General features: G+C 39.5%; 2 protein-coding genes across 2 annotated transcripts; one reads left to right on the forward strand and one right to left on the reverse strand.

The window, feature by feature from the left end:
- Positions 1 to 7,092: 7,092 nt before the first annotated feature.
- LOC127201330 (short-chain dehydrogenase/reductase family 16C member 6) lies at positions 7,093 to 42,317 on the reverse strand. Its single transcript, XM_051159819.1, has 7 exons — positions 42,198 to 42,317; positions 41,408 to 41,754; positions 27,021 to 27,152; positions 19,477 to 19,576; positions 18,954 to 19,098; positions 9,893 to 10,018; positions 7,093 to 8,000 (listed from the first exon to the last, which is right to left on the reverse strand). Exons 2-7 carry the CDS (start codon positions 41,726 to 41,728, stop codon positions 7,874 to 7,876), a joined length of 951 nt encoding a protein of 316 aa, XP_051015776.1. The 5' UTR covers positions 41,729 to 41,754; positions 42,198 to 42,317; the 3' UTR covers positions 7,093 to 7,873.
- Positions 42,318 to 43,351: 1,034 nt separating this feature from the next.
- On the forward strand, positions 43,352 to 49,043 carry LOC127206227 (28 kDa heat- and acid-stable phosphoprotein-like). Its single transcript, XM_051165497.1, is given in 4 exon segments — positions 43,352 to 43,511; positions 43,514 to 43,922; positions 47,764 to 47,872; positions 48,777 to 49,043. Coding segments are annotated over 4 exon segments (945 nt in total).
- Positions 49,044 to 72,089: the final 23,046 nt, after the last annotated feature.

Genomic DNA, 72,089 nt, shown 5'->3' on the forward strand with positions numbered 1-72,089 from the left:
TCCTTACCCATGTGGCTCTCCTGAGTGAGTCTGGAATCCAACCTGGCCTCTAAAACATTTGCTCTCCTGAGCAGGATAGTCCCAGAAATGGAAGATGTCTCAGTCAGCTCTCTAGCACTGTGACAAAATACCTGAGATATTCAATATCAGAGGGAAAGTTTATTATGACATACAGTTTCAGAGCTTGTAGCTTATAGTTGGTTGGTACTTGTACTGGTTGGTTTTGTGTGACAACTTGACACAAGCTAGAGCCAGCAGAAAGGAAGGAACCTCAGTTGAGGAACTCCATGAGATCCAGCTGTAAGGCATTTTCTTAATTAGTGATCAATGGGGGGGGGGCTGGTGGTCCTTCCTTTCATAATAAAACAGTCTTAGCAAGCCCTGTGAAGCAAGCCAGTAAGCAGCACCCCTTTGCGGCATCTGCATCAGTACTGCCTCCAGGATTTTGCCTTGATCTGGAGGGAAACTGGCTTGTCTTGCATTTTATGTGCTCTACCCATTCCTGTCAGTGTGATATTGAGTAAATGCTTGTTGGATCTCTAAAAGCCCGGTTTGCTCATCTGTGCAGCCTATTTTAGTGGTTGCTAGGAATAAACTATGATAATGAAAATATACCTATAAACACTTACTGTTTAATATGTACCAGGCACTTATCTGAGTTCTTTGTATGTATTAATTCACAAGTTTTGTTACAGACAAGGATCCTGAAGGACTATAATTACTTGCTCAGGGTTATATTTAGAAATCATTGGTATTGATTGCATTTCAAACAGGGTTATGATGCTCCTGCCTCTTTTAAGTATCAAGAGCTATAATTTACTTGGTGTTTACAACATGTCAGATGCTTTTTAATATAAATTGTTGTAGAGCTCTTTCCTATAGCAATTCAATTGTGATATAACTCTCACTTTACAGGTAAAAACCCAGAGGCTCAGTAGCTTTGATGTAGATCACCAAACTCCTAAGCTGGGAATTTGACTCCATCATTTAAACGTCCTTAAAGAAAGTCTGGCCTGATATATGACATTTAAGGACAAGGCTGGCTTTGAGGCTACACAAGTTCTGGTGCTCAGAAAATTCCAGCCTTCACTGTCTTCACATTCCTCACACCTTGCCTTTGAACTTGTGTGCTGTAAGTGAACTCAGTGAGGCAATGTATCTGGCAAAGGATTTCAGATGTGTTCCAGAGGCTAACATGCACATGAGTGGTGACCCTTGCAAATCGTCAAAGGAGGGCTTGGCTTATGGGCATAGGGGGCAATAACACATGACAGCATGGAAGCTTGGGAAAGTTTGGGATGCCACTGGGCCCCAAGGTCACTTCTGGTCTGATCATTTCAGACTGAGTGTCCCAGTGTCAACATGAACATAATTCATGCTGGCAATGGCTCCTCCTGTAGGAGAGAGAACGTGGTTCTCATTGGAGTGGCACCAAGGCCTGTGTGGCAAACTTGCTGCTTATATCTAGAGTCTGTCTGTGAAGCAATCACACTAATATTACCTTTTATCTGAGACACAAAAGGATTTTTTTCAGCTCTTAGGCAGTAGATCTTTGCTATAAATCATTACAAAGTAAAAGTTTATGTCTGGACCTTTTAATAAGGTATGTCAAAATGTTTTCAGGATTATTCACAGACCTATAATTCCCAATTCTGAACCTGTCAACTTTATTTTAAAGCAACATGCACAGGCTTAGAAATAGAAACTGAGTGTGATGATCTCTGCATTGGCCACAAAATCACTATTTTAATTTGAGGCTTGGCATGAACCACTGCAAAGGGAGGAAGACCTTGAAAGCAGCTCTTCCTTTATAATTGAAGACATTTTAAAATGCATGAAGAGGCATTTAAGTAAAAACATCACAAAGTCACTTCCAGTTATCAACCCACTATTCAGCAGTCACAGGAAAACTCAGAGGAAACTCTCATGCCAGGAAACTCATGTTCACTACATACAATAAATGCACACCATGCAGCGCATGCATGCAGAGCTACCATTTCCAGAAAAGTTGCTCCCACGGTATACTCAGTATAAATGTATTCAAATCAAGAAATGATTAGGAATATATATTAATATTGTCATAGCCTAGGATACATTCTTGACAATCGTGTCAACAGAAATTTTCTTTCTTTTTTTTTTTGTTTTTTGTTTTTTGACACAGGGTTTCCCTGTGTAGCCTTGGTTGTCCTAGACTCACTTGGTACATCAGGCTGGTCTTGAACTCACAGCGATCTGCCTGCCTCTGCCTCCCAAGTGCTGGGATTAAAGGTGTGCACCATCATGCCTGGCCAGAAATGTTCTTTTCAGAGCCATTGAAAGAGCAATTTATTATGTATGTTCTTAGAAATGAATCTGCAAAAAATGTGAGACAGAAAATTCCTAACATTACTCAAGATTTTCTATTCATAATCATTGTATTATATAAGATTATAAAACTGTATTTCTTTTAAAATTTGTTCTAATCACCTGTGTCTGGTTCTCACTCATGTATTAGAGTGATCCTAGTACGCTTTAAAAGTAATTCTCTGCCTCCTACCCCACCCTTTCTCTCTGCACCTGTTTTTTACCTTAGTGATAATTTTTCATTCTGGTTTTCAGATAGAGGGCCCTTTGCATGACTGTTCTCCCTGACTGCTAGGTCTATTCTACTGGGGTGCCTTGATGCTAATGGCAGACCACAGTGTCCCAGAAACCCTCTCCCACCTCCACTCCTGACAATGTGGAGCTTGCTGAAGGCAACATTCTTTTCATTCGGAGAAACTCGAACACAGTCTGGGCTTTCTTTCTTTACCTTTTCTTTGACTTGCCTCTAGTTCGTCTCCATCTTGTCGGACCCTCCACCCCTTGTCCTACCTGATGGGATCTTACTGTATAGCCAAGACTGCCCTGGCACCTGAGATCCCCATGTCAGTACCGGGATCGCAGGCTGGTGCCACCGTGCCCAGTATCTAGGGTCTTCATTGGGCAACTACTTTTTTTGCGGGGGGAGGCGGGATGGGATGCAACTTTGGGCCATACTTTGTGCTTTATTTTAGTTGCTTCTCTCAAAGCACATGGGTCTTCTTGGGCTCCAAGACTGCTAGGAATGAATGAGAGGTCTCTGTGCCATCAACACCCACTGGATGCTTTGTCTTTCCATTGGAAGCTCCTTTTCTCTCCAGCTACTCAGTGCATTTTTCTTTCACACTCTCTCCAGGAATTGTCCAGCACACCTAAGAGCAAGAGCGAGAGGGTGGGGGAAGGGGGAGTGCTGGCCCCATCTACTCCTGTATTTAGGCAGGGCTTCCCTTTACAGGCTTCTGAAAATCTTCTTAGGAAAAGACACGATTCTTTTAAGAGAAAATTGTATCCATTTTCCAGTTGTCCTCTCCTCTCCCCAAATCCTGCAAAGTTATCCCAGACTCTGTTTTCTTTTCCAAACCAAACTCTGTCTGTCAGGCCAAGTACATTTGGTGATTTCATAAATACTGTTTCTCCCAGGCTCCCAGTAAAGATGGTTGCGAGGACACTAACTCACTCCTGCTACTCAGAATTCCAGGGTCAGACCAGTCCAGGTGACAGGTCACTCACTGTCTTTGATTCCTGGAAAACTCCTTTAAAAGTCAAAATAGCCATTAATCTTGGGCAGCTGTCATTATTAGGAAGTTATTTTTAATGTAAAGCCAAATCTTTTTTCCAGTATTAAGAAATGGCTTATTTTTCAAAACCCTTGGGAGATGCTAGTACAGTGACAGCAAGATTGTACTTCATTGACTTTTAAGTTTTTACCCAAGCATTTGATTTTAAATGGCTCACTCACTATTAAATACTGTTTTCACTTATTTTAATTTTAGCATATTTGACTATTTTTAATAATGAAATTAAATTATTAATTAAATTTAGTGATTTAAAATTTAAAAATTAAAGATTTAATAATTTGCTTTTGATAATTTCATATACTTATCTTAGGGATTTTTAATTTCTCAATTAACTTTACATCCCAATTGTAACCCCCTTCCTCCTCTCCTCCCAGTCCTACCCTCCCTTTTTCTTCCCTCATCCCTTCTCCCCTACCCCTCAGAAAAGGGGAGCCTCCCCTACCAACCCACCCCAACCCATCAATTCGCATCAAGACTGAATGTATCCTCTTCCCTTGTGGCCTGGTGGGGGAGCCCCACCAAGAGGAAGTGATCGAAAAGCAGACAACACAGTCCACATCAGAGACAATCACCATTCCCCTTACTAGGGGACCCACATGAAGACCTTGCTGCCCATTGGCTACACTTATATAGGGAGCACATGCATGGTCCTGCTTGGTGCTTCAGTCTCCATGAGACCCCCTGGGCCTTGGTTAGTTGGCTCTGTTGGTCTTCTTGTGAAGCTTCTGTTTCCTCCCTTCTATCCTTACCCCCACTCTTCCATAAGTTTCTCTGTGCTCTGCTCAATGTTTGGCTGTGATTCTCAGCATCTGTTTTGATCTCCTGATGAGTGGAGCCTCTCAGAGGATGGCTCTACTAGGCTCCTGTCTACAAGCATAGCAAAGTATATGTTAATAGTGTCAGGAGTTGGTTCTCTCCCATAGGGTGGGTCTCAGGTTGGGCCAGGCATTGGTTGGACATTCCCTCAATCTCTGCTCTATCTTTATCCCTGAGCATCTTGTAGGCAGGGTAAATTTTGGGTTGAAGTTTTTGTGGATAAGTTGGTCTTATCCTCCTTCCACCAGGAGTCCTGTCTACTTAGAGGGTAGCATTGTCAGTCTCCATGACCTCTGCTACTAGGAGTCTCAGCTAGGATAACTTCCATATCCTCCCAGGAGGCTACTGTGTTGTAGATCTCCAGCTTGTCACAGAGATGTCCCCCACCCACAGTTTCTCTTCTCTTTGCAGGCCCTCTGCTCTCCCAACCCAGTCTCCCCAGGCCTGGTCTCCACCTTTACTTCTCTCCATGCTGCCTTTCCTACATAGCTCTCTCTCTTTAATTACTCTCATCCACTTTCTTTGATCTCCCTTCCATCCCTGTCTACCTTCTCCTTTCTTACATTCATAACATATCATTTTGTTTTGTGACTTAGTAGGGTTAATCCAGGGCAATTTGCATGATCACAGGTTTGGAATTGTGCATTTGGGCCCTGGTAGACTCACCAGTGGGTATATAACTCTTTTTATTACATTGGGTTAAGATGTTTCTTTGGAAGATGAGGGTAATTGCCAATTACAGTGTTCTATTAAAAAAAAAAAAAGAATAAGAAAAAAAGCCCTTATGTTTTAATGACTGCCATTCCCAAAAGACCCCTGTTGTCCTAGACTGATAGCACATGAAGTGTTTTAAGTACAGTGACTTTTGGAGAAGTTTTTAGAAAGAAATCATGTGACCAAGTTTCAGGCCCACTCAATTCAGTGTTGATGGATTTGTTAGATTTCATGGTAAAACTGTGGACAACATCATGTAGGTGCTTGAATAAGGAAGTAGTTGGCCTTCCTTATTTAAAAGTGTGGATGGAAAGAGCCGTGAGGCAGAAAATATTCAGGAAAAAGGATTCCAGAAAGACACAAGTGGTGAAAATTTCAATTTAGCACACGCTGAGCACTCTGCTAATGAGGCTTTGTGTTAGGTGTAATGCTAATCTCAAGATGGTTTAAATCACATGGAAGGATGTGTATAGATCCACTGCATGTGTGTTACTGCACATGTGCATCGTGTGCACCCACCTGCATGTGTGTAGACACACACACACACACTCACACACACAAAGGCACACACACATGTAGGAATGCATGTGTGCACAGTTTAAGCATCCTTGCATTGTGTTATCCATAGAATCCTCTAGCAATCCCAGATGGATTACAATGGGCATTGTACTATGAATACTTAAAGACATTTAGTAGTTGGAAGGAAAAGAACAGTGGCTTATGGAAGCTTTTTATGTTCAATCCAACACTCATTTGTAAAATCAAGAGTAGTGAGTGAAAGGAGAGCTACTACATTTGGGTAGTGATAGCCCTCCTCTTGCATCTCCCTATCCTTCCCCTGACCAGGATCCAGGACCAGCAATAGTCCATGCAGAAGTCAGCACAGACGTCAGACACATTTTCCCCTTGGGTTTGGAATGGAGCACATGGGATGTTTGCATTACACCGTCATAGACTCAATAGTCTCCTGGACTTAGCCTTTGAATTCCAAGAGAGCAGAAAGAATCCTTTAGCCCCTGGAAGCCCAGAGCATGGTGCCATTCCTTAGTAGGAGCATTTATCATGCCTGTCAGTTTCACACTGCCAACCAGGGGTCCTTATGATATATAATGTTTACTGGCTTATCAGGGGAGTAGGATTAGGGGGTGGAAGTAATTCTCATGCAGAGAGATAAAGGTCCTATTAACTTTTTATCCAGAATATGTCAATCAAAAAAAAAAAAAAAAAGCAGAACAGATTGTGCAGTTTAAAAATACTGTAAAGCTACAATATTGACCCAGAATATTGACCCAGAATATTGACCTAGAAAAGGACAAAACCAAATCAAAGTCTCTGTGTGGTTTGAGGTACCCAGAAAGCTCTTGTCCTATATTTAGTGTCTATCTTACTCATCTCCCTGTCTGTAGTGTCGCAGATAGCAGGTACTTGGTAAATATATGCTGAGCTAGTGGATACATAGATAGATGCTCCCTAGAGCCCACAGAGAAAGCAAAACAGGTCCAGTTTTTACACATAAAACTGTTAAACATCTTATCACCTTACTTACTGATGTCCTTCTTTGTTCTTCTATTAGTCCAAACTCTCCCTTCTTTCTACCTCAAGGTAAAACTATGCTTTAGTTTCATGAATATATAAGGACCATGTCTCCAGAAAGAGAATAGGTGGTAGGAATGAGATCTGTCACTAACAAGGTATATTGGAATGAAATAGAAGTGTAGATTTCTGTTCGCACTTTCACTAGTCCTTGGATGTGAGAGAGGTTAATGGGAGCATATGGCCATTACAGTTAAGGCAGCATCTGGAGCCTAGAGATCACCGGAAATGCCATTTCACTGCAGCAGAGACTAGAAGGTCTAAAGTGTTTATTTTCCCTAAGAAGTCAAAGAGTGAAAAATTGCTGAACACATTGAGATGCAAACAGAACTGATAAGGTACAGATTTCTTTAATCCAATAAACATGTTCAGCTTGAATCACACTAACAATCTTCACACGATCATCTTAAACTCAGTAGGGATTAATAAGCAATACAAATCTGTCCTCATTTTGTGTAGTAAACATTTTAAACTACAAAGTTAATATGAATATTTGGTCAGATATTGAAAAAAATTTTTTGAAGTAAACATTTTAAACTACAAAGTTAATATGAATATTTGATCATATATTTAAAATTTATCAGTTCATAACACTGATTTACAAGCATATTACTTATAATTGCCTCTTTCCTGGAAGTATAATATTCTATTATAAAATGGGATTAGGGCCAATTTACATTAATTATATTTATAAATACATGATTCATATAATCAGAGTTCACTGAAAAGACTGCCACATTCTTATTTACCAAACTGAAGAATTATATTGGAATCTGGAGAGATAACGTAAATGCTTAGAAAAATATCAGCATGAGGTGAGACAGATGACAAATGTCTACCAACCCAGTCCTCAAAGGCAGCGGCAGTGGGATTATGAAAGACTAGCCTAGACAGTATATTGAGAACCAGTATGAGGAAAAAAAAAAAAAACTGAGGAGAGAGAAGAAGGGAAAGAGGAAGAGCTATGTGCAAACTGTCTCCTGGGAAGGAAAGCTACATCCTTTCTAAAGCCTGGGTGGTCCCAGGTACGGTGACATGCTGCAACCACTAGGGGGATTCCAAACAGTGTACCAGCTCATCTCTATGTGCAATTGTCATGGTTGAGGCCAGAGTTACTGCTCTTTCCTTTCTGCTTCAGTCTGCAGGTCCTCTGCTTCCTTTCTCCCTGTGAACGAATTCATACAGGTGTCCACGCCAAGGTACTCGCCAAGGGCAATCATCATTTTTGGAGATATTATTCTAGGGAAAAGCAGAGAAAAATTATGATCCTTTAAGACCCTTAAAGTCACTGAAGGGACACTTTGCAAGTAGTGCAGACAATACAAAGTCTGAAAGATCAAGCTTTATGTTGTGCAGGGGTGACTAGGAGGGTACCACCACATCGCAGTTCAGGGTCATCAACATCATGGATGCTGAGAGATACTGTCAGCCCTTCCTCCATCCTAGAATTTTCCCTAAAGCTCTGAAAACTCCCAGTTTCTCCACCTGATACACTCACTAGCTCTTTGGAGAGACCAGATGGCTCATTATTTACTTAGTATATACTTATTTACTAGACAACAACAGCAAGAATTAGAATAAAATCATAGCGATCAGCGATCAAGAAGATTATGTGTGGCACAGCAGTTTTAAGTGTGAGGATGGTTCTAATGTGCACCTGAGACTGAGTGCCATTGCTTAGATCAAGGATAATGCTGTACTTCAGATCACTTCTGCTTGGGTCAGCCCCGGTCTGCCTGACACAAATGAGTAAATACTTTTGCGTGCTTATTCTTTTTCAGGGCCTGTCCTGGATGCAAACATAGACCAGGAGAGCATTCAGAAGTTGTGTCCTCAGAGAGCACACAGGCTGGCAGCTATCCAGTGTGTTAAGGAGTAGAAGTCAGTGACAAGTGCGATGGGCCATACGATGAGGAGCATTGGCTTTCCTAAGCAACTAGTACTGCCAAGGAAGGACAGAGAATGCAACAAGTCTGCATAAAGAGTCAAGCATGTGCTATGTTTCCCAGTATCACAACACTCATGCTCCAGATTCTAGAGCTTTCAAAGCACCAACATGAGAGGAAAACTTTCCATGAGAGGAAAACTCCACATCTGACACACGAGAAGCCACAATAAAAGCACTTCTTCAGATGACCTTCGAGTTGTCTGTGTAGGTATGCAGGAAACACATGGATTACCTGTTCAGAGTCAGATTCTATCCCCGAGACACCTTATTATGTATAAACTAATTAAAAATTTGAGTAAATCTGAAGCCCTGAGCACTTCTGATCCCAAGCACTGTTCACAAAGACAATGAAACTTGTGCGTACGGCAGAGTGGAAGGTGGTCCTGATGTGAAAATTTAGTAGTTCCATTTAATCCTGAAGAATTCTTATTCCTCTCTAGACTCCAGATGTGGCATGCTAGTAAGGTTCCTGAGCAGCCATCGGGCCACAGGTAACACAGAAAAATCTGCCTACATGCTACATGTGAGCCTGTGAGAGTCTTTCAAAAAATACCCCCAAAATTCATTGTGTTGGCCTTCAAGAAGGTTGTAAGAACTCTTTCATTAAGTGAAATGGAGAAATTACCAGCACTTTCCCAGAAGCATTCAGAATTTTTGTCTTTTTTTTTTTTGCAAAAGTATAACTGCATTATGCAAACAAAATTAATTGATTAAAAAGTAAATACATAAAAACAATAATAAAAAAAGCTGAATGTGGTACTGCGTACAGGAAGCTGCAGCAAAAGGGTTGAAAACCTGGAATATACAACACAATATTACCTCAAAAAAAAAAAAAAACCAAGTAAACGAATAAAGAAACACACACAAACAGCAACAACAACACAATAAAAATCAACCTTAAAACTTCTCCAAAACCTCCCCTAGAATTTGTGTGCTATTTGATTCTGTGTGGGAACAACTACAGTGTGCTCTCAAGAGGCCTAAATAATGGGTAAATTTAATCAATACCTGAAGTAACAAAGACATAGTTCACAAAAGTCCAAATAAATTGCCCTTGTGTAATATTAAAATTCTTTGTCATCATTTTAAATAAGAGTGAAGTAACCTTCTAGACAGAAAAAGCTAGCAACGGTCAGTTTGTTCACAATTAACCCAAAGGCCAATTAGGTCTTCATTAACTTACTGTTTGAGAAACAATGCAAAATATGCAAACTTGGGCAATAGGAGGTAGACTTGGTCCTCTAAAATAGCATTGAAAACTTTTCTAGCCACGTACTCCTGCTCCAGGAGAGGTAAGAGAAGTGGGTACCTGCAATGACAAGAAAGAGGCTTGGTCAGTAGAGTGGCCTTTCCTATGGCGATCAGTATGGAGTGTTGGATTTTACATAGTGAACTACAATAGAAATCATTGCTGGAAATAGTCAAAAGAGGAGTGACAACTTGGGGTTACCTTCTTTAACTGCCTCATGTGAATGCCCAGCCCTTGCCTGCTTTCTGCCCTCTTATCTGGATGCAAAGATGCCACTACTAGGCCCAGTGGTTAAGTGCTTACTGCACAAGTGTGAGGACCCGAGTTTGATCCCCAGATCCCATGTATAGGCGAGGTGGGCATGGCAGACCACCTGATGGGATCGAGCTGGTTAACAAGATTAATTGTATCAATGAGCTCTGGGTTTGACTCAGGGACCCCTGCCTCAGGGAATAAGATGAAAGTGTGGTCAGGATAATTCCTATTGTCAGCCACAGGCTTCCATGTACATGTGTGTGCACACATGTGAAAAAACATGCATACGCATGTGCAATACACACCAAGTGTAAAAAAAAAAGGCTGCAATTTCTTTGGGATTTTTGTATCATTCTTTCCGCTCCTTCCTGACAAACATACAGAACTATAATTACAAAAACCTATGTGATATTAAGAAGGAAAGTTGTAACAATTACTTACCATGACTCTTTCTTATGCATGAATAGCATATCATTTTAGGCAGGCCGTTGTTATATCACTGGTGAAAACATATGTTTATAAAGCAATAGGAGGTGGTAGAGTAGGCTGAAAGTAAAGAGTCTATATTTCTTTTATATTTAAAATTCTTATAAGTCTTTCAATAGAATGAACCATACATACTCAGAACCTGTTTCCCAGCTGAGTTTTGGAAAGGAATGATTTATCCATGATAGAAAATTTGACAACTGTTTAAAGGCCCTGGTGCTCCAACTTAAGGGTCTCAACATAGTTATGTAGAAACACTACAGACCATTTTCCGTTCATCCCTTAAGGATGACTTTGGGCTATGGAGCTTTCTTTTTTTCCTGGAGTCTTCCTTTGTGGGTTTTATAGATGTAGGCATGCCGAGCTTTTTATAAGCATGGTTTGACATCATAGTCTTTACAGGCCGCCATTCTACGTTATTCTGGCAGGTTATATTCCTGCTGTGACCTTGACACAATCTAGCACTGAAAGTCTTTACTTGGGGCTTGAGAGATATCTTGGTGGTTCAGGACACTTATTGCTCTTGCAGAGGACCTGGTTCTTGTTCTTAGCACCCACATCTTAGTTCACAGGAATGCAAAATTCTGGTTCCAGGCATCTTACGCCCTCTTTTGACTTTTACAAGCACCAGGCCTACTTATACATAATGTACATACATACAAGCCAGCAAAAATATCCACATGGATAAAACAAAATAGCTGAATTTTTAAAAAAAAAATTAAAAGGTATTTAGTCACAATATTAACAGTTCTTACTGATATTGCTTTAAATTAATGTTAGAGATAAAAAATTAAGATACTGTGCCAGTTAGCTTTATGTCAACCTGGCATAAGCCAGAGTTGGAGAGAGAGAACTTCAGTTGAGAAAATATCTCGACCAGATTGGCCTGTGGGTGAATTTTATTGATTAACGATAACTATGGGAGGGCTAGCTCACTGTGGTTGGTGCCTGGGGTGGCGGTAGTGGGTGCTACAAAAAGGCAGCCTGAGCCAAGCCCATAATCAGCATTCCACCTCTTGCCTTCAGGTATGTGTCCTGGCTTCCTTCAGTGATACACTGTGATGTGAAAGTGTAAGAGAAATAGAACTTTCTTCTCCAAGTTGCTTATGGTCATGGTGTTTTTATCACAGCTATAGAAACCCTAACTCAGGCAGGTGGCAAAGGTATACTGTGTATATGCACTACTTCCACATGAGGAAATGTTTATTGAGATTTGCCAAATAAGCAGGCTACCAAGAGGAGACTTGATAAGCTATGACCATATAGTGGGGGAGGAGGTCCCCCTTGGTCTTAGACCTAGAGGAGGGGAATAGGATGAAAGCGGGAGGGAGGGAAGAATGGGAAGATACAAGTGATGGGATAACAATTGAGTTGTAAACTGAGTAAATTAATAAAATTAAAATAAAAAACAAAAGCAAAACAAAACCAAAGAATTTTGGGTATATTTTTTCTACTAGTCCATTGTTAAATTTTTTTTATGTAGTTTAGAGAAAAGTTCTTACTAAGCTACAGGATTTATATATATATATATATATTATTTTTTTTTATTTATTTTTATTTTTTTATTTTTTTTTATTTTTTTATTTTTTGGATTTATATTTTTTTTTCATTCTTTTGAGTTGATTTTTTTTCTTTCATTGATGTCCTTGAAAGCACAGGAGTGTTTCTCTCTCCCCACATCCTCGCCAGCATGTGGTGTCGCTTGAGTTTTTGATCTTAGCCATTCTGATGGGTGTAAGATGGAATCTCAGAGTTGTTTTGATTTGCATTTCCCTGATGACTAAGGAGGTTGAGCATTTCTTTAAGTGTTTCTCAGCCATTTGATATTCCTCTGTTGAGAATTCTCTGTTTAGCTCCAAGCCCCATTTCTCAATTGGGTTATTCGGTTTGGTGGTGTTTAATTTCTTGAGTTCTTTATATATTTTGGATATTAGACCTTTGTCAGATGTAGGGTTGGTGAAGATTTTTTCCCAGTCTGTAGGCTGTCGCTTTGTTCTCTTGACAGTGTCTCCTGCCTTACAGAAGCTTCTCAGCCTCATGTGGTCCCATTTATTAATGGTTGACATTAAGGCCTGGCCCGTTGGTGTTCTGTTCAGGAAGTTGTCTCCTGTGCCAATATGTTCCAGGCTCTTTCCCACTTTTTCCTCTAAGTGGCTTAGTGTCTCTGGTTTTATGTTGAGGTCTTTAATCCACTTGGATTTGAGTTTTGTGCAAGGTGACAAATATGGGTCCAGTTTCATTTTTTTACACATAGACTCCAGTTAGACCAGCACCATTTGTTGAAGATGCTATCCTTTTTCCATTGAATGGATTTGGCTTCTTTGTCACAATCAAATAGTACACTTAGTTAGACCAGCACCATTTGTTGAAGATGCTATCCTTTTTCCATTGAATGGATTTGGCTTCTTTGTCATTGCTGGTGGGAATGCAAACTAGTACAGCCACTTTGGAAATCTATCTGGTGCTATCTCAGAAAAATGGGAATAGGGCTTCCTCAAGACCCAGCTATTCCACTCCTTGGAATATACCCAGAAGATGCTCCAGCACACAACAAGAAAACTTTGCTCAACCATGTTCATAGCAGCCTTATTCATAATAGCCCAGAACATGGAAACAGCCTAAGTGTCCCTCAGTAGAAGAGTGGATAAAGAAACTGTGGTACATATACACTATGGAATACTACTCAGCTATTAAAAACAAGGAATTCCTGAAATTTGTGGATAAATGGATTGAGCTAGAAATGACTATAATGAGTGAGTTAACCCAGAAGCAGAAAGAATCAAATGGTATATACTCACTTATATCTGCATACTAGCCCAAGGGGCATGTCCCACGAAAGCCTTCACTTACCAGGAAACTGGGACAGAGGGGAAGGCATCCTATTGGGACTCTAAATGAGAGACGCATGGGAGAATAGCAAAATAAAAGGATACAGAGGGTCCTAGAAATCTACAAGTAGAACAATATGATAGGCAGATTTGGGCCCAGGGGTCCCGCTCAAACTAAGGCGCCAGCCAAGGACAATACAGGAGGTAAACTTTAAACCCCTTCCCAGATCTAGCCAATGGTCAGAATATTCTCCACAGTTGAGTGGAGAATGTGATATGACTTTCTCACGTACTATGGTGCCTCACATTTGACCATGTCCCCTGGAGGGGGAGATCTGGTGGCACTCAGAGGAAGGACAGCAGGTTGCCAAGAAGAGACTTGATACCCTATGAGAATATATAGGGGGAGGTAATCCCCCTCAGGAACAGTCATAGGGGAGGGGAATAATGGGAAAATGGGGGGGGGGAGGAATGGGAGGATACAAGGGATGGGATAACCACTGAGATGTATATATATATGCATGTATAATCTACCAAGTCTACTTGATGTTACTGGTATGTACACATGTTTAGGGCTGACCACTTGGGATGGGAGAGCCTATAAAGGAGTTTGTCTGCAGGGAATTGCTTGTTCTCCTCTCTCAGCCACCATTGGTTACCTGTAGCTTTTCATCTAAGGGTGTCACCTTTTGAGTTGCCTCTAGAAATTGTGTTGAATCTAGTGACAAGTGGAATCTGAACAGTATTAAGTCTTTCCAGAGATGAATGTGGAATTTATTTTGCCTGCTTTTATCTCTATCAAATATGTTTATAAAATAATATTTCACAGTATAAGTGGTTAACCATAAGTTAAATCCGCTCTTATGTGTTAAATTATTTTTAAGCTATTATAAGTGGAATTGCTTTTATTAACTTTTATTAATTTCATTTTGGGAGTGACTGTCAAACTCTACTATATCTACTTGATTTGGTCCTTTGATCTCAAGAGCATCCTTTAGTATCTTAAAATTTTATTTTTGAAGTTATTTGTTAATTCGTTTTTTAAAGATATATACGGTGTACTATATATCTTAATCTAGCAGAATCCACTTTGACATGTATAACCTTAATTTGGGTGTGAGGTAGAAATTTTGTTCCTACACAGCTATACTACTTTTTTATTACTTTATGCCCTAGTAATATTATTATATAAATACTATACTATGTAATTGTATATATAACACACATTGTGGCAATTGCTTTATAAGTTCTGTGTTTTAAAGAAGGTTAAGGGACAAAGGGACAATTGGTATACATGACGGAGTCCCTCGAGGCTGGCTTTTTCTCATGTGAATTCTCATTAGTCTCTGGTGTCACCTGTTGCATCCTGAAGAACCTCCCCTTCTGTTTCTTGTAGAGTGAGGTACTAGAATGGGCTCTACTTTTAGTGGCCTTCACTTTTGCAATGTGTTTTTTTGCTGGGAAAGATTCTTGGTTGATTTTTCTTTTAATTTCTTGACTGTGTCATCTGAAGTCTTTTTGGCTTTCATTGTTTCTGTTGAAAGTTCAGCTGTTAACCACACCTGAGTTGACTTGCTCATGATGGGGCATTTTTCTTCTTGTGGCTTATAAGATTAAGTTTAAAAAAATATTTGTTATTCAGTATTTTGAATATGCCATGTCTGTGTGTGGGATGCCAAGTGTTTATCTTTCTTGAAGCTCACTGAGGTTTTAGAAATGCTCCAGCAAAGTTTATTATCATGGTGGATGCAGCTAGAAAAGATCATCCAGAGTGAGGTAATCCAGACTCAGAAAGACACACATGGTATGTACTCACTTTTAAGTAGACAGTAGCCACAAAGTATAAATTAACCATGCTACAATCCACAGACCCAAAGAAACTAAATAACAAGGAGTGTTCAAGGGATGGTGCTTGAATCTCAGAAAAGGAAATAAAATAGACATTAGAAGTAGATAGATGGAGGGAACTTGGTGGAGAGGGACTGGGGAGGGGAGCAGGGTTGGGAATCAGATGTGAGAAGAGCAGTGGGTGAGAAGGCTAGGAGACATAACAGAAACTGGTGGTGGTGGTGATGGTGGTGGTGGTGGTGGTGGTGGTGGTGGTGGTGGTGATGGTGGTGGTACGGTGGTGGTGGTGGTGGTGGTGGTGGTGGTGGTGGTGGTGATGGTGGTGATGGTGGTGGTGGTGGTGGTGATGGTGGTGGTGGTGGTGGTGGTGGTGGTGATGGTGGTGATGGTGGTGGTGGTGGTGGTGATGGTGGTGGTGGTGGTGGTGATGGTGGTGGTGGTGGTGTTGGTGGTGGTGATGGTGGTGGTGGTGGTGATGGTGGTGATGGTGGTGGTGGTGGTGATGGTGGTGGTGATGGTGGTGGTGGGTGATGGTGGTGATGGTGGTGATGGTGGTGGTGGTGGTGGTGATGGTGGTGGTGGTGGTGGTGATGGTGGTGGTGGTGGTGGTGGTGGTGGTGGTGGTGGTGGTGGTGGTGGTCATGGTGGTGGGTCATCTCTGGGAGTAGCTGGAGACCTGGGACTCAAGAAGCTCCAGGGAATCTGCAGGGGTGACTCTAGCTGAGAATCCTAGGAGCGGGAGATATGGAGCCTGAAGAGGCCATTTCCTATAGCCAGGCATGACTCTTAGTAGAGGGAGGGGGACAACAACCCACTCACAAAAACCTTTGACCCAAAATTTGTCCTGCCTACAAGATGTGTAGGAATAAAGATGGAGCAGATATTGAAAGAATGGTCAATCAATGACTGGCCCAACTTAAGACCTACTCCATGGTAGACAGCCAACCCTTGACACTGTTAATGATACTCTTCTATGCTTGCCGACAGGAGCCTAGCATAACTAACTGTGTTTTGAGAGGCTTCATCCAGCAGCTGATGGAAACAGGTGCAGAGACCCACAGCCAAACAATAGGAAGAGTTCAGGGAATCTTGTCGAAGAGTTGGGGAAAAGATTAAGGGAGCTGGAGGCGTAAAAATCACCACAAGAAAACCTACAGAGTAAACTAATCTGGGCCCAAGGAGGGCTCATAAAGATGGAACCACCAACCAAAGAGCATGCATGGGCTGGACCTAGGCCCTCTACATATATGTAGCAAATGTATAGTTTGGTCATCACGTGGGCCCCTCACAATTGGAGTAGAGGCCATCTCTGACTCTGTTCCCTGCCTTTGGATCCCTTCTCTCTAGCTGGGCTGCCTTATCTGCACTCAGAAGGAGAGAATGTGCCTTGAGGTGCCAGGATGGGTTGGTACCCCTTGGGGGCCTCCCCTTCTTTCAGAAGAAGGAGAGAGAGAAATGGGGGAAGGGTGTGAGGGTGGGATGGGAGGAGAGGAGAGAGGGGTACCTGCAATCAGGATATAAAGTGAATATATAAATTAATGGAAAAATTTACTTGAATAATAACAAAGAATTCTAAATATGAAGACATCATAGTGGTCTTTGGAATTGAATGGACAGCTATGTTGCCTGTGTTCATTTTGTTAAAGAAATAAAAATATTTTTTTTTTGTTCCATGATAATACTTTGTCCAGGAACTGGTCTGATAACTCTAAAATACATCTTCAATTGTAATGCAAAAGTGGCCTTTAATTGTTGAGTGACCCTGGGAAAACAGTTGATGAAAATCCAGAGCTTTGTTTTGTTTTTGAAAAATACTCATTTTGTACATCACAAGAAAATCATTAATGTTTTTATCTTTTAACTTCTGATTCGGTACTTGGGATGTCAGTTCCCAGAAATTCCCTTGTCACATAACTGGAGTCAGCTCCCTCTTCTGGAAGCTAGAGTCTTCTATGTTTCTAAACTGCCTTGAGAAAAAGAAAACCAGCAGAGTCTAGTAATACACTATAGTCACTGCACTTGCACCTTTCATGCATGTGTGGCCGTCTGTGGAAAGCTTAACAACAAAGCAGCCTAAAAAACCCACCTAAGGAGGGTGATTTACTTGCTGTTCCTGATTCTTTCCTGATTCTCACATTTTCAGATGTTTTTTCCCAGTTGTCTTCTACATGGTCCACACAGGGATAAAGGGAAGGATGGGTGAGGAAGACCTTGCCTTCCAACACACTTCTAATAGCATTTAACAAAGTCAGTGGCTGACCAGAGTGGCAGAAAACTCAAGCTCCCGATTAAGTCATTCTGGAACCTGAATTTTGCTATTCATTTATTGTTTTTCCCCTGACTGTTTCCATTCAACTCATCTTATTATTCAGGATGTGAAAGTTGGAGGAGGGTGGAAGGAATTAGAAGTGACACCTGCTGCCTCCATCCTGCACGGATTTTCTGTAACCCAGAGCCTGGGAAGGCAAGATCTACTGATGTCAGCTCTCTGGCAAGTCTACCTAAAGTCCATCTGTTTTAAGAGGCTTGACATGGGACCTAATGCTGGGATGCTGAGGATGCTGGAGATATTTAACAACAAGCCACCACTCTAGAAACAGGAGATGCCCTCCTTGCCAAAGGCCTCTCCAGAGCTTCCTCACTCAGGACAGTTGGGGTCAGAGAAACAAGCCCTGTGTGTATGAGGCTACTCAGTCAGTGTAGTTCTGTCAGCATGCAGAGCTGCTGAAAGCACGGTTGATAAGGGCTCCCTGATGCCAGCATGGGGCAACAGACCTTCTGCCCTGGGAGCTGAGGGAAGGTGTGAATTGTCCCTTAGTTCCCATGCGCACTGAAGTGGCTCCTACACAGAGACTGGTGTAGTATAGGGTCTCTAATGTCATGGCCTTTCAGGATTGGCCTTTCATAAAATTTTTGAACAGTGTTCTCAACTGCAGTATGTTTTTGATCCACCTCTAGAATTTTTAAATTATTGTCCTTACAACTTTCAGCTACTTAATAGACAAATCTTTAGGTTAAAACTCCTCCCCTGTACATTCAAACTTTTCTATCTGTTCTGGAGCTTTTGTTTTTGTTCTTTATTTTTTTATTTATTTTATTTTATTTTTTTTGTTTTTTTGTTTTTTTACTTAATTTTATAGGTTAAAAGAACTCAAAATATTATCAGGGTCTACGGCTAGCTCTCTATTTTTTCCAAGCACAGCTGACGCACTTGGTATGAAACATTGTAGTTCATTTCTGAGCAATGATATCAGCTGCATAGTCCTTACGTTAAGGTCACTGTAGTCCACTGCACCCCATGCAAAAGCCCTTGTGTTTTGTTAGCATTCTAGTTCAATTATTCTAGATAAGTTTTATTTTCACATAAAAATCACTTTGCAACATTTCTTATATCTATTAACAAGCCTTACAAAAATATTTCACATTTGGAGATATTAGTACTTTAATATTTTACATAGGAAGCAAATTATTTTTTCAATTAAATGATGCTATTTTAACTAATTCTCAATGCCAGCTTCTGTTATATCTTAGTATTATCATTACTATACGAATAAAGATTGCTGAAAGAGCTTACTTACTTGGTTGTACAGCCTTCAAACATTCCGGTCTTGATGAAATAGGGACACACAATGGTGCTTTTAATGTTAGTTTTCCTTATCATAGTTAATTCAAGGAAGAGAGACTCAGCAAAGCCAAAGGCAGCAAATTTCGTTGAAGAATAATCTGAAATAAAGCGAGGGACCACTAGTGATATAGCTTGGAATATTCTTATAATTAGTTAAAAAAAACCTTTTCTTTTTTCTGGTTTGTCCTTGAGGTTAGAGTATCTCTACCCAGTGTGGCCAAACTGAAATATTTTAAATTTCTCTTAATGCAAGAATGGAAATGAACTACACACATTGTTTTATGTATTTTTAAAAAGGAGAGTACTTTTCCCAGTCTGCCATTGTGAGATGGGATGTGGGAGGTGATACTCCTGGCATTATGAGTAGGGTTGAGTGTTTCCAGATTTCCCCTTTGGGGCGGGAAGAGCCTCTCAGCATTCTGGAAGGGCCCTATTTCTGGAGGATAGAAGCCTATGTGGTGAATAGAAATACTCACCTGATAGTCCATTAATACCGACCAGTCCTGCTACGCTTGAAATGCAGACCAGGTGACCATGGTTTGCTCTAATCATGGCAGGAAGGAAGGCCTTACAAGTCTAGGAGGTAGAAACACATTGTGCCATTAATTGATTAATTAATTACTTTCATTACTCTGTAGTCATTTGATGAATTTATCAATCAACTTAGGGGATTTCTATTTGGTACTCTTATGCTAAATTCTAAGGCAGATAGCACAAAAATAGGAAGTATACCACCAGTCAGAGTTTAATATATGCTCAGATATGAGAAACTGTATATTTTCTCTGTCCTTTGAAATAAAAATTACCAATTTAACCAAAGCTTTTTCCACTCCTTGGTTTTCTATAAATTGTAGCAATTTTTAAAGTACTCTGGGTTCTTTACATAATTTTGACAATTTGCCTTAAAATCAATCACACTTACATTCCAGACTTTATTATCAACACAACTTTCCCCTCACTTTCAGGAATTAGCAGAAATGGGAGAAATTGCTAGGAGATGAATTTCATGTGTGCTCTGGATCTCCCGGTAAGAAAGGTGCTTTGAAATTCGCTACCATAATTAACATATTTGGTATGTTTTGGTAAACTTCGTTCATTTACCTTTAAGCAATGTCCTAAGTCCGAAGCCACAAATACCCTTTTCCTTCTCTAAAATTTTGGTCCTCACATATTCTTTCAGGAAAGGTTCACATTCTTTACTCAACCCCAATAATAGGCTTTCCCCCCTTAAATGTTGTTCATAAGCAATTTGTAAAAATTGTGAAAATAAGGTAGAGATAATGGCATGACTTGCAGCATATCAGAATGTTTTCTTTAAAATGATCTTTAAATTAATTGATTAATTTATTTGTGTGTGTGTGTGTGCATGTGTGTATCCATGTACACCCCTTTTGCTTTCTATTGCTGTGATAAACACAGTGACTAAAAACAACTTGGAAGTGTTTTTCCCTCTACAGGCTATAGACCATGACAAAAGGGAGTACGGGCAGGAATTCAAGGCAGGAACCTGGAGGTAGAAACGATGCTGAGGCCACGAATGCTTGTTGCTTACTGGCTTGCTTTCCATAGCTCGCTCAGCCTGCTGTATTATAGAACTGAGGACCACCTGTCTATGTGTGGCCCGGTCATTCACAGAGGGTTTGGCCCTTCCACATCAATCAATCATCAAGAAAATGATCCACAGACTTGTGTCCACAGGCCAGCCTAATGGAGGCACTGCCTCACTTGAAGCTTCCCCTTCCCAGATATGTCTATGTTGGGTCAAGTTGATAAAAACTACTTGTAGGTTTCTAGGACCCTCTGCATCCTTCTACTTTGCTATTCTCCCATGCTTCTCTCATCTAGAGTCCCAATAGGATGTCCTCCCCTCTGTCCCAGTTTCCTGGTAAGTGAAGACTTTCGTGGGACATGCCCCTTGGGCAGATATAAGTGAGTATATACCATTTGAGTCTTTCTGCTTCTGGGTTAACTCACTCTTTATGATCATTTCTAGCTCAATCCATTTATCCACAAATTTTGGGAATTCCTTGTTTTTAATAGCTGAGTACATACTCTGGTGCCTCACATTTGGCCATGTCCCCTGGAGGGGGAGACCTGGTGGCACTCAGAGGAAGGACAGCAGGTTACCAAAGAAGAGACTTGTTACCCTATGAGCATATACAGGGGGAGGTAATCCCCCTCAGGAACAGTAATAGGGGAGGGGAATAAGGGGAAAATGGGAGGGATGGAAGAATGGGAGGATACAAGGGATGGGATAACCACTGAGATGTAACAAGAATAAATTAAGTAAAAAAGAAAAAAGAAAAAAGAAAAAAAAAAACTAACCAGTACAGTGTGAGTGTGTATATGTAGGTATACATATGTGTATGTATGTATACCCCATGTATGTAGATGCCCACGGAGGACAGAAGTGGGTGTGTAATCCTATGGAATAGGCCACCTGATGTGAGTGCTGGGAACTGAACCCAGATCTTCTTCAGGACAAGCAAGCCCTCTTAAGTACTGATTTATCTCTCCAGCCCACTACAACATTTTCTAATAGGCTCACCTGAGGACCATTACCAGGTAAGAGTTCAGGGATCTTATTTCTGCACTCCTTTCCTCATTACTATGTAAGTCTAAGTTTCTCATGTTACCATATTGTCAACTTGGCCATTATGCTGACTCAGTCATTCAGGTGCTCAGTAAAACCCTGACACCATCTGTCCTATCATTCACCAGTCTTTCTAGGAGGCATATGATTTTAACAGTGGGATATTTTACATTAGAGTTTTTGAGAGTCTGTGCAAATGTGTTCACCTAACAAAGAGAGGCCACTAAACCAAGACCAGCACCTTAGCTTCATTTTGTTTCATTATTCTTGTTCTGCTTTGCTACTAAGCTAATGCCTCAGTTCTGCCTGGTTGATGACAATTGTGTTCTTTTGTCAGTTCATGTTCACGAACAGTGTCTATTAAAGGATCTATTCTCATGGTTATGGCATTTTTCCTCTTTTAATGATAAGCTTTTGTCATGACTGGGTCCTGGTTGATAATGGCAGGAGCTGGTTATTGTCTTTTAGCTCAAAATATTGAATGTTCTAGTTGATTCCTATAGGCATATTATATGTGAGAATCTACCAGATTTTGTGTCGTGCAAGGTCAAGAAGCCTAGGTAGAGATTGCACTGTGATACTCATTTTGTATTTAATAGAATATGAAATTTTCAAGTAAGGGAAGTGAATGAAAGAGTTGAAGGTGTGGGTCAGTGCTACCTTGATATAGACCCATACACACCGAGGCATATGATACTTCAGGTGTCGGAGAGAGAAGGTTGATGTCCGTAGCAGTACGCCAAATGGCCAAACACTGGTAGAACAAAGTGTCTGTGGGGATCTGCAAGTCACTTATAAAGGTCTAAGCAGTCTCAGATTTGTTTGTTTTTTGCTAGAGTTAGATTTGCTGCTAGTTTTCTGTATTTTCAATTGAAGATAAAAATCCCTGGGTATTTACCAGAGCCCTTATCTAGAGGAGTGCATTTCAAGACCCCTGTTAATGCTGAAGCCTTAGAGAACATTAAAACATATATGTGGGATATAGTTTCCTATGCTTATCTACATGCCTATGATAAAATTTAATTTATAAATTAAACAAATAGACAAACAGTGACTAATAATAAGCTAGAACAATTATAATAATATATTGTGACAAAGTTATATTACTGTGACCTCTCTTTGCTCAAAAATCTTAGTGTATTATGAATATTAGCAACTTCAACATGATTTTTTCCCCTCACTAAAGGAAATACTTTGCCTTATCTTTGGCATATAAAAATTGACAACATCACTGACCCTGTACTTTCAGGACATTATTAAGTCAAATAATAATTCTTTGAGCACTAGATGAGTGGCACCACAACAGTTGGCTTTGAGAAAGTGACCAAGTGATTGATGGGTGGGAGGCATGTATTGCAGGTACAATGACAAAGAAATGACTCATTGGTTTGGAATGATATTCACCTTGCCACTTAGAGTGGCATGTGATTTTAAACTTAAGAATTCTGTGTCTGGAATTTTTCATGTAATATATTCAAACTGTGGTTGGGAAAGGTTACCGGACACTAAAAACCAAAACTGTAAATAAGAAGGGACCACCATGGGAGAGCCTGTTTGGAACTGTGTCCCTACTGTATTGGTGGAGACTTCCTAAAGGTCATTGTGAAGATGAATTGATCATAGAAATAAATAATTTATACTCTTTAAATGAGTATTATTAAAGAGAAGAAAGGAGTACAGAGAAGTGTTAATTTAGTAATCATTTGTCAAGAATTAAAAAAAATATTGTGAAGTATTTTTGTGTGTGTGTGCTTGTGCATGTGTGTGGGGTATATGTGTATTTTTGCATGCGTGGGAGTGCATGTGAATAAGTATGTGTATGTGTATTTGTGTGTGTGTGTGTTTGTGTGTGTGTGTGAGCATGCTGTGCATATGTAGAGGTAGAGGTTGATGCTAGGTGTCTCTTGAGTTTGCTCTCTGACTTACACATTGAGGTAGAATCTCTTACTTGAACTCAGAAATCACCAATTTGACTTATCTAGCTAGGTAGCTTGCTAGGGGGGATCTCCTGACTTTGCCCCTCAGGAGAACTACAGACTGGCTGCCAAGCTTGCTTGGCATTTATGTGGCCTCTGGAGGTCAGAACTCTCATTTTTTATACTTGGAAAGAAAGCACTTTTACCCACTAAGCCATCTCCTTGGCCCGTGAAGTATTTTTAATAACAGAGAAATTACTAAATGATTACATTGGATAGAGGCTATTATCTATATTAAAATAAATATGTAAAGAAACCAGAATTGTTCTATAAACAATTATATATCATTTCCTCAATTTTTCATATGATAGGTTGTGATGGAAAGGATCATCAAATTCACTTTATTTTATTTTATCAGATTTATCTAAGGCTTTTTTTCCCCTGGGAGAAGCCTATTGAATAATCTTGCTAAGTGTTACCACACTAGTTTATATGTTTGAAAATTTATTTCTGTTTTCATGGAATATGTATTCATTCAAATCAAAAATGATATTTTTTACTACCAAAAGCAAAGTTGGTGGTGTCTGATAGCATTGTAGATTCTTTGGACTTACATATGTGGATTATTTTGTATACATTTTTAGCTTTACCTCTTTGACAACATTTTGGCATCACCAGGGATTTTACTGATGTAATAGTGTCAACTTTAATGACTTGAAGTTATGGGAGTTTCATTAGTTGGTAACTATATGTGAATCTTACTTATAATATTTTAAAAGAAGTAAAAATTCATAGTGTAACAGGGTCCCAAGCCTTAGCACAACTGACTCCATCATGGAAATACCATTCAGGCCATAATATGCAATGTGTAGACACTACTACCTGCCAAAATGAAAACAAAGAACTAATCCATTAAAGTCCATAGTTCTGGGAAAGACTTTAAGTGTACAAACCTTGCTTTTTGGCTTCTGAAATTATGCTTCTGGCTAACTGTTACTTGAATTATGTCAACCCAGATCATGGTTTTTGTACTTAAAACTTTACTCTGAGAAGGACTCATTGCTACAGTGGGATCATGAACTCTCAGTATAGTTGCTGGCAGGCTAATAAAGACTTTCTATTGGCGTAAGTATATTGTTAAACAGTATTATCTGGTGGATTTCCCAGAGCAATAGTGATCAAGTAATAAACCATCAAGCACAGTTTTGATTTTTTAAAATGAATGATGAATTAACATTATGAGTTCAGAATGGTAAGATTAATTATTGTTAAAGTTACATTGAAAGATTAACAATGGTATTTTATAGTTATCCTACATAGAATTTAACCCAGCCTAGTGGCTATGGAGAAGGAGACTCTGAACAGGTTTCTTGGAGGAATGTTAGTTCCCAGACTCCAATTGATAGCAAAATTCAAGTTGTGCAGGTCCCTTATATAGTATGATGTGGTGTTTATGTACACTCTATAAACATTCTTTTGTAAATTTTATATCATGTCTTTTAAGTATAACACATAATTTAATATAAGTGCTATCCATATATTACTTTTTTATACTGTATTGTTTAGGGTATAATAGCAAGAAGGTGTTTATACATGTTCACTCTAGATGTTATCAATATCTTTTCCCAAACATTTTTAGTTAGTACTTGATTGAATCTATAGATATGAAGACTGGGCTGTGAAAGGCTAGAATATGGAATCAGGAGGAATATTTATTATAATCAATGTTTTATTTTCTGGTGAGTATGAGAAAACACTTTACCTTTGTTCTTGATTTATTTCTTTAAAAATCTATTGCATATAGTCATTTTAAATTTTGGATGAGTTTGTAATGTAAATTAAATGTTGCATTCTTTGTTTATTTATACTCCTCTATATAGGATGCTCTACTTTCAAGATCCTTTGTGAATTCTTTGTGTGGTACTACCAGAATCTAGCAAAAAATACTTATGGGCAAAAAAGGGAAGGCAGTTTTTAGTCTCTCAATTTTTAAAAATGAATTGTGATTCTCTTTGTAGTTTTTGGATGGAAGTAAATCCATCCCTGGTTTTATTGGTTGCTCCGAATCACTGAACTGATTTGTTGATACACACTACAATGGCTTATGTGTGTTTATTGATTCCTTTCATCATTAATTGTGTGAACCATTAAGGCCAAAACTGTACTTGCACATGATATGAAAATATAAGATCAATGGCTACAGGAGGTGAGAAGGATATGAGGACAAGGAAGAAGAATCTTGTCAAAGAGCACAGCTCATGCCAAGCCCCTCTGAGAAAGGTTTGGCATACTAGGGCTTACAAGTTATGCTGTGTAAGTGTACTTAATTGTTGTTATGTTCAGGATCCTCTGCATGAGGATGGTTTTATTCATACATTGAATGAGATTGTTTGATTAATACAGTGTAAATATCACCTTGTTTTCATATGAAGTTAAGTTAGAAGGCACCAATGGTAAAGATGGAAAGCCACTATGACCTGCCAGGAAGGGGCAGAGGTGGCTTTAATAGCTGGTGTCAAAGGTGGAGGGACATGCACTTGAGCATGAGTTGTATGACAAGCTGGACAGTGTTAAAAAAAAAAAAGGAGGGAATCAAATGGGAGGTCTTTGTTTGTAGTGTGATTGATTAGGAGTGTGTAGGTACTCGTTTCATCTATAAACATGACATTTACTATCATCCAAGACATAAAGCTTTGGATGAGGTGATACGAGGAAGGAAAGCAATAGCTTGCAGAAATGTTTATGCATGCAAGCATTGTGTTAATTGTTCTATTATTATTAACTGGAATAAATCTATGGGCTCCAGTGTGATTTCCTACTACTTCCTGTGACTAAGGAAGATTATAAAGATTGCAAAACTTTTGAGTGGCAGTAAGTAGGATTTAGGAAACATAAACACAAATCCTTTCTGAGGTCTCTCAGAGACAAAAAGGATTGAGGCTCTGCTATTCCATATTATCAATGGCCTTGGGGAACGTTACTAGAACATTCTGTACCCTGAATGCACCAGCAGTTACTGTGCATTGTGATTATTTTCTTTCACAAGTGTAGTCCCTCCACATGGAAAGAACTTTGGTAATCCCAGATTCCTCCAGTCTCTTACCCATTCTGTACAATGGTAATGTCCAAGGCATTAGCCTCTAGGCATTTGCGGCCAGTTAAATGTACATTATTTGTTATAAATTATATATTATTATTATTAAGGAGCATAAAAGTAAGAGTTTAGCTCTTTATTCCCATCAGTCATGTTTTAAATTGTTACCATATTAGGAAGCAAGTAGAGAACATTTTCATTGTCAAAGTCAGTTAGAGATGTCCCTGAGAATTTGGGGTAAAGCAAGACCAGGAAAGCTAATCTAGGCCAGGTAGAGTAGAGCCTGGTGAGGGTAAGACTCCCTGAAGATATCAACAGAAAACAAAGGGAATAATTATTGACAAATGATGAAACAGTTGCTTCTAGAAATGCATAGAATCCTTATCACCACTAATTAAAAACAAAAGAGAGACTTACCCAGAAGTGAGAGATGGCATTGACAAGAAATGATTTTTCAACCATGTGATCTGGAATATCAAGGAAGGACTTCCCTGTTACAATACCTGCATTATTAATGAGAATGGTGACATCACCCACTTCTTCTCTAACCTAGACAGAAGAGAAATGTGACATCAATTGAAGTATTGAATTTTTGATATTTACTTTCCTAAGTCACATTTTTTCCATTGTTTTACTCAAGTACAGTTGTGGAACGCATAGTTGTCAATGACAGATAAAGGTAGCCCCAGATTAAATTGCATAGTGACACTGTAGCTATAGGTGCTTGTGAATGGAGAGTCTACGATAGTCTCACAACCATGAAATCACTTAGCAATACCAATGTTTGAACATACTTGACTATTATTTCCTTTAAACTACGTATTTTGCTCCTGATTTTCATAAAGAAATCCATCAACTTAAAAGTAATCTTATGATCAGTTATACTTTTTGAAAGTACTTTGGGAATTTTGCTTAAAGAATGTGATTTCCTCTGTGCAAGCAAGGGCACAGCAGCATCTTACATGGTTTTGAGAGTCTCTCGGATTCCTCTGATTAACAATTTGAAAGGGGATTTTCATGTCTGGTACTGGGGTTTTTGTTAGGTACTCTATAGTTCATGCTGGGAGGATGTTTAGCCCAAGTGACTTCACTTTATTTAAACTACATATGTTTGAGGAGGATCCAAGATGCCAGTGATGATCATACATTGTGTCTCATCAGCAGGACAGCAGTGACTGCACAGTGATGAAGGACCAAACTAAGAGCTACAAAATACCAGTGCTGGTATTTCCAAGGTGAGAGGGGACCACATAATGTGAAACACAGGTAGATTTGGCCTCAGGTCACCCAGCTAATCAACAGAAAAGTCCTTGGGTCCCTAAAGGTGTGTGTGAAGCACCTGTGCTTGTGTATCAGACTGAACTGTGGGTCATAAAACACAATTATCTGAGTCTTCTAGGCCAGAGGAGACCCCACAGTCCAAAACACAAGAAATCTGACCTTAGCTCATCTGGCCAATCCACAGCAAGTTCCCAGGTCCATGCAGGCATGGGCTCAGTCTCCAAAGTCTAGTCACATGCCTGCTGATGTGCAGCACTTATGCTCTGTGTCTTAGAGTGAACTGTGGGCCACAAAACACCAGTGTCTGAGTCTCCCTGCCAAGAGGTGATACCATGGTGTGAAATACAGGTAGATCTGACCTCAGGTCACAAGACTGATCCACAGAAGGATTCTCTGATCTCCACATGTGAGGGGTCTCAACCCATAGCCACTCACCTATGAGCTGCTCTCAAAAGCCAGTGAAGGACACCAGAGACTACTACACAATGCCAGCCAATCAGCCAGATGATTAAAGACCAGCATAAAAACACAAACAACAAAAGCCAAAATAATATGGCATCTCCAGAATCCAGTTATCCCAAATGTAATCATCCCTGGACACTCTAACACAACTGAGACACAAGAAAATGACCTCAAATATTTCCTGATGAAGATGATAATTGAGGAAATGAATAAAACCCATAAGGAAATACAAGAAGATACAGTGAAACATGTGGAAGGAATGTGGCATTATCTTAGGCTGGGCCCAAGGTGAAAGTAGTCTTGGATGCCTTGACTGCACTGAGATCCCACTGAGCTAAAGATCTTAGGTAGACTCAGAGAGAGAGGAAGTTTCAGCCCAAGACAAAAGACAGGCTCCTGTGACTCTGCCAAGGGGTATTGTATTGCAAAAAGGACCATTGATTAGGAGAAAAAAGACTTTGGGGAAATGGAGTGAGAGAGATCAGAGGTTTCTGACCATGGCATGGGAAGCAGGAGGAGAAGAGGCTGGAGTTCTAGTCTGGAGTGTGTGGACTTCTTCTGTCTAGTGGAGGAGAAGCCCAGAGAATTATGTCAAGAGATTCATGCAGCAGAACTGGTACTCAGAAGCTTCTAGTTTTGTTCTTTTTAATCATTTTCCCTCCTGTTTAGGCTAGTTGAGTTGTAAGAAAGATACTTTTGTTTAATAAATCCAGAATAAAGTTTAATTGTTAAGGTACCAGAACCAACACAAACAGGTTGAGGCCCTTAGGCCATAAAAGAGGCCAATAGAAAGGAAATGAATAAATCACTGTATGAAATTCATGAATAATGCAAACATTCAGTGAAGGGAATGAATAAAATGGTTCAAGATTGGAAGATGAAAATGAAAACAATAATGAAAGCACAAACTGAAGAAATTCTCAAAACAGAGAACTTAGAGTAAAAAGCAGGAAGTACAGATGTCAACAGAATACAAGAAATGAAGGAAAGAATATCAGATGTAGAAGATACAATGGAAGAATTTGATACAACCATCAAAGAAAGTATTAAATCAAAAAATTTCTGATACAAAATATCCAAGAAATTAAGGACACCATGAAAAGACAAAACCTAAGGAATAATAGGAATTGAGGAAAGGGAAGATACCTGGCTCCAAGGCTCAGAAAATATTTTCAGCAAAGTCATAGAAGAAAATTTAAAGAAAGGAATGTCTATAAAAATTCAAGGGACCTACAGACTACCAAATAGAGTAGACCAGAAAAGAAAATCTTCCTGCAACATGCAATCAAAACTCCTAATGTACTGAGCAAAGAAAAAAATATTAAAAGTGATAATGGAAAGAGGCCAAGTAACATACAATGACAAATATATAAGAATCACAGCAGACTTTTCAACAGAGACCATAAAATACAGAAGAGCCTGGGCAGAGGTCATGTGAGCCCTGAGAGATCACAGATGCCAGTCCAGACTACTATGCCCAACAAAATGTTCAATAAACAAAGATGGAGAAAACAAGATATTCTATGACAAAGCCAAATTTAAACAGGACCTACCCACACACCCAAACCTACAGAAGATACTAGAAGGAAAACTCCAACCCAAGGAGGCTAACTACACCCAGGAAAATATGGGAAAGAAATAACTTCATTTTAGAAAAAAAATTAGACAAGAACACAAACACATTATCACAACCAACATCAAAATCAAAGGACCTAATAGTCACTGATCATTAATTTCTTTCAACATCAATGGTCTCAAGTCTCCAATAAAAAGGCACAGATTAACAGAATGGATGCATATACAAGACCCAACATTCTTCTGCATACAAGAAACAAACCTCAAACTCAATGATAGACATTATCTGAGAGTAAATGGTTGGAAGAAGGTCGTCCAAGCAAACCGACACAAGAAACAAGCTGGAATAGCCATTCTAATATCTAATAAAATAGACTTTCAACCAAAATTAATCAAAAGAGATGAGGGAGGACATTTCATACTCACCAAAGGAAAATTCAACCAAGATGACATCGCAATTCTGAACATTAATGCTCCCAATACAAGAGTACTCACGTTTGTAAAAGAAACATTAATAAAGCTTAAACCACACATCACTCTCTTCATATTAATAGTAGGAGACTTCAACACCCCCTTTCACCAAATGATAGGTCAATGAAACAAAAACTAAACCAAGAAATAATGACACTAACAGATGTCATGAATCAAATGGACCTAACAGACATCTAGAGAACTTTTCACCCAAACACAAAATATTATATTTTTTCTCAACAACTCATGTAACTTTCTCCAAAATTGACCATATAGTAGGCTACAAAGAAAGCCTCAACAGATACAAGAAGAGTGAAATAATACCTTGTATCCTATCAGACTACTATGGACTAAAGCTGGACCTCAACAACAACAGAAATAACAAAAAGGCTACACACACACATGGAAACTGAACAACTCTCTACTCAATGACAACTGGGCCAGGGAAGAAATAAAGAAAGAAATTAGGGAGTTCCTAAAATTCACTGAAGATGAAGGTAAAACATACCCAAACTTATCAGACACAATGAAAGCAGTGCTAAGAGAAAGTTCATAGCACTAAGTGCCTTCATAAAGAGATTAGAACAACTCAGATGAGCAACCTAATGGCACACATGGAATCACTAGGAAGGAAAAAAAAGAAGCAGACACACCCAAGAGGAGTAGACTACTGGAAAGAATCAAACTCAGGGCTGAAGTCAATAAATTAGAAACAAAGAGAACAATTCAAAGAATCAATGAAACTGAGAGGTGGTTCTATGAGAATATCAACAAATAGACAAACCCTTAGCGAACAAACTAAAAGGCAGAGAGACACTAACCAAATTAAAATCAGAAATGAAAAGAGAGACATAATGACAGACACCGAGGAAATCCAAAGAATCACTAAGTCTTACTTCATATGCCTATATGCCACGGAATTTGAAAATCTAAATGAAATGAACACTTTTCTTGATATATTCCACTTACCAAAGTTGAATCAACATCAGGTAAACAAACTAAAAAGTCCTATATGTCCTGCAGAAATAGAAGCAGTCACCAAAGGTCTCCCAACCAAAAATAATGCTCAGGGCTAGATGGTTTCTACCAGATCATCAAAGAAGAGCTAATATGAATACTCTTGAAAGTATTCCTCAGAATAGAAATGGAAGGAACATTATCAAACTCATTCTGTGAGGTCACAGTCATCTAGATACCTAAACTACACAAAGACACAACAAAGAAAAATTCAGACCAATTTCTCTTAGGAACATTCATAAAATGAATCCAAGAACACATCAAAGATATTATTCACCATGACCTAGTAGGTTTCATCCCAGGCATGCAGGGATGGTTCAATATAAAAAAATTCATCAATGTGGTCTACCATATAAACAAGCTGAAAGAAAAGACCCCACATGATTATCTCCTTAGATGCTGAAAAAGCATTTGACAAAAATCAACACCCATTCATTTTTAAAGTCCTGGAGATATCAGGAATACAAGGCATATACCTAAACATAACAAAGATTATATACAGCAAGCCGATGGACAAGATCAAAGTAAATGGAGAGAAACTCAAAGAACTTCCACTAAAATCACAGAGTAGGCAAGGCTACCTACTTTCTCCATATCCCTTAAATATAGTACTTGAAGTTCTAGCTAGAGTAATAACAGAACAAAGAAATCAAGGTGATCCATGCAGGAAAGGAAGAAGTCAAAGTATCACTATTTGCAGATGATTTGATAGAATATGTATATACCCCCAAAATTCTGCCAGAGAGCTGATATATCTGATGAGTATATAACCCCAAAATTCTGCCAGAGAGCTGATATATCATCTGATGAGTATATACCCCCAAAATTCTGCCAGAGAGCTGATATATCATCTGATGAGTATATAACCCCAAAATTCTGCCAGAGAGCTGATATATCTGATGAGTATATAACCCCCAAAATTCTGCCAGAGAGCTGATATATCTGATGAGTATATAACCCCCAAAATTCTGCCAGAGAGCTGATATATCTGATGAGTATATAACCCCCAAAATTCTGCCAGAGAGCTGATATATCTGATGAGTATATAACCCCCAAAATTCTGCCAGAGAGCTGATATATCTGATGAGTATATAACCCCCAAAATTCTGCCAGAGAGCTGATATATCTGATGAGTATATAACCCCCAAAATTCTGCCAGAGAGCTGATATATCTGATGAACACCTTCGGGAAAGTGGCTGGATACAAGGTTAATTTTTTAAAAAGTAGCTTTCCTATGTAGAAATGACAAATGGGTTGAGCAAGAAATTAGGGAAACTACATCCACCACAATAGCCACAAATAATATAAAGTATCTTGGCATAACTCTAACCAAGCAAGTGAAAGACTTATATGAAAAAACTTCAAGTCTCTGATGAAAGAAATTGAAGAAGATATCAGAAGATGGAAAGATCTCCCATGCTCCTGGATTGGGAGAATCATCATAGTAAAAATGGCTATCTTATCAAAAGCAATCTACAGATTCAATACAATCCCTATCGAAATACCCACACAATTCTTACAGATCTGGAAAGATCAATTCTCAACTTCATATGGAAAAACAAAAATCCCAAAATAACTAAAACAATCCTGTACAATAAAAGATTCTTTGGAGGAATCTTCATCCCCAATATTAAAATGACATGGTACTGGCATAAAAATAGGCTGGCTGATCAATGGAATTGATTAAGACTCAGAAATAAACCCACACACCTACGGACACTTGAGTTTTGAAAAGAAACCAAACTGTACAATGGAGAAAAGATAGCATTTTCAACAAATGCTGGTCTAACTGGATGTCCACATGTAGAGAAATGCAAATAGATAGATACTTATCACCCTGTACAAAACTCAAGTTCAAGTATATTAAAGACCTCAATATAAAACCAGATACACTAAATCTGTTAGAAGTAAAAGTGGGGAAGAGTCTTGAACTTATTGGCACAGGAGACAACTTCCTGAACAGAACACCAACAGCTTAGTCAACAGTCAACAAATGCGACCTCATGAAACTGAAATCTTCTGTAAGGCAAAAGACACTGTCAATAGAACAAAATGACAGCCTACAGACTGGAAAGATCTTTACCAACCCCCCATCCGACAAAGGGCTAATATCCAAAATACATAAAGAACTCAAGAAATTAAATACCACTGAACCAAATAACCCAATTTTAAAAATGGGGTACAGAGCCTAACAGAGAATTCTCAATGGAGGAATTTCTAATGGCCGAGAAGCACTTAAAGAAATGCTCATCTGGGAAATGCAAATCAAAATTACTCTGAGATCCCACCTTATACCTATCAGAATAGCTAAGATCAAAAACTCTAGTGGCAGCACATGCTGGAGAGGATGTGGAGAAAGGGGAACACTCCTCTATTGCTGGTAGGAGTGCAAATTAGTACAACCACTTTGGAAATTTCTGTTTTCTCAGAAAATTAGAAATAGTGTTACCCAAGACCCATCTATACCTCTCTTGAGCATATACTTGAAAGATGTTTTACCATACAACAAGGACATTTGCTCAACTATGTTCATAGCAGCTTTATTTATAATAGCCAGAATCTTGAAACAACCTAGATTTCACTCAACTGAAGAATGGATAAAGAAACTGTGGTAGATTTACACAATGGAATACTACTCAGCTATTAAAAACAAGGACATCTTGAAATTTGCTGGCAAATGAATGGAACTAGAAATGATCATGCTGAGTGAGGTAACCCAGACACAGAAAGACATGTATGGTGTATACTCACTTATAAGTGGGTATTAGCCCAACATAGATGTCCTCTGAGAGACACCACACAGTGGGGTTTGGAACAGATGCTGGGACTAGCAGTTGGACTCTAGGCTGAGGGCTGAGAGTTCTATGGATGGATGGGGGGGGGCGAACCTGGAGGGTTCTGGATTGACTACATGGAGACCATCAAGGCCATCAGAGCTATACCAAGGAGGGTCTGCACAAACTGAATCAACAACTAAGGACAATGCATGCAGTAAAACTAGACCCCCTGTTCAGATATTGCTGATGGACAGCTCATTCTCCAGGGTTGGAGGGAGGGAGTGGGGACTGCCTCTGACATGAACTCTGGTGCCTGTGATTTGATCATTTCCCCTTGGCTGTGAGACCCTGCAAGGACACAGAGGAAGAGGATGCAAGGTATCCTGATGAGACCTGACTGGCTATGGTCCCAACAGTGGGGAAAAAGGCTTCTGCCCTGAGAGGTCTAGGGGGATGGGAATAGGGTGGAGGGAGAGGGAATTTGGGAAGCAGAAGACATGAGAGAGGGGATAACAACTGGGATGTAATGTGAATAAATTATAATAAATAAAAATGAAAAACTGTATATGTTTATATATACTTTAATGTATCATTTGTAATATTAGATAAATAAAAATAATGAATCGTTAAGGCCTTTAAACACATCCTTAATGTTATTTTTTCCTTCCTTCCTTCATCTTCTTCTGTATTGATCTTCCATCCCTGCACCCAACTTAAGTCATCCCCCATTTTTACCGTTTTCTTCTTTGTATCACTTGTATCTTCTTGGTGAAGACAAAATACACTCTGGACATTAGACCTGGAGTATAAGAGCCAGATCTGCCCTGGAAGCTCCCTTCCCTGAAGACCAGCTTACATAGTACTGGAAGCTGCCAAGGGAGGGAGCAATCAGTAGTAAATACTCCCCAGCTGTGGTACCTAAGAGCCACAACAATGGTCAGTAGTGCAAAATGTCCTGTAAGCAAAATGTCAGTAACCAAAAACTCTTTAATTGGACATAGGGCCCACTGAGCAGGAAGAAAACATTCCATGTACTGGAAACCTAGCCAATTACCAGGGGCTTCCGAGGAGAAGCCACAACCTACACTTTAGTAAGCTGGTGTAATACCTAACGGCATTCTAAACATTTATCCTTATACTTAGAGATAAGAATAGTTCTCATCCTGCATGAAAGAAACTCCCCTTTGCAACAGATGGAGACCATTACAAAAACCACCATACCTGGTCAAAATACAGAGAACTACTGGTTGTGGGGTGCTCAGCCCCAGCTGATATTTTGCAATACACCTAAGGCTCAGGGAACATTAAGGAAGAGGGAAAGATCATAAGATCCAAAGGAGCAGAAAGTCTGATGTGAGATGTGTCTCTTAGAAATGACAGAAAGCCACACCCACCATCTATCTCAGCAATATGGCAGCCGACATAAGACCTGAGCAAGGGCAACGCCAACAGACATGTTACTAACATGGAAGGAGGGTAGCTCATGGAGCCCTGACTCTAAACAAAAATCTATAGACAACTAAGGAATCTGGCCCCTAACTGGTTATAACACACACACACACACACACACACACACACACACACACACACTGTGTAAAAAAACACTGAAAAAGAAAGAGGCAATGAATTTGAAAGGCAGTAAGTAAATGAGCGAGCATAGGAGGGGCTCGAGGTAGGAAAGGGAAGGGAAAAATAATATGATTATATTTTAACTTCTAGAAAGAAAATAAAAGTAAGAAAATCCCACAATCATATGACATTACAAAAATGTACAGCTGGGTGAATTTTAGTACATTCACATACTCATGTAATATGTCCTCCAAAGGAAATAAAACACATTTTTAAGACTCCAAAAGTTTTGTATATCTCCCTTCTTGCTTGCTATATTTTAGATCTGGAAAGTTCTCCTGAGGGTTAGTATTCTGTTGTGGAAGGTTTGGTTTATATGTAAACATGTTTTTGTTTTAATCCCAAGTGTGGGGTATGGAGGCTGCTTCAGTTTGTCCACAGCTGATAGCTGCCTCCTGAGATAGCATGTGATGTTTGTCATCTGTGAACTAACTCATGCAGGGGCATGGTCTTTGCCAGTGGGGATAAAAGCCAGAAGCAAAGAGTGGCCATGGGCTCCAAGAAAGAAGGTTGCTGGTGCCTCCCTCTGCTGCTCCTGGTTGCTGTTGATACCGTTTGACAAGAAGTTAAAGATCTCCTGGAACAAGGATTGGACTTGCCCAAAGGAACTCCACAACCCTAAACAGCAGGAAGTAGCTAAGAAAAACTGTGCCCCCTCTCTCCACTAGCTTTGTTTCTCCACTATCTGCTATTGGGGTGTTAGAAGGAATTGGCATGGAATAGAGAGAAAGAGCTTTAAGGAACTCAAAATAAAATTAGTTGTTTAAAAGTATGCCAAAAGTATTCAGTTTGGTGCTCTTGGAACATGGAAGAAGCTTTGAGGTGTAGGATCTATTGGGAAGTTTCCCTCCTCCCTCCCTCTCTCCCTCCCTCCCTCCCTCCCTCCCTCCCTCCCTCCCTCCCTCCCTCCCTCCCTTTCTTTTTTGATAATGGAGATTTAACCCTGGGCCTCGTGCCTTCTAGGTAAGCAATCTACTACTGAATTGTTTCACTAGCCCTCCTTTTTACTTTGAGGCCCAGGAAGTTGCTTAGATAGGTGTTGCTCTTGCTCTGTAACCCAGACAGGACTTGAGCTTGTGATCCTCTCATTTTTTAGCCTCCTGTGTTGTTAGGGATACAGCTAGTGGTCCACAGCCCCAGCACAGCCTGTTTCCTTACTTGCACATCTGTTGTTCTGGTTTTCCTTACCTACTGGTCTTTAGTGACTGTGAGTCTGAGAACACTCTCTGAGCCTATCCCTTCTTGTAGCCATTAGGTTTACTGTCAGCATGTGGATGCCTGATGGCTAATCTATAGGCATCATTTTCCTGATTCTTGTTTGGCTAGGTCAAGTCAGTGCTTAGAATAAAGGCATCCTAGGCAATAATGTATTTGATCCAGTGCCCAGAGACTTCTGTGATCCTGTGCACTCTGTCCAAAGATTACTTCTAATCTAAGTATTACCTTCCACTAGGGTTTTTAATAAGTGCCACAGCTATTTTCATTGCTTCCCTCCCACATAACCCACTCCACTGGCTTGCAGAACTCACTAAATGCCATGAGTGCTGTTTGGAGCAAAGCATACTCCAGGAAACACCAAGCAAACTGTTTCTCTCTCCCACCATGATGTCTCAGATTGTACCTCTGTAGATCATAATGATAAAGCTGATGCTGGGGCAGAGCAGGAAACAGGTTAAGTAATGACTTGATAATGTCACACACACATATGTACACACACACACACAGACACACACACACAGACACATGCACACAGAATGTATTCCGAATCAAACTTTTGGCAGATATGACTACTCTTTCCTCCAGACAAAAAGCATTGCCTATACTTACTTTTCTAATTCCTAGTCCATGCTATATGCAACCAGTTGGTTGAGATACTTGGGATATGTATCAAACTGCGGTGTACACACACACACACACACACACACACACACACACACACACACATACACACACACACACTAAGTGGTGACTTAGTAGAGGGAGAGTTGAGTTGCTGTTGGGATTAGACATCCTCCTGCTTTGGAGGAAGGTAGGTCTAAGGAAAACATCCATGAAAGACTAACTTGTAAAGGACATCTTACTGATTTGTGACAATAAGTGTAAACAAGAGCTCAATCCTAGACCAGTGAGGGATGTCTGGTCAAAAATGGGGAGAAGGAGGTAAAGTTTTTCATATAAAAATCTCTAAACACTTTGGGGGAATGGATGGTTACTGACACCACTCCAAGAGAAAGCCCTACATCTGAGAGTCAGTGCAGCAGGATGGGGTCTAGATCATGGGGTTTAATTTTTGCTATGCTTAGAGAAGGCATTTAAGAAAGACATTGTCCTTACTCATGATAAGGAAATAGGCTATGAGAAATTAAGAACCTGCCAAAAACCTCACTGCTCCTGAGAGCAACATTGCTTCACATGAAATGTGGAGGCACAAAAAGTAATACTTGCTTTTATGTAAATTGATTCTTCTTAATTATCAAGATTATATCTTTGGCTTGGTTTGAACTCACAATCTTCCTGCCTCAACCTTGCCATAGCTAGGATTTAATTATATGTCACTGTGTTTCACTGTATATGTTGACTTTGCATGTTGACATTAAACATTCTTTCTTCCTCTGCTTGTGGAAAGCTAATTACTCTGCCCTTTGGAATGATGCCATGCTAACCAAATCTTCACTCATTTCAAGGGTGGAGGATGATGCCTGCCATTTGTTAAAGTCTTACAGGTAACGTATTTGTGTTTCCCAGCACTTAAAAACTAACTACAATTTAATGGCTGAGCAGTATTCCATTGTGTAGATGTACCACAGTTTCTTTATCCATTCTTTGGTTGAGAGAAATCTAGGTTGTTTCCAGATTCTGGCTATTATGAATAAAGCTGCCATGAACATAGTTGAGCAAAATGTCCTTGTTGTATGGTGGAGCATCTTTCAAGGTATATGGCCAGGAGTGGTACAGCTGGGTCTTACAGCAGCTCTATCCCCAATTTTCTGAAAAAGCGTCAGATTGATTTCCAAAGTGGTAGTACAAGTTTGCATTCCCACCAGCAATGGAGAAGTCTTCCCCTTTCCAGGAAATCTTAAAATTTGTAGGCAAATGAATGGAACAAGAAATGGTCATCCTAAGTGAGGTAACCTAGACTCAGAAAGACATGCATGGGGATATTAGCCCGGCCTAGAGGTCCTCTGGGAGACTCTATCCAGTGGGGAATCGGAAAAGATGCTGGGACTTGCTGCTGGACTCTGGGTGGAGTGCTGAGAATGCTATGGAAGAATGGGGGGATAGAAGGACCTAGAGGGCTCAGGATCCCCACAAGGAGACCATCAACACTGGCAGATCTGGACTCAGGGACCCTGTATAAACTGTTACAGAAACAAAGGACAATACATGCAGAGAACTTAGACCCCCAAGTCAGAAGTCTAGGAGTGGGGAATAAGGTGGAAAATGGGGGGTAGGTGTGGGAAAGGGAAGATACAAATGAGGGGATAACAATCAGCATGTAATATCAATAAGTTATAATAAATAAATTAATTAATTTTAAAAACTAACTATAGTTAAGCCAAAGCTGAGATGGACTGGTAAACTTGGAAAAATGCTACTTACAAGTTAGTGGCAAAGAAGAAACATTTCCGAAATATTCTAATGAGAAATATTTCTAAATTTTTAGGATGGTTTCTGGACACCAAGAAAAATTTACCCAGAACAGAACACTTTGTAGGGAGACAGGGATGGTGGTGTAGGAGGTGATGACACTTTCCTGCACAGGAGAAGGTTGCCGGGGGGGTGGTGTTCACATTGCTCACAGCTCACTGATGATGCTCCTGTGCTTTGGTACCAGGGCCACTTTGGTTCCAGGGCCACTTTAAGTCCGTTAGTTTTCTGATACATGACCTAGACAAGTTCCTTCTACTCTCCCTCCCTCTGTTTCATCATGGATCATGTAGCAAAATGATAGTTCTTTGTTCCTTTGAGAAGTTTACATATAACCAGAGACAGAAGCAAAGGCCTTTACAGGCACCTGAACTGGCTTGGGCCTGGTTCTGAGAAAGGAGATGTTACTAAACAGATTACATTAAGTCCACCCAGAAAGCATTCTGCTAGGAGTTCTTCCTGGCATGTTTCTTTTCCTCTTGCAAAATGAGACTAGCTTTGGTTTCCCCTGTTTGGTACCAAAATTAAACCTGGGAGCTAGAATGCCCACATTGTTATCAGCTGTTAGCGAGTTACAAAAACCCCAAATCCTGTGGGTCCCTACACAAAGGAAGAGGAAGAAGAAATGAAAGAAATATGAAGAGAGAAAGAAGCTCAGAAAGCATCACAGTGCGGCAACTCAATGAGTAATTTTGAGTAAATCACAAATTGAAGCCAGCAAATAGAAATTGGATTGCAAAGAAATGTCTTGGTGACTCTGTGGTCAAACTGTATGTACCTTTCGACTCCTAGCTACCTGGCCATGACCCTGTATTTTAGAAGTTTCTGCCTTGTGTTCTTGGGTAAGCTGCATGTTCAGAGCTCCATGGCTTTTTTCTCTGTTTAATAGGAGTGTGGTAGCAAAGTGCACTTCAGAAGGTCAAGGTGTGTTGGTTAATTGAATTACAAAGTACACAATTAAAAAAAAAATACTAACTAATAAGATAAAGGTAGCATGGTTGCTAGTTTTATTTATTTAATTTTTGCTTGGTTGTTAAAACATTTTGAATCAGATTTGTGACTCTGCTTAGAAGCTGGTGCCTTATTAATCCTATATGTGCAGCTCTTTCCCTTAACAGGGTTACCTCTGAGGTAATATGGCTACCACAAACATGTCCAAGTCATTGATGAGGAAACCACCATGTCCCTATGAAATAGAGCCCTTTTAAATCACTCAAATTATCCGGTTACTAAGTAGCTTTCCTGCTCTGTTCTGTGGAAGCAACAATGAATGTGTCTGCCTACAGTTTCCATTCTTCTCCTTCCTACCACACTGCTATTCCCATCGGCGGTCCCCTCCATGCAGCATTGCGCGTTGTCTGCCAAGGGGACTGTGTAAAGTCAAACAGTCCATGTGAAGTTAGACAGCACGAGCAGGTGAAGTGTGGGAAGAACTTTTGAACACTCAGTGATTTTCCCCCCTTAAACTCTACAGGCTGTGTTAAAAAAGCACAGTACAGCAATAGGCTTGCCGTAAGAGGAAGTGGGATTTCAGCATCATCAAAGTCATGAAACAATAGCCAACCTTGCCAAGCCTTGCCAACCACTAGCGTTTCACTTCACAGATGTGGAGACAGGGTGTAGAAAGGTGAAAGTTGCACAACGAAATCAGGAGATCTGGAGCTTGGCAGAGTGTCTATCAACCAAGGTCGCTGAGCAAATTGCTAGGCAACACCACCAGACAGGACTTGGCTTTGAAGGGAGAGAGTCACTAAGCAAAACAGTCAGGTGGCACTGGGCTCTGAAGCCAGGCCAAGCCCTGCTCCTAGTCCTGGTTTTGGCTATGGAGTCATACTTAAGTCAAACAGAATTAAACTGTACCTATACAGGAATCTTTGGGAGAACTTAAAACAAAATCAGCCCCCCCCCCATTGTATCAAAGCAAGAAGTGACAGTAAGCTCACCTGGTCAGCAACCCTGTAGACCTCCTTCCTGTTGCTGCAGTCACACTTATAGGCAAAGACTTTCACATCACCTTTTTCCTTGGCCAGCCTGCATGTTTCCAGATTGCCTTCTTGATTAATATCCCAGAGAACTAAGTTGGCTCCGTGGCTGGCGAAATGCATGGCCAGGAGCCTTCCAAGTCCACTCCCAGCTCCTGTTATAAGTACAGTCTCTCCAGAAACATCCTTCTTCCCTTTAGGAATTATCTTGAAAACTAAAGATTCTAAAAAATAATATAGAAATTTTCCCAAAAAGATGGCTGTGTCTGCCACTGCATTCATGTTGATTGATTGAAGAAAGCAATGACCTAATAAGGGGGAAAGTAGCTAGTAAGTCCATTTCGTTACAACAGCTGCAATACAGTCTAACATCATTTGTTGCAAGTGTATTATATTTGAGACATTACTTTCAACTATATGCCTTAGTAGATATTCTTAAAACTGCTGAATTGTAAATTATATAAAAATGATTACAAGAGCATTTTATATTATCAAGAAACATCTTAATTTATAGCACACTTCCTTTTCAGATTATCTGATTGATAGGTAGGCCATGGATGATCAGAATGGCTTTGTAGTTAAGGACATAAAGTCTGTATGCCGTGACCCACTCAGCCTTACATGATAAGTAAGCTAAGACTCTAGGCCCTTGGTCCAGTCATTTTTCTCCTGAATTGTCTTAGTTTGCTTTCTACTGCTGTGATAAATACCATGAGCAAAAGGAATTTAGGGAGGAAAGGATTTAATTTACCTTACAGGTTACAGTCCGTCATGAAGGGAGGTCAGGACAGAAATCAAAGGCAGGACCGTGAGGTAGAAACTGAAGCAGAGGCCACGGAGGAGTGGTGTTATAGTCTTGCTCAGCCAGTTTTCTTATATGATTCATAACCACCTGCCTAGGGGTGGCACACTGAGATGGGCCTCCCACATCAATCACTAATCTCAGACTTGTCTGCAGGCAAATGTGATGGAAGCATTTTCTTGTCAACTGAGGTTCACTTTTACCAGATGATAATGACTTGTGTCAAGTTGACAAAAATAAAACAAGCGAGCAAAAAAAAAAAAAAAAAAAAAAAAAAAAAAAAAAAAAAAAAAACTAGCCAGCACATAAATGGGCAAGCTTAATGACCTAATAGAACTGTACTTTCATGTGACAACTGTTTAATAATAACATGGAAATAATATTGTGCTAGAAATAAAGCCTTTATAGCTTTTCACCTGATTTGTATAATAATTCTTGAGAGGCACAAGCTAAGTATAGTAGTGTTATTTTATACTGAAACAGCAAATATCTAGTCAAGGGCAGAAGTGTCACTAACTGTCATCTAGGTCTTTACAACTAGAGTAGGCTGTTCTTGGAATTAATGGGTCCTTTACCTACAGCCACCTTTCAACAACAACAACAATAACAACAACAAAATCCAAAAAATGAAAAAACCAGATAATTTTATATTTGGTCACATTTTCCTGATTTTTGCTAATTTTCTTCTGCAATACTTTAGTTTTCCTACTCTATCATCTTAAGAAACCATCAGATACAGAAACATACACAATCTGAACTTAACCCTGTGCACCTCAACAGAATGCCCGGTATAGTGATGATGATAAAAAATGCTCTCACATGGTTGTTATTAATGCTATGAAAATTTACATACTAGGCAAATCCCAAGTGCTCAGTCAGAATGAAGTCATTTAGGTTTTACACGGGTTGGCCATCTTACCAATGAAAGTTCAGTCAGAAAGAGGCTAAGCAAACGGTAGTTACTAATAGTGGAGATAGATGTTGATGCCACATCAGGACTTTGGTGTCTGTGTTCTTAAATTCTAAGCAATAGAATTGCACCTTTCCATCCGCTGCAGAAGACAAGAGCTGAGCCTGATAGAAAGAATCGCCTTTCAGCCTTGATGCCTAAAAGAAGTAGAAAGGGAGACCATGAAGGCCGGGTGAGGCTGTATACAAGCCCCAGCAATGTCAGTGTCCAGCAGCAGGCTGAGAATCAGAAAGCCAACAAAGAAGATGAAAAAGTAGAAGGTAGAGACGGGGCTTCAGGTGACCCCCAAAAGGAGAGAAGTCTCTAGACACAGAGAAGAGTGAAGACGATGACTACCAGCAAAGGCAAAAAGGTGTAGAAGGGCTCATTGACATTGGAAACCCCAACCGGGTGGCACAGACAACCAAGAAGGTCCCCCAACTGGATTTGGATGGGCCAAAGGAGATTCCAAGGAAAGAACTAGGAGAAACTGAGAAGCAGAAAGCAAAGGAGCACTACATGACAATGCATTTGGCTGGGAAGCAGAGTAGCCCAAGGTGGGAGGAGGCAGCAAGAAAGAAAGAGGGGAAGAGGAAAGCAAAAGATGATGCAACTTTGTCAGGAAAACAAATGCATTTGCTCTCCCTGAATAAGCAAGCTGGCCTCAGAAGCCCTTTATTGCCAGGATCCCCTATGGCCTGGGGCCATCTCTTCATCTTGGCACAGTTCAGGGCTGGAGTGTGTGTGTGTGTGTGTGTGTGTGTGTGTGTGTGTGTGTGTGTGTGTGTGTGTGTGTTTGTCTGTGTGGGGGGACCTGGGGAGAGGGGCAGCTGCTATCTTTGAGGCAGAAAGATGCATATATGACCATTTGAATAATTTTTTTTGGCTGTTTTGTCTTTTTAAACATTCTTTGTTTTCCTTTTATTTTAAAACACTTTTTATTAATTTTTTTTACATATACACTTATATTATGACACATATATACAATAAACTACCTACAGCAAGAAGAATGACAAAACAATCAGGAATATATATGTTACATTCATAGTGTTTTGGCTATTTGTATTTGTCAGCCTTGAAGAAAACATCTTTCCAATCTTGTGAGTCTAAAATTCTGAATGTAAATCAATATCTATCACATCTCATCATTATCAATTTAAAACATCTATCTATACCTAAAAACATCTTAACCCCTAAGATGCAAGCAGAGTCGACAGCCAAAGTCTGCCAAGACAGGGTAAGCAAGGCCTCAATAGTTCCTACCTCAAAAATATGTCTGTCAGATACATTGGGCCAGAAGGCTGAAGACGATGCTCCAATGTTATAGAGAGTTTTGGGTGACTGTTCAGGCAGCAAAGTGTCTCTGACATCTCATTTGGAAAGCTAATAACCTGCACTTCCTGTTTACTCAGGTAATTAATTTTATTCCTTCTCAAGTCTCTGATGAGGTTGAAGACCAGTTAGTTTAGTTTTTTTGCTGTTTGTAGAATTTGGAACCCTGGTTGGGTGGTGCCTGGCAAGTGGGGTAAGGAGATTCCACTTACCCAGTAGATTGCGCATTAGTGTATGTGTGTGTGTGTGTGTGTGTGTGTGTGTGTGTGTGTGTGTGTGTGTGTGTGTGTGTGCAGGCGGCTGCTATGGGAGTTGATGACAACCAGCTCAGATTGTTATCTGGGTGCTCACTCAGAGGGCCTGTCTCTGTGCCTCTAAGGGGCCAAGGTTTGTGGTTGGCCAGTTCCATCTGATGATGCCTCTCCTCTCTGAGTTTCTTCCCAGCCACCTGGTCAGGGCTAGTGCCTATTTTTAACCTACCCACTGATCATTTCAAGAAACCTCTGGTTACTGTGCATCACCCAGACTAGACATGCTCCTCAAATCCAACTTGTATATTTGGCAGATTAAATGACATTATTATTCACATATATATTATTCATATATATATACATATGTGTGTGTGTGTATATATATATATATATATATATATATATATATATATATATATATATATATATATATGAGTTGTCTTTCAAGGCTTTTAATTTTAAACCAGTCAAGAATTAACTTTGAGATGTCATACTGAGGCTTCCAAAGGACGTCAAAAGGTGCTGTCACTTTGTTGTTAGCCCATTACTTCCAATAATTTCCACCAAGAGAAGATGGAAAGAGAAAAAGTTCTATTCCCAAATCATCACTGTAAGTATGTGGACTTCAGAAGGGAAGATTAAAACAATGGAAGGAAGTTAGGTATGAATAATCAAGTGTTGGCTTTTAAAGATGCTGAGTTACCAAAGCCAGGCATGGTGGTGCAGGCTTTAATCCCAGCACTTGGGAGGCAGAGACAGTTGGATCGCTTACTGGCCTGGACAGATGGCTCAGACGTTAAGAGCAGTTGACTCTTCTTCTAGTCATCCTGAATTCAATTCCCAGCAACCACATGGAGGCTCTCGACTGTCTATAATGTCTGGTGCCCTCTTCTGGCATGCAGGTGCACGTGCAGACAGAACACTGTAAACACAATAAATAAATAAGATGCACAATCTAGACTGGTTGGCTGTCTAGACTGTTCCAGGCAGGAACTTGACTGCGGGCCACAGCGGTCCAGGCCTGGATAATTGAGATAAATAAATCTTAAAAGAAAAAAAATGCTGAATTACAGTCCCTCCCATCGAGGAAGACAGCGTAGCCCTGAGACATGGAAGGAAAGCGAACACGAGGCTGGAGCACAGCACAAAGTGATGCAGGTATTATCTTAACAAATGGCTTGGTCCTAGGGATGGGTGACAGGGAGGACAGGGAGAGTGGTTCTCCACTGGGGAGTGAAGGAAAGCATGCAAAGAGGATTGGCTTTTAGCCTTATCTAGAAGAGAAGTTATCCTAGGGATTTGCATTACCTTGAGGTTTAGAGCTAGTGTAATTGCCAGTTACTAATTGGGAGAGAGATCAAGGTATAAAAAATCCATTGTCTTCCCCCAAGCTCATATAGTCTATCCTGGGTCAAGTGGACTCTCAGATAGCATGTACTGCATTTCAGTGATGTAAGAAGCTCATATCTGACCCAGTAAAGACGGCTACAGGAATGGTGAAGAAGAGGCGCTGGGTCAAATGATATAGGGTGAACAAGTGAGGGCTGGGATTTGCCTCCAAGTGTTTTCTTCTTAGAATGTTGATTCTCAAAGAATATGGCTTGAAGTATGCAGAGAGAAATTCAATTTATCTTGCTATAAAAATCATTCAACTTCAGCAACGTATTATGCTTGGGACTACTTGGAAGGTAAAGGGCTTTCCATTTTTAAGACAGCAGCCACCATTTAACTGCCCATTGAGCTGCATTTTCAGACTACTGAAAGCACTGAAATTTATTTATTTTTATTTTTTAATATATTTTATTAATTTATTCGTATTACATCTCAATTGTTATCCCATCCCTTGTTTCCTCCCATTCTTCCCTCCCTCCCACTTTCCCCTTACTCCCCTCCCTTATGACTGTGACTGGGGGGGACCTCCTCCCCCTGTATATGCTCATAGGGTATCAAGTCTCTTCTTGGTAGCCTGCTATCCTTCCTCTGAGTGCCACCAGGTCTCCCCATCCAGGGAACGTGGTCAAATATGGGGCACCAGAGTTCATGTGAAAGTCATATCCCACTCTCTACTCAACTTGAAGAATGTCCTGTCCATTGGGTAGATCTGGGTAGGGGTTCGAAGTTTACTGCATGTATAGTCCTTGGCTGGTGCCATAGTTTGAGCAGGACCCCTGGGCCCAGGTCCACCCGTCATAATGTTCTTCTTTTAGGTTTCTAGGACCCTCTGGATCCTTTTATTTCCCTGTTCCCCCATGCTTCTCTCACCTAGAGTCCCAATATGATGTCCTCCCCTCTGTCCCACTTTCCTGATAAGTGAAGACATTCATGGGACATGCCCCTTGGGCTAGTGTCCAGATATAAGTGAGTATATGCCACTTAACTTTTTCTGCTTCTGGGTTAACTCACTCATTATGATTATTTCTAGTTCAATCCATTTGTCCACAAATTTTGGGAATTCCAGGTTTTTACCAGCTATGTAGTATTCCATAGTGTAAATGTACCACAGTTAGCACTGAAATTTATAACAAAGTTTAAAAAATACACACAAAGCTTGATACAACTAGTGCTGGACATAAGAAGGAGTGTTTCCAGGTGAGTGCTTGGGCACTTGGAGTTACCAAGGAATCAGAAAGATGTCAAGAAGTATTATGATGAGTAAACACTTATTAAGTGCCAGTTGTCACTACCATGTTTTCCTGCCTGTAGTGCAGAGGGTTAACAAGGAAGATCATGTGGGTATATACAACTGGCCAAGGATTGCACCACTCATGAATAGATTTGGATTGTAGCCCAGAGTCCATGATTGCAGAGGGCTTCCTTTTTTTGGCTGCTTTAAAGACAACATCCTGAAATAAGTTTCACTAAACTTGGCTTTACCTCATGAGGGCCTTCTTTCATTTTTCAGACATGTGCTAAGGGTTTCAAGTTGAAGAGCATGCTGTGAGACTGGCGTAAGCATTGATGCTGCTTTACATGGATTTTGCAGCTGGAATTCACAGGTTCATATTTGCAGGCATGGCTTCAAGTGCTGCCAGCTCCTCGAGGAGTTCAGCCATGCTTTACCTTCTTTGAACCTTAGCTCCCACATCTGCGAGGTAAGCAGATTATGACCTCCCATGAGTGCCACATGGAATGAAATAGCAAATGTAAAAGCAATTTTATGAACTGCGAATAGTTTTTGCCCTATCCGTAAACTCCTCTTTGATGAAGACAGCAGATGTGCAGCCATCCATCCATAAATATACTCATAACAACGCATGAGAGATACCTCTGTAGTTTCCAGCAGGATGGACATAATAAAACTATCCAGGAAAACTTGCAACAGGGGTTTGCATAGGAGGTCATCCACGTGACATTTTATATACTGTCTGCTGTTAAGTGTAATATTCTCTTAAGAAGCCAAATATAGGTTCTTTGTATACTTATATTGTGACATACACAAGCCAAACACAGGGCATCATAGGGGTGTCCTTTAGCACACTCAAGCCCTACAGTACTTCACATGTCTCCCTGGGCAGCTTCCTTTTTTCTGCATCAAACATTCCTCTTATCCTGACAAAAACCATAGAAATCAAGGAAAATCTACCAGAATGGAATAATAATGAGCCATTGGAGAGAGCATGTTAATTCATGGCTCTGTCAGTCATGCTCAGAAAAACAAAATCTGAAGAATGACATGAAGCATGGTCCGAGATATCAAAGGAACTAATTATAGCCAAATTAATATTGCATGCTGATCCTGTGCTGCCTAGTGTTTTGTCAACATGACACAAACTAAAGTTATTTTGGAAAAGGACACCTTAATTGAGAAAAATTCCTCTCCATACTGGTCTGTGGGAAAGCCGATAGTGCATTTTCTTGGTTGGTGGACAATGTGGGAGGGCCCAGATCACTCTGGGTGGTGCCATTCCTGGGCTGGTAATCCTGAGTGCTATAAGAAAGCAGGCTGAGCAAGCCATAGGAACAAGCCAGTAAAGAGACTCTCCATTGCCTCCGTAGCACCTCCTGCCTCCAGGTTTCTACCCTGAGTTCCTTCAGCAGCAGACTGTGATATGGAAGGATAATAAAAATGAGCCTCTTTGCTCCCCAAATTACTCATGGTCACTATGTTTCATCACAGCAATAGAAACTCTAACTAAGACAGATGGCAAAGGTGTCCTCACAGACGCTGAAGCAAACATGACTGTGTCAGCAGCTCAAGCTGTGCCTCATATGACTCTGTTTGATGAGTCCTCCCACATTTTTGGCATCTGTCTAGGTATCTGACATAGATACATCAACCATGGCAGTGTTGCTCTTATGTCCGCCATATTTGCAGTGCTGCAATAGATAGCACACATTTATACATTCAGCTGTCAAAATGGCCTGGGGTGAGTGAGAGATGTGCCTTTGTGTGTGAAAGAACTCTTCTCCAATAAACAAAAATCTACAGCAAAGATTTGTAGAGCTTCATAAGCACTGTGAGGGGGTACCTCAAATTCTCTGCTTGATTGTGTTTTCCTGTGGTGTCTTTATATCACTGTCATCAGCTCTCTCTTGGGAAACATGAATGGATGGTGGTGTTTCAGAGTCAGCAGCACTGTCATTTGCTCACTTAACAGTTCCAATTCTCCTGGTAGGTACTCAGATTCCTTACATGCTTGACTCCACCATCTTGTGAACAGACTTTGTAAGCACCTATTATTGTCCAGCAAGTCCCCAGAGGGAGATGGATAGAACCATGCGGGTTGGAGGCTGAGGACCATGTCCCTGGTGTCTGGAGGGTGTATTGCCATTGTTTTTAGGTGTACACAACCAGGCTACATAATCTCCTGATTTTCAGATAGCTTGTGCCTTGTGCACTTTCATCTGGGATCTCATCTTGAGAAGATTGTTATAGACTCTGCAGGTATTGCTATAGAGTGGCTCACATTTTCTGATTTTCTTTCGCCATGCAGTAGTTACTTAAACTTTTATTCTATATGTCACTTGTAAACTCCAAGTTGTTTAGGGGCTTTACTACATTCCTATGAAGTATTCTTTTGGCAAGGACATATCATATTTTCAACTATTTATTGCAACACACCATAATGTTCAGTGTTAGTGCTTTCATGGTTAGTGATGATAAATTCAATTGCAAAGTGAAGGTAAAGGTTTTTCTAATGCAAAGTCCAATTTTCCATTGTTTAATTATTAGAATTCAGGAGGATAGTTCTAGGGTGCCAGGTACTACCTTGCTCCCTACAATTGTTCACATAATGGATCTTTAAACTGTATATTTTAAGAGGTTATTTTAAGGTCATGTGGAAATTGTTCAGAATGAATTCCTATGTACTCACCCCTGTCTTGTCCCTCCCTGCCTCAACTCCTACCAAGGACTTTTAAGAACACAGTGCAATATCTGTTGATTTATTGGTAAGGTACATTACTATCATTTCAGTCCATAATTTACATTAGGGCCCATCTTCTGAAATGTCAGTATTCAGCCTTTAAATGCTCTTCTTTCCTTTAATGCTATGTATTCAAATTCGTCTGTTGCTGAGTGAAGATTTGTCCTTGATTCTTGTCTTCTCAATGGAAAGAATTCTGCCAAGAAACATGGACAGTCTAATCTGAAGTTTATTTAGCAAAACAAAACATACTCCAGAAAGAGATGGAAGGGCTCACTGAAGAGTATGTAGCACTGTTCTGAGTTCTGTGAAGAGCAGTTTTGGAACATTTTAAAGGATGTTTATAGGGTAGGTAGTATATTTCTGGCAATATGTGAATCTTTCATACTTTCCAAACTGTTTTATACAGGATATGTCTTCTATGGAATTTCTTCCCACAATATTCTTATAAAGCCCAGTTAGGAGAACGCTAAAACTTTAATTCAAATAACATTAAGCAAAACTGGGACCTTTTGAGGATGCAGACCTTTGTATATGCATATATGGGTTTTATTTTAGTTTTTTATATGTTCGAAATACCAGTCATTTATCAGATGTATAATTGATGATTTTCTTCATTCTGTAGGTTGCTACTTTGCTTGAACAATGGTGTTATTTTGCTGTACAGAAGCTTTTAAGCTTCTTGAGGTCCTATTTATTAATTGTTGGTGCTAATGCCTGTGTTATCTGCGTCCTATTTAGAAAGGTCTCTCCTGTGCCAATGAGTTCAAGATTACTCCACACCTTTTTTTTTTTTTTTTTTTTTTTAATCAGACTTAAGGTATCAGTTTTATGTTGAGGTCATTGATCCATTTGAAGTTATGTTTTGTGCAGGGTGACAAGTATGGATGTATTTGCATTTTTCTACATGCAGACATCCAGTTTGATGAACACCATTTTGTTGAATATTATATCTTGTTTTTTCAGTGTGTATTTCTGGCTTCTTTATCAAAATTCCAATATCTTCTATCAAAAATAGGTGTATGGATTTATGTCTCTTTTATTTATTTTTTCCTTTTTAAAAAAATTTTTTTATTAATTTATTCTTGTTACATCTCAATGTTTATCCCATCCCTTGTATCCTCCCATTCTTCCCTCCCTCCCATTTTCCCATTATTCCCCTCCCCTATGACTGTTCCTGAGGGGGATTACCTCCCCCTGTATAATGCTCATAGGGTATCAAGTCTCTTCTTGGCAACCTGCTGTCCTTCCTCTGAGTGCCACCAGGTCTCCCCCTCCAGGGGCATGGTCAAATGTGAAGCACCAGCATACGTGAGAAAGTCATATCCCACTCTCCACTCAACTGTGGAGAATGTTCTGACCGTTGGCTAGATCTGGGTAGGGGCTTAAAGTTTACTGCCTATATTGTCCTTGGCTGGTGCCTTAGTTTGAGCGGGACCCCTGGGCCCAAATCTGCCTATCATAATGTTCTACTTGTAGGTTTCTAGGACCCTCTGGATCCTTCTACTTTGCTATTCTCCCATGTCTCTTTTAATTTGATTCCATTGACCAATCCTTTTTCTGTCTCTCCTTAGAAAACAAACATGTTTCTAAGGCATAATAACAAAGTAAAATAAATTATAATAAGTGAAAACAAAACACATCAAAATAGAACAAAACAAGCGAGCAGAAAGAAAAGAGCACACAAAAATAATGGCACAAGAAACAGGTATAGACTTATAGACCAACTTGTTCACACATTCAGGAATCCCATAAAAACATTAAGTTGGAAGCCATAACCAACTATATGGTAAAAACAACAACAACAACAAAAAAGAAATAAAAATGAGATAAAATACAATAAAAAACCTTGCCATGACATAAAAACTCTTCACATATGCTGGTGACTTCCTTTTTTGTTGGTCATCTATTGATGGGCATGCAACCTACCCCTCAGAGTCATTTTTTCCATGGTGAGACTCCCTTGGAGAAAGTGAAATTTTCATTTGCAAGTGTTTCCTAATTGGAGACAGTTGCTAGGTTATTGATGGGGCCATGCATCTACTTCTCCTTACAGCTCTAGGACTCTGTCTTTTGAAGACAGTGCAGGGTCTATCTATGTGTGCTGTCTCAGTCTCTGTGAGTTCACATATGCATCCATGCTGTTGATTGGGGGGGGGGGCTTGTTTGCTTGGTGTCTCCATCCTCTCCAGATCTTACACTATTTCCAATGGCCTTTCCACAGTGCTCTCTGAACCGAGAGGGGAGGGACTTGATGGAGCATTCCCTTTAGGGCTGAGAGTTCCAAGGTTTCTCTCCCTCTGCATATGTGTTTCTGTCTTTGTTCCCATCTGCTGCAGGAGGAAACTTCTCTGGGGATGGCTGAATAAGGCTCTGGTCAGAATGTTATTAGGAGTCATTTTGTTGCTACTTTCCTTTAGTAGAATAGCAGTGTTTGGTTTTACCTTAGCTCCCTAGGCTATTTAGTCTCAGGGTCTTGGCCACCCAAACAGGTTAGGTATAGGTTTCATCTTGAGAAGTAGGTCTTAGGTCAGATTAGATAATGGATGGTTAAGCTACAAGCTTTGTGCCACTATTGCACTAGCATATTTTGCAGGCTGGACACTACTGTTGATCAAAGAGTTTGCAAATGGGTTAGTATTTACCTGTCTCCTTTAGTAGCATGCAGAGTGTCTCCTTGAACCAAAAGTGCTAGCACGTACAGGTAAAGGCTCTCTGTAGGCACCAGCTCAACTTCTCCACATTCAATGAGTTGTGTAGGTGACGTCTGCAGAAATAGGGCCTTGCCATCAGTTTGTGGTGACCTATAGTCTTGGAAATAGCCTGGGTTATTTAGGGGAGTCCCTTAGTATTCTTTTGGCCAACAACTCAATTAGATATAATGTAATCTTGGAATGGAAGCTTAATGGTGACAAGAGATGTCCAGCTGTGGCTCTGTCTTCCCCATTGTTCTGTGATTTCATTTAGATCACCTACACACACACACACACACACACACACACACACTCACACACACACACACACGTGCGCGCGGCTCTGCTTTATTAGGTTTCAAATGTTCCACTTTTCCCTCTCCTTCTTCAATGATCATCCCATCCCAGTCCCACTCCCATCTGTCCATAACTATTGATTCTATATCCATTTCCTAGGGATGTCTGTCTGCCTTCCCTGCATGTCCATTATTCTATACCGAACTTCTGTGGTCCTATAGATTATAGATTGGCTATCATTGACCTAACAGATAATATCCACATATAAGCAAATACATACCACATTTATATTTCTGGGTCTGAGATACCTCATTCAGGATGAATTTTTTTCTAGTTCCATTCATTTATCTGTGAATTTAATTTTTTCTTTTTTTTTTAAACATTGAAAACATATTTTTCTTTCACATAACTATGTCCAAACTACAGTTTCTAGTTGAATTTATTTTTATACAAGTGCTTGTTTCTCTTAGCTTATTCCTTAACCTGGCTATCACACAAATAGTTGAGATTCTTTTATAATACAAGGCTTCACAACACAATCTGAGCAGTTTAAGTCTGCTCTTAACCCTTTATATGTATGTTGTCTTACTCCGAGCAAACACCCCAGTTATACTTGCACCTTTGTAGCTTTCCTAGGTTTCAGTTCCTTCTTCCTCAACTTCTTTTGCCCTCTTCCTTTGGCTCCTTACCTAACTCCTCCTCCCCTGGATGCCAGGAAGTCCAGCCTTATTCTCTCCCCTGATCTTTGATTGGCTTTATTGACATAACAGAGGGACAATTGGGGAGCAGAAATTACACATTTAGACAGAAATTCAAAATGTAAACTACACAATAACCTTGTGCCTATAGTTTTCCTTTCCTTTTTGCCTCCATTTCTCCTTGCTGCCTCCCATTTCCCTTGCCCCAGATTCACTTCCCCTTCATTTTTTCTCCAGAAAAAAGGAAATCTCAAAGAGACAACAGCAAGACAGGTCACAACAAGAGAGAACTGGAATTGTGGCAGTCTTGTAAGTTTCTGTCTGCCAGTGCCCTCTGCTTAGTAAAAAGCTAGCAGGATGCCAGGGAGCAAAGTATCCCAGTGATAGGATCCAATTAGGTAGAGCTCCTGGTTATAAAGCAAAGGAGAGAAGGTAAGGCAAGATAGAGATAAGACAGTGGGCTCTTAGCAAGCTCTTGCTAATAACCTAATATCACAGACTGAGTAGGAAGAAAAGAGGTGGCCATGACTTGGATGCTCCTAAAGTTAACATGTTAAAAGTCTTGGTCACTAGCTGTGGGACAGTTGGGAAAGGTAGAGTCTTATAAAAGTGGGGCTTAGTGAGAAGATCTTAAGTAACTGGCGGGCATGCTTTTGAGAGGAATGTTGGAAACCCAGTTCCTTTCTCCTTTTCTTTTGGTTTTCTGGCTGATGTCTGGTAAGGAGTTCTCCCTACTGTGGGTCTCACCAGAGTGCACTTCCTTGCCACAGGTCCTAAAGCAGTAGGGTCAACCAGCTATGGACAGATACTCTAATAACTGTTGGATAAAAAAAAAATTCCTTGCTATAAATTTGTTATTTCAGATCATTTGTTAACAGTAACTGAAAAATGCCTAGCCCAAAAGTTAATTTTGGCTCACAGTTCTAGTTCAAAGCTGAGTGAGCCTATATCTAGTGGTTTGCCTTCCTCATAGTAGTTTTAGTGACCTTTGTACTCATCTCATACTTGAGATAAACCTAGCAGCTTATCTACACATTAATTACATGGGTAGATTAATTCGTTGATGAGGACTGAGCCAAAACCACTACTTAAAGTTCTCAAGTGGTCTCATGTCAGTTTTTCAAAATGAGAATTAAATTTCAACCTCAAAAAAAGTCACATTGGTACACACCTTTTGTACCATAATCTGGGGGAGAAGGGAGCTAAGGCAGAAGAACCAAGAGTTCCAGAACAGTCTGGATCATAGAATAAGGTACAGTCTGATAAGAAGATTCATTTTGAGTTTTAGTAGAGGAAACCACAAACAAGTGATACAGGGCAAAGGTACAGCATGGAGGCCACACTCCAGAAGGTTACTAACAGGACTACAAGGAAACTGAATGCTTGGAGAGAGGCTAGGTAACATCAGTCCAGATATAAGTTGACTTATTTTCAAGGCTACATTTTCTGTTGTCTGAGAACATTTTGGTTTGGCCCAGTCTTGAGCTTCTAGGCTTCTCCTCTCAGAGTGACTATGGAGTAAGCTTGCTATTGGCTTATGACTTACTGCTTCCACTTTGAATACCCTTTCAAGTTGGTATGGCCCAGAAAAACATTTGCTAACTATTTGTTGAGGAAGGGAACATGATCCTGTCTTGACTAATCACCCACTTTTAACCTGCTGCTCTGGTTTGGCCAGCACATCCACTTCTATTGCCCAAGTTTTCCCTTAGTTAATAGCCTGCCTAGACCTTCCTTGGTGTGTAGTTTCTTTCTGTCCAACTTTGATTGGCTGGGAAGAAAACTTATAAGCAGGGTAAGAAGACTGGAATTTAGCATCACTAATTCTTCCATACTTTGGGGAATTCTTTCAAAAAATTTTTACCTTCTACCTCAGGTTGGTACTTTGGGGATGTATTTTTGATGTAGTTATTATGCCCATAGACCTTTACTTGAGAGATGTTGCAGATCACGTCAGCTCTTTTCTATATCTATATATAAAGGCTTATGTTAAAACTTACCAGCCACTTTCTTTTCTTTTAAATTTTATTAATTTATTCATATTACACCTCGATTGTTAGCCCTTCCCCTGTTTTCTCCCATTCTTCCCTCCCTCCCACTTCCCCCTTCTCCCCTCCCCTATGTCTGTGATTGAGGGAGACCTCCTCCCCCTATATATGCTCTTAGAATATCAAGTCTCTTCTTGGTAACTTGCTATCGTTCCTCTGAGTGCCGCCAGGCCTCCCCATCCAGGGGACGTGGTCAGAAAAGGGGCACCAGAGTTCGTGTGAGAGTCAGATCTCACTCTCCACTCAACGGTGGAGAATATCCTGTTCGTCGGCTAGGTCTGGGTAGGGGTTCGAAGCTTACTGCCTATATTCTCCTTGGCTGGTGCCTTAGTTTCTGAGTCTTACAAAAATATACCTCAATAAATGAGAGGGAGGACTATGCATCTTGAATCACAGCTCTAATGTATTTTAATATCAAATTTCTAGTGGTTTTTTCCCCTCAAGTTCTAGTTTCAAGAACTAGATTAATGCTCAGTATTGATTTTGTTTATATACTGAGTCTAGGGTCAGCTTCTCTGTGGTCTGAGCAGATCCCTGGCATGACCATTAGAGGAGGTTTGAGCTCATTGTTGATACTACTCAGTCTTAGATACTTTGAATAATTTGAGGAGAGCAAAACAAAGACACGGAAAATAAACTTAGGAACTGTGAGAAGATTTTGCTTCTGAGAAGTGTTAAGTAGCAAGTCTCTGAGGCCAACAGGAAAAGGAGAATGATACTAGGTTTCCAGGCATCTCCCCAGATGTTGTCTAACTCCAGGCATCTCCCCAGATGTTGTCTAACTTCTCTTTTGCAATAGATAAGGATAATTTTCACTGTGTAGGCTTTACCGTTGTTATTACAGAGACACTGCAGTCTTAAGCAAGTCATATAATCTTAGGTGCCACGATGGGGTAATATTGTTACCCAATCTATAAGTTTGTTGTGAGAAAAAAAATGAAAGTGATAGATGTAAATGCTTAGCTGTGTTTGACACACAGATAAAATCAAGCAAACAAAATTAACAGAGCATCAGTGATCTGTGGGATAACTTTAGTTAAAAATACCAAACAATGATGTAGTCTCCAAAGGAAGAAAAAAGAAGAGATAAAATACTGTAGCCCCAAATTTTGAACAAGCTATCAACCTATAGATTCAAAGATCTCAGTTCTGAGAAATATAAATATAATTATACTTAAGCCTATCACAATCAAATTGTTTAAAACAAGATGTAAAGAAATTATTGAAAGCACTCAGAGGGAAAGTACACCTTACATACACAAGATCATAGATAAGGACAACAACGCGTGACTTAGAAGAGGCATGCATGTCTGAAAATAATGCAGTAACTCTAAAGCACAGAAATAATATCATAAACCCTTCCACACAAGATGTATATATTTAGCTAAAATATTTTCAAAGACAAAGGCTACATAAACTTTTTTTTCAGAAATACAAAGGTGAGAGGATTTATTATATTACTAATTCATAAATTAGTAAAGGGTAGCCCTTCATGAAACAGAAAACATATAAAGAAGAAATCTGTCCACATCAGTAATTGTAGCATCTATTCATATGGCAGAATTAATTTATTCATTTCTCATTTTTATGCTATTGATGCTGTCTTATTTTACTAAAGGTTTGAGTAAGACTTTTAAATAGAAATGGTAATAGTGGGTATCTTTGTTTTGCTGTATATTAACAAATAAATATTTATATTTTTAATTATTATTTTTCTTATAGTTTAAAAAATAATCTTATCATGTTTAAGTTGTTTTTATTTATACTTTGAGATCATTATTTCAAAATGTATTTTTATTTTTATTTATTTTTATTCTTTTTTTATTAATATATTCTTGTTACATCTCAATGTTTATCCCATCCCTTGTATCCTCCCATTCTTCCCTCCCCCCCCTCATTTTTCCATTATTACCCTCCCCTATGACTGTTCCTGAGGGGAATTACCTCCCTCTGTATATGCTCATAGGGTATCAAGTCTCTTCTTGGCAACCTGTTGTCCTTCCTCTGAGTGCCACCAGGTCTCCCCCTCCAGGGGATATGGTCAAATGTGAGGCACCAGAGTACGTGAGAAAATCATATCACACTCTCCACTCAACTGTGGAGAATGTTCTGACCATTGGCTAGATCTGGGAAGGGATTTAAAGTTTACCTCTTGTATTGTCCTTGGCTGGTGTCTTAGTTTGAGCGGGACCCCTGGGCCCAAATCTGCCTATCATAATGTTCTACTTGTAGGTTTCTAGGACCCTCTGGATCCTTTTATTTTGCTATTCTCCCATGCGTCTCTCATTTAGAGTCCCAATAGGATGTCCTCCCCTCTGTCCCAGTTTCCTGGTAAGTAAAGGCTTTCGTGGGACATGCCCCTTGGGCTAGTATGCAGATATAAGTGAGTATATACCATTTGATTCTTTCTGCTTCTGGGTTAACTCACTCATTATGATCATTTCTAGCTCAATCCATTTATCCACAAAATGACACCACATGCTGGTGAGAATGTGGGGAGAGAGGAACACTCTTTCATTGCTGGTGGGAATGCAAACTAGTACAGCCACTTTGGAAATCTATCTGGTGCTATGTCAGAAAAATGGGAATAGGGCTTCCTCAAGACCCAGCGCTTCCACTCCTTGGAATATACCCAGAAGATGCTCCAGCACACAACCAGAAAATTTGCTCAACCATGTTCATAGCAGCCTTATTCATAATAGCCAGATCATGGAAACAGTCTAAGTGTCCCTCAGTAGAAGAGTGGATAAAGAAACTGTGGTACATATACACTATGGAATACTACTCAGCTATCAAAAATGTATTTTTAATGCAAACCAGGAAGTTATTTTAGGTTTTACTTTAATTGATCTTGATATATTACATTCTTCTTATTTCAGTTATTCTTGGATGTGTTGTTTTCCCCTAGAGCATGGTTGACTTACTGAGGGATCTTAGAGAAAAATGTCTCTTCTTCCCCCAGCAACTAACAATTGCTAATACATCCACATATAGGGATAGGACTTCATGCTCAGCTCCCATCGTTATTATGAGATTTGGTCTGTCTTGGGCTTGCCCTTGTTTTGGGCACGCTATAGCAAGCACTGTGAGTTTAGATGTGCAACTGCCCTGTTGTTTCAGAAGACACCATTTTCCTGTAGTTATCCACTGCTTCTGACTGTTCCACAATGACATTGGAGCCTCGGAAGCAGCCAATGTGGTATATATCTTCCACTTAGGGCTGGGCATTCTGAGGTCTCCTTTTTGCTGCAAACTGACCAGTTATGTGACTTTGTGTTAATCACCATCTACTGCAAATAGAAGCTTGCCTGACAAGGGTTGAAAGTTGCATCGATGCATGAGTCTAATGAAAAGGTATTAGGAGTTGGTCCGGTATTATATCCATATGACACAATAATAGTAGTAGGTTCTTCCCTAAGAGCCTATCATCTGTCCAGTTTGTTGTTTAATGGGGCTAAATTGGCACAAGGAATTGAGTCTATAAAGGTCTACTTCCATTGTACTTATTAACCTCCTTTCTCTCCTATCTAGGGTGGGTAGGTTGGAAGGGAGGTATAGGCATTAAAGAACCTCAAATAAAGTAGGTTTTTAAAAGGTCAAAGCCTACACATAACACCTTCTACCACTATGAAAGCCAGTCTGAGGGGGTGGGGATAGAGCTTCTAGGTGAGTCCCAACTTGAATACTTTGTGTTCTAGGTATGACATAATTATGTAGTACATTCAGCAGAAGAGAAAACACGAACATTGGTAATAGCCTAAAATGTTTGGGAGTCTATGAGACCTCATTGTCCAACAACTCCAAAAGTTGTAAACGATTCATGGCACTGGGTCTTTTATTTGTTAGCCTTTGGTATCTATTAAAAACGTTGTTGCTTTGTTTTAGGGTAACTCAATTTGAACTCCTTTTATGTATAAGAAAAGACAGACAGTTTTGCTGGCTGCAATCAAGTAGAGAAATTAGTTTGACCTGATATGCATTCGAGATTAGCAAGAAATTTAACAACAGATAATTTATCAAAGAAATAAGGACTTAAGCAGAAACACTGTTAAAATTCCTTATAGGGATGTTTGTAAAACATTGTAACATTCACATGACCCTAAATGTAAAGATACTTCTGTATTCATGGAATCTCCATAGTCTAATGTTATTTATTCTATATAAATTTATCTGTAGCTTCAGTATGATTCTAACGGTGTATCATTAGAATATTGGTTTTCACTGTGTGCGAAAGACAACAGAATATGTATTTGATCTAATGATAAAGATATCAGGATTCTAAGATCAGCATTGCTTATGTCTGTGACTTAGAAGAACTCATAAGTTCTTCACTTTCATAAAGTGCTGAACCTTGTAGATCAAATACTCATAGGTTTTGAAATGAAAGTTACATTGGTATTTTGTTGTTGCTGTTTTGTTTTAGCTGCTATAGTAAAGTGTTACAGACTGGGTGTCTCAAAAACAAACAACATAACAATAAAAACAACAAAATCTGAATACACACAAAGGAATCAATTAATAAGTTGGGTGGAAGACAAGCATCTTTACTTAGTTATTTTTCATCTTCACTAAAAGATAATTGGTCATTTAAGATAGAAAAATATCAACATGTTATAGGTTTTATATCACATAAAAGTAAAAAGTGTAACAACATGAAGACTAGGAGGGTGTGTGGTGAAAAGTCCTGCATTTTACATAAAATAATGCAGTATTGCTTGAAGCTAGATTACAGCAACTTTAAGAAAAGTCAGAAAAAGAAACAGACTTGCTAATAATCTACTAAAAGAAATCAAAGGATAATAAAAAATACTCAGTTATCTCAAGGGCCAACACTAAAGAGCAACTATGGCAACTAGAAACCAGAAAACACTAACTCTTCCATATAAATACTTATCTACACTTAGAAGATCTATACTTCTCCATGCAGAAAGTCAGAGATTGTCCCATTGGATTAAGAAAAGTAAATCCATGCTGCATCTTACATCTACAAGAATCTCAATTTAAATGAATATATTCTCAGACACAGAGGTGAAAAAATATGAGTGAAAAGAAATAGAGTATCTTAGCAGAAGCTATACTGGCTGTATTAATATCAGACAAATTTGGTGCCTGAACAAGCTGTAAAGAGAATCATCTCATAATAATGAATGGAGAAATAAGTTGTGGTCTACCCCTTATAATGGATGATTGATACTTGCAACATTATGGATGAGGTTCAATACAATTATGCTCGATGAAAAAGCATAGATAAAAATTGTTGCAGTTAATTTACAGACATTGCCTAGTAAATATTTATTATTACGGTGGTATTTTCTAACCTGCTAGCAATCAATGAAAACACAGACACCTGATGTATTTTAGAATGAGCCTTTACCTGGGGCAAGGCAGATAGTACCTCCTAAGCCATCCTCCTATAACTCCCAGTCCCCATCCCATTTCATCTGCTTCTATAATAGTTTCTGTTTGTGCTACCTCCCATCCATAATCTCACAATACTTGCTAATGTTCTGCCTTTCTTTCCGTGTGACGCTTTAGAGTCCCTTCTCTGGGCCACGTGGCTCTACTCTTATCCCATGGTGATTCTCCTCCTCCCTTTTCCTCCATCCAATCCCTTTTCTACTTCCCAAGATTCTTTCTGTCTTCTAGAGCTGGGAATCTTAGCTACACCTATCCCATTTGCCTGCCCAGGTGTGTCAATTTTTTATTAGCCAAATAGGAATAAGTTTTTAGGCAAGGCTACATAGCAATACTTGAGGCAAAAAGCCAGCAAGCAGTAATTAGCATCAAAATACATCAGACCAACCCCCAACAATAAAAGGATCCCATTTACATTAAATTCTATACTATGTGAACCAGTGCCTGATGGTTGAAACAGATAGTGAGTGTAGGAAGGCAAGGCCTGGAGAGAAAGGTTGCATTGCCAAGTGTCATTAGAAACCTTCCTCACACAATTGAGTTCAATAGTTTGGTTGTGATTATAATGCTATATAGTTGAATGCATTAAAAACTCATCAAAATATTCATTATGCAATGTATCACTTATAAGTCACACTTTAATAAAACAGTCCTAATTTTTACTAGGCTCTTAAAGAAAATCTAGTCTTGTCTCTGGCACCCACCAATTATCTGACTCTTTTATTATTTTTATATAGAATTTTGATTTAATATATGTATAATATTTTTGGAACAGTCAGTGTACATTTATATTGGTGCTTCTGGAACAATATAGTCACAGAGTCTTATGCTGATTGTACTATTTTGTTGTTTGTTTCTTTTCCAGTTTCTGGATTTATCTTACTTCTTTCCTCTGACCCTTTTTCTTCTCCAGTCACAGTTTCTTGACTTATTACTTTACTATGTCTTCCAAAATGGGTTTATTTTCTTAATATTTGTGTTGTCCAAAATGTCTCTGTTCTACTTCACAGGAAGACCAACAGTCAACTAACCAAGGACCATGGGGGCTCACAGAGCCTGAAGCACCAGCCAAAGAGCACGCATGGGCTGGACCTAGGTCCCCTAAACATGTGGAACTGATGGGCAGCTTGGTCTTCATGTGGGTCCCCTAGCAAGTGGAGTGAGGGCTGTCTCTGACCCAGACTCTGTTGCCTGCTAATGGATCACTTTCCCCTAGTTGGGCTGCCTTGCCTGGTCTCAGGGGAAGAGGATGTGTTTAGTCCTGATGCAACTTGATGTGCCTGCTGGGGGCATTGGTGTGTGTGTGTGTGGGCTCTCTTTTTCTGAGGAGAAGAGGAGGGAAGATAGTGGGAAGAGGGCGAGAGGGTGGGAACCGAGGAGAAGAGGGAGGGAGCTGCAATAGGGATGTAAAATGAATGAATGAATTTAAAATGTCTCCATTCTAGACTGTTAAGTGCAAGTTTGCGTGGATGTAGGATTTTGCTTTGACTGCCCACCCATTCCTCATTTGTCCACGGCCCTTACAAGGCAGTTTCCAAAATCTTTTCTCACATCCCACATCAGGTGCAGATCTTGCAGTATGCCCAGCTTCTAACTCTGAATAGGCATCTTGTCTTTTACAAGTGACAGTTTGCAGATTTTCTGTTTATTGACAGTATACATTCAGATGTGGATTTAGTCACACAAGCAACTTGGTAACATTTTTACATTTGTTATCTTTGAATTAAATTCTGTCTGCAGTACCAGATAATTTTCAGCAGCTATTTTTAAAATAAAAGCTTTATTAATATTTTATTGGCATACCATTCCATTGGTTCTTTTAAAATGTGTGCTCAGTATTTGTAGTATATTGACCAACTTGTGTAGCTATCACCACTGGTGATAATTGAAGAAACTGTGATCAGCCCCCCTACATGTAGTGTATGCATCTGAGATCACCTACACACACACACACACACACACACACACAGCATTACCACTAGTGATCACCACAGCAAATACTAACCTGCTTTTGGTGTTTATAGCTTTGTCTACTCTAGTGAATAGGTGATCTATTGAGTAATAAAGAAAAAGTAGATATTTTATAGAAGTGGAGTCATAAATCATATGGCTTTTGTGCTTCACTTCTGTGTAGCAGAGCAGGTTCAAGGTTCATTCTTGTTGCAACATACATTGGAATCCCATCCTTTTATTGATGAATTATTTTATATTTTTGGATATGCTACATTTTTTTATCCACTTAATGGTTTATGGCACTTGCCATGCCGTCATTTTTGTGCTTCCTTTAGCATCATGATGACATCATTATAACTTTTCCTTGATAAAAATCTTAATTTTATTGTTAATTGGTTTACCATCAACTTGCTATGAGTGAATAAAATCTTTAACTGTACCTAGCTTGTGTAAAAGTATGTGCAGCACAAACCTGATGACCTGAGTTTAATCCCTGGAGGGACCAGAACCCACAAATTTGTCCTTCATCCCCTATGTACACCAACTGGCACCATCATCTACACACATGCACAATAATAATAACCAAATAAAATCTGGTTCTCATCATATTCTCTAATATCTGTGTACCTCATTTATTGCCAAAAATCTTTTTGATATTTGATAAAGAAATTATTTACAAGAAAATCTCCTCTGGTGCTAGACAGAGCCTGCAGGCTGGAAGATAAGCCGTGGAGCATGGCCGTGGAATCCATTCCTGGCCACATCTCTCGTCCCGCATCATTTTCTGTAAGCCTACTGATGAACAGGAAAAGTGCGTGCCAGGATCTCGGTGACAAGGCAAAGGGCATGCGATAGAAATCACTTATTAATTATACAGATATGTCATTAGTTATGCTCCAAGAGGCTGACATATGAGCATTTCATCAGTTCTCATTTCCCCTTTAAACAGAAAGCATTCCTGTCTTTACGTCTTTGAAAATATTGAAAATCAGTTTCATATTGTTTCACATTCGCTTCTCATCAGGAGCCAAGCCACTGCCACCTTTTGCCTACCTCTCTCAGTATTTGCTCTTATGCGGTTCTGTATTTCACAGTCTGTTTGTGTGAAGTAGTATTTGTTTATCTTTCTTGTTATTCCTTCAGTAGTTTCACAGTTGTGACTCGGAAACAGCCTTCACTTTGTCTGCTTAGAGCTGAGTTCCATAATGCTGTTGATACTATTGCAAGTCTAGGGCCAGAACTGCAGGTGGCTTGGCCTACAGTCACGTCCGGTCTTTCTACATTGCAACACAGTGTTGTCATCTACAGAGGTCATACTTGAGAACTACAAGACATGGTTTAATGGTTTTTAAAAAAATGACAAAATATCCACCTTTTAGGTGGATGCCCCACATATAGCCATCCCAGAATGCATGAAGCCCATTGATAGGAATGAGAACATGCCTGGCAGAACATTTGCTGATCCCATCATCCAGATCCCCAGTTCTGATAAGCTTTGATAAGCTCTGATAAGCTCTGATAAGCAGCCTTGCCATTTTTATCCTTTTATAAAAATGAGAGAGCCCTTACTAATTGGCCTCAGTTGTCATAAAGAAGTACAGGAGGTGGCTCTACCAGCTATGCCTCATGTTTGTATGCTGTCACTTGTCACTCATATTTCAGTCTTTATATGTATATTTATGTCTCTTAAATCAGAACTGTTTACATTATCTTTTCTATGAATCTGGGTAGTGACAATGATTCCAACGATACTCGTTGAACACCTGTAGCAAGCAGAGTGAGTCTATTTGCATGAACTGACAATCTTACACATTGAAAAACAAACACAAACAAAGCAACTCTATGATGGCAAAGCCAAAACACTAAATTATTAAAAAGAAAACTTGTCTCATGAAAGCTATAATGAGCAAGCCTAATTAAACTGGAAAATGCCCATAAAGAAGGTGGGCTCATGGATGCTACGAAGCCAGTCACCAGAAGCTAAGTCAGAAATGGCCTTGCTAGCACAGTCAATTTGCCGTGCTTGTCTGATAGAAAATGAAATGCTTTGACTTTGTGGTTTTCAATTCTGACCAAATTGTATTAAGTTTCCCATCACTCGGGCCCTTGGACAGCACTGCTTAACACTGTGAGAGCATAAGGACAGAACCCAAATACTGCAGCTAGGAATGTGAATCAGTACAGAATTTTTAGAAGCTATATGGCGATAATTCAAATATTGTAAATTAATAACATTTAATATATGCATATTGCTTGATTTAGCAATACTATATGAATTAATCATACAGAATTTTGTCATGAGTAATACACACCACACACACACACACACACACACACACACACACACACACAGAGTCACAAACTCCAAAGATGTGTTCAACCTATATGTAGCCAAGGACAGCTATAAATGTGGCCCAACACAAAATTATAAGCTTGAAACATTATGAGATTCCATTTTGTTTTCTAATGAGAGACAGAAAGGGTGTGGATTCCAATGGGAGGGAAGATCAGGGGAATCTCAAAGAGTTTGGGGGATGAGAAACTATAACCAGACTATGTTGAATGAGAAACTATTTTAAATAAAAGAAAGAAAATAAAAACACCTGGGCATGGTGGTTCACGCCTATAATCCCAGCACTTAGAGAAGCAGAGGCAGGAGGATCACTGTGAATTTGAGGCCAGCTTGGTCTACAAAGCAAGCCCAGGGCAGCCAAGGTTACCCAGAAAAACCTTGTCTCAAAAAATAAACAAAAAATATGAGATTGTTCTTCTGTGACTTTTTTCAGTGATTTGCTTGTTCTTGAACATAAAGGTTGTAAGTTACATCGTGTCACAATGTCAAGTGTTAGACACAACTGGCTATGCATACCATTTATTGAAATATTGTTTATCATATGGAAAATTCTTCACTGGCAAAGTTGTTAAAAGAAATAATACACATTACACAATGTAGGAGCAATAGTTAGCATCAGGCCAGAATTACTTGCCATTGTAGAAATATTGCTAGTCTACTAAGTGAGAAAGTGTAGCGAACCATCTGTAAAGGCTCTCTGCCCACAAGCGTTGCTCTCCTGCTCTTTCCTCCAGCATAAGAATCACATGGATTGCTGAGACCGTGATTAAAAAAGATGTCCTACCAAATATACACTCCAGGTCTTCAGACTATCAGAAAAAGTACACTGTGGCCTCAAGGCTGAGAGTCGATTGAGATTACACCGTTTTTCCTGAGAATGTCAGTGCTATCTCCTGAGAATGACCTTCTGCCTTGTTGTCCCATGCCTGAGATGTGTATAAATTGAACTGATGAATAAAGTTAGGGAGTAGTGAGGTATTGGCTGCAGGCCCTCCGGAGCCTATCCTGTGTTTCTGACTATGTCTTGCCTCAGTTTCTTATTTCTGTTCTTTTGTTTCTCAGTCCTCACTCCCTGATCTAGGATCTGTTTGATATTGTCCAGAGCAGGCTCTGGCAAGTGGCACCTGAACAGGGACTCCTAGATATGGGGGATTCAATGAAGGACATCACAGGGGAAAAGTGAGCTCATGTAAAATAAAAAGGTAAGAGTGTGGTGATACTCTCTCAAGAGTCAAAATGGGCCAAAGTAACCATCGCTTGCTGTTTGTACATATGCTCAAAAATATGCTCCAGGCCCGAGGAATAAAGATAAATCAGCAATAGTTGCTTAAAATTTTAGAATTTATAGAAAGTGTTTGCCCATGATTTCCTGAAGAAGGAACAGTAATCTTAGAAACTTAGAAAAACGTAGGATCATTATGATGCTTTTAGACCTCAGAAGGTTCCTGTAAATACTTTTAGTTTGTGGTCTTTAGTTAGAGATAGTTTAGACTCCAGACATGAAAGAAAAAAGTTAAACCAACATTTCTAGGGATGCTGCAATGCTCGGGAAAATGAAACTAAGCCTTCTGCCCTGACACCCAAGCCTGTATAAATTCAGGCAGCAGAGAAATTAGTACAAGGACAAGTGATACTGGTCACAAAGTTCCTTCTAACTTTCCCTGAAATCTGTTCAGCTGTATATTGTCAAAGTCTCAAGACTGTGTCATTTTGTCTTGCCTGTCAGACTGTCTTATGGTTGTCATGTCAAATTTTGTTTCTGTGTTTGTAAATTTGTTTAATTGTTTAAATGTTGTTTTATCTTTTATATTCTGAGAAAAAGGCCAACCTTCACCTTCTGACCATTTTTCTAAGTTATTTAAAAAATTCTCAAAAAAAGAGACAACAAAAACTGATAAAACTAGTTCTATCCTTGGAGCCAGATAGTTACTGCTCGGAGTTTCCTGCCCAGATCAAACTGGCAGCAAGCCTAAGGCTGCCAAAACACTTAATGATGTGCTCTGAGGTCTGGCACACCCAAAAGCCACAACATTCTGAGTACAACGTTACTACGCACAAGGGGAAGAAATAGGTGGCTAAATAATGAGAGCTTATGTGCTGGTTCCACTTAAAGACACCAAATTGTTAACATTGGTAAAATTTGATTTTATCTTATAAAAATTATGGTTATGCTCTATGACTTCACTATTTAAAAAACTATGATATATTATTAACCTATAATAATAAAGGTATTTTATTAATAGCCTATGCACATTTACAACATGCATTAAAAAACATGGATTGATTATTGCTCAAAAAAAAAAAAACTCAACATCAATTCAAGTGGTTAAATTAAGGGCTGTGACATCTGTCTTTGAAATGTGTAATGCTTCTTTTAGCTGATATACCAATAGTCAATATGTAGTTCAAACCTTACTGATTTTAGAAACAATTCCATATTTCAAGACTACTAATATTCAAATACGATTATTGGTCTCTCAGATATAGAGATGCTTACATACAGGCGTTCATCCTTGTTATATAAGTTACACTCCAGATCATTTTGGATTGCCTGGTCCTTTAACAAAAGGAAATGATATGGCAGATCAAGCTACTAGATGAGTATATTTTACTCAGATTAAACTTACTAAAAAATCTCATGCTTTATATCATCAAAATAGTCAAAGTTAAAAAAAGAACAGTTTCATATTACTCAAGAGGCTGTTAGACAAATTGTCAAATAATGTTCTATTTGCCTGCAATTTCATAATGTTCCTCAATATGGAATAAATCCTAGGGGTTTGATTCCTAATCAATTATCACAAATAGATGTAACCCATATACCAGAAAATTAAAATATGTACATGTTACAATAGATACTTATTCAAGATTTATTATGGCTACTGCACAAACCAGAAAAGCAACCAAACATTTTTTTCTCATTGCCTAAAGTGTGTTTCTACACTTTGTATACCTGCTACTGTATAAACAGATAATGGTACAGGGTATACAAGGGTATACAAGCCAAAAGTTTCAACACTTCTGTGCTCAATTCTGAATTACTCATAAAACTAAAATTCCTTAAAATCTCCAGGGCCAGGAGATTGTGAGATGTGTTCATGGCACTTTAAAAATTCGACTCCATAAATTTAAAAAGGGGAATTATACTGCTCTTCTCCACATAATAGTTTAAATCCTGCTCTTTTTATTTTAAATTTCTTAACTGTGGATGCCCTTGGTCATTTTGCTGTAGGACGGTTATGGCATCCTAAAACTCAGAATAGCTATGCTCTGGTTAAGTGGAAGCATCCTTTTACAGGGGATTGGCATGGCTCAGAGTCAGTGTTAATTTGGGGAAGAGGGCATGTTTGTGGTTTCCCACAGAATGCTGAGAATGCCAGATGGTTGCCTGAAAGGTTGGTGGCTGATGCTATGGATGATGGGGACAATGTGTCAGATGATACAGGCTGATGGAGAGCTATAGTGGACCTACAGTCCAGATCCTCCACTTTACATCCTACAGTTTGGGAAGGATGAGAAATCATGGTACTGGTGAGTGATATGTGCTTGCTTGGACGTCCTGCCCTAACAGTCAAATACACAACAATCATCAAGATTTAATTATTCAGGTTTTGGAAAAGAGTTACCCATCTGTTTTGCAAAAAATACTTCTCCACCTGATTGTGTTGAAGTGTATAACCATAGTCTTATTGGACTTGGAGGAATGTATACCAATGCTGATCTGCTACTTCCCAAAGGTAATTTAGTTGAGGGAAAGATATCTCTGCAAAAATTTTTACCATGTGGACCAGAGACGTGATATAGCCACAAAACTTTATTATGGAGAAGATGTCTAGGGGACAAACAATTATAATATGATATGACTAAAAGCAACAGATTTCTATTGGACTGGTCAGGTAATCAAATAGGGGGTACTGAAGAATCACCTCATATGAATTAAGACAATTGGAAAAAAGGAACATCAGCTGGACTGTGGTAGGCAAATTCAGGACATCCTTAGACATGTATATGGAAACTTGCTGTGGCCATGGGCTTGGTAAGAGACCAAGAAAAGGACTCTTATGGGAACAACAGTGCTGGATGCCCTCTATGGGGAATTGTTAAAGCATGTGTCAACCCACCTTATGTTTTGTTATTGGGAGGTTTAACAATTACTTTTGTTGATGAGCTGTACTAACTGTTCAGTTACTAATTGTGTTTCTGAGGTGTCTAATGACACTCAAATTATGGCATTTCAACAGCCTTCCTTTGTTATGGTCCCAGTTAATGTTTCAGGATCTTGGTATAATGAAAAGGGTTTACAAGTTTTGGAAGAACTAAGAAATGCTTTAAGTAGATAATGGAAAATGATAGGATTGATTATAGCTGGGATTTCTGCTTTAATTACTCTTATAGCTACTGCCACCACTGCTACAATTGCTTTGCCTAAAAAAGTGCAAACTGCTTCTTTTGTAAAGCACTTATCTAGAAATGTCTCTTTGGCACTTGGAAATCAAGAAGACACTGATGTTAAGCTAGAAGATCAGATAGATACATTGTTTGAGATGGTGCAATTTTTAAATTAATTTATTCATATTACATCTCAATTGTTATCCCATCTCTTGTATCCACCCATTCCCCCCTCCTTTACACTTTCACCCTGTTCCTCTCCGCTATGACTATGACTGAGGGGACCTCCTCCCCCTGTATATGCTCATAGGGTATCAAGTCCTTTTTAAAAGATGAAGTTCTAGAATAAAAGTTAGAGCTTATTTAAATTTTCACGCAGACTATGATTGGATTTGTGTTACTTCTAAAGTGTATAATAAGAGTGTATATAATTAGAGTTTAGTTAAAACTCACAAAGAGTATAGGAAAATACAAATGTTTCTATTGACCTGATATGGTTGCATCAAAAAATTCTTAAACTTAAAAAAATTTAAACCACTCAAATTTGACATGGGTAAAGCAGCAAAAGATATTCTAAATAGATTAAAGGTCACTTTTCCTTCTTGGTCATCTTTTACCTGCTTTTAGGAGAGAGGTTATTTCTTGAACATATGTGTTTTACTTGACATCTGTAAATTATCGATTTTGGTCAAAACAATGGTCAACTCCTTCTGGAAAGTTTGAGCTGTCAAACTGTGAGCATTGCTATAATCCCTCTGCAGAGGCCGGTTTGATGGGTTTGATCCATTAGGGTTAGGTCAACCTATGACAGGTCATGAATGATGGAATTCATGTAGCAATGATAGGTAAGACCTATACCCTGAATAGGGCAACTGCAGACAGTCACAGTCATTCTGTGGCTTAGCTAGAAGGCTATGGCTTTTTTTATTATTATTAAAAAGGGGGAACTGTCAGGAGCCATTTGTAAAGGCTCTCTGTCCATAAGCATTCTTTTCATGTTCTCTGTTCCAGCATAAGAATCACATGGATTTCTGAGACCTTGATTAAAAAAGATGTTCTGCCAAGTATACACTTCAGATCTTCAGACTATCAGAAAAAGTACACTGTGGCCTCAAGGCTGAGAGTCGATTGAGATTACACCACTTTTCCTATGAGAATGTCAGCATTATCTTCTAAGAGCTTGTTGTCCTATGCCTGAGATGTGTATAAATTGAACTGGTGAATAAAGTTAAGGGGTCATCTGGTGTTGACTGCAGGCCCTCTGGAACCTATCCTGTGTTTCTGACTATGTCTTGCCTCAGTTTCTTATTTCTGTTCTTATATTTCTCAATCCTCACTCCCTGATTTAGGATCTGTTTGATATTGTCCAGAGCAGGTTCTGGTAAAAAGGTAACAGGACAACATATTCATTATTATTTTATTCATATTAAGAGAAAAATAAGACTGGGAACATTCATGCATACATATGTGTATTTATTTGCTTACCTAAATATATTTTAATGCTGAATGAGTAGCACAGTTGTTGCTATGGGAGGTAGAGAAAATGAAAGAGGAGTGTTATTTTAAAATATTTTATTATTTTATTTTATGTATATGTGTGTTTTTCTTACATGCATGTTCATGTGCCACACTCCTGCAGAAGCCAGAAAAGGACATTGGATTGGAACTGGAGTTATAGACAGTTGTGAGCTGGCATCTCGGTGCTGGGGATAGAACTAGGGTCCTCTGGGAGAGCAGCCAGTCCTGTTAATGGTGGAGTCATCTCTCCAGCCCAACAAGTGCCACTTTTATCTCCTATCTACACTGAAAGGAAGATCATCCAAGGAAGAGCAAGCAGCGAGTTGGCTGCCTGCAACAGCTGTCTCTGCTTGCCGTCACCCCACTCTGCATGCAGCAAGGCAAATTTGTAAACAAGCATGCTTGAATGGTCCTTCATTTTCACTTGCACCTCCTGATTACATTGTGTGCTCTATAGTTCCCGGATGAAAAATTTGGGTAGTAAAAATGGAAAAAGAAAACTTGAATACATTTTCTGTTGCCTACACCAACTTCCCCTAATCCTCTGCAGCAAACTCCTTAGCAACAGCAGAGGCTCCT

The sequence above is a fragment of the Acomys russatus genome, chromosome 2 (assembly GCF_903995435.1).
Source record: "Acomys russatus chromosome 2, mAcoRus1.1, whole genome shotgun sequence".
NCBI classification, from domain to species: Eukaryota; Metazoa; Chordata; class Mammalia; order Rodentia; family Muridae; genus Acomys; species Acomys russatus.

Bases quoted from the DNA above. Each gene is read 5' to 3' on its own strand.
- LOC127201330 (XM_051159819.1), bottom strand. From the start codon at position 41,728: ATGAATGCAGTGGCAGACACAGCCATCTTTTTGGGAAAATTTCTATAT. The intron at 27,153-41,407 runs GTGAGCTTACTG...TCTTCTGTCTAG, and splicing joins TCTACAGGGTTGCTGACCAG to GTTAGAGAAGAAGTGGGTGA. The intron at 8,001-9,892 runs GTAAGTTAATGA...GCTTTTCCCTAG, and splicing joins TTTGCATTGTTTCTCAAACA to AATAATATCTCCAAAAATGA.